At 38.0% G+C, this 72,089-nt stretch overlaps 2 protein-coding genes and 1 long non-coding RNA gene across 5 annotated transcripts in view; all 3 read right to left on the bottom strand.

Annotated features, from left to right (window-relative positions):
• LOC139128144 (uncharacterized) overlaps positions 1-3,340 on the bottom strand; it is a 12,245-nt gene extending 8,905 nt beyond the window's left edge. Inside the window, exon 1 of the long non-coding RNA XR_011551203.1 lies at positions 3,237-3,340. This is a non-coding gene — a long non-coding RNA (uncharacterized lncRNA). The remainder of the gene's footprint in view (positions 1-3,236) is intronic.
• Positions 3,341-33,014: 29,674 nt separating this feature from the next.
• Positions 33,015-50,193, bottom strand: LOC139128141 (guanidinoacetate N-methyltransferase-like). The gene is made up of 4 exons (XM_070693980.1): positions 49,894-50,193; positions 42,659-42,868; positions 40,895-41,073; positions 33,015-35,337 (listed from the first exon to the last, which is right to left on the bottom strand). The coding sequence occupies exons 1-4, from the start codon at positions 50,099-50,101 to the stop codon at positions 35,197-35,199; spliced, it is 738 nt and encodes a 245-aa protein (XP_070550081.1). The 5' UTR covers positions 50,102-50,193; the 3' UTR covers positions 33,015-35,196.
• Positions 35,789-40,241, bottom strand: LOC139128140 (zinc finger protein 862-like). Of its 3 annotated transcripts, none has more exons than XM_070693977.1 (4): positions 39,558-40,241; positions 39,135-39,155; positions 38,560-38,740; positions 35,789-38,336 (listed from the first exon to the last, which is right to left on the bottom strand). In XM_070693977.1, the coding sequence occupies exons 3-4, from the start codon at positions 38,640-38,642 to the stop codon at positions 37,406-37,408; spliced, it is 1,014 nt and encodes a 337-aa protein (XP_070550078.1). In that variant the 5' UTR covers positions 38,643-38,740; positions 39,135-39,155; positions 39,558-40,241; the 3' UTR covers positions 35,789-37,405. The 3 variants fall into 3 exon arrangements, with proteins under 3 accessions (XP_070550078.1, XP_070550080.1, XP_070550079.1); XM_070693979.1 differs by having other exon boundaries at positions 39,558-40,237; XM_070693978.1 differs by lacking the exon at positions 39,558-40,241 and having other exon boundaries at positions 39,135-39,353.
• Positions 50,194-72,089: the final 21,896 nt, after the last annotated feature.

Raw genomic sequence — 72,089 nt, 5'->3', positions numbered from 1 at the left:
TGAGCATTTACGTTTTGAGCGTATTTTAATTTTGTCATTATAGTTAAAGATCTAATGTCATCACTACATTTGAAGTTAAGGTGGTATGCGCCTCGAAAGTGAAATACTTAAACTTTTGCTCAAACCCTCCTCAATGAATCTTTCAACCATTTTCTTTTTCTTAAAGCAACAATAAAGTTAGGGGTCACCGTACAAAGTTTGGAACTAGCGTAAACAAATTGCCCAACATTTTGCGATTTTTGAATTTCAAAATGGTCGCTTTCCTGTGTTAGTCTATGGAGGAAATTATAAATTCCGGTGAAAGTTTTTCTTTCTCCAAGAGCTTTAAAATGAGTCCAAACAAGTGGCAGATCAGAAAAGAAATGAAGAAATTTGCGAGTCTCACTATGTATCCTCGAGGCGCGTTCTACCTTAAAATTAATGAAACGAGCATTTTACACTAGTACACATTACATTGCCTTTGTGATCAATTGATTAAGTAGCGTTTACAAATCTATAATCGGCGTGTCTATTATAGTTACTGAGAATATATATTCAGTAATTTCACGTTCTGAAGCTGCGACAATTCAATTTTATGACGTGTACTGCATTAAATTTGTTCAACTAAACAAATCTCAGACACACAGCAAGGCAATGTTAAAATAGTCTTTGTTTCTCATTTGTTGCGAGAAATTACAAAAAAGTAGTAACGTACTCAAAATATCACTAACAATTAACATTATTAAAACCTTACTGCCGTCTACTGATATATACCCATGCATTTCTTCAAAGAAAGGGAATATTCATATAGAGATAGCGATTACACAGATATATGATTGAGTTAGCAGTTAAAGAAGCACTGACAGTTATTGTGGCGCAAGCATATTACAAACGACCAAACATTCCATTGGAATATAAGATCGGATCCTCTTGACTTTATCACTTGGAGGGCATGATTCACGTTAATAATTAAGTTATTCTGCATAAAAATCGGCCATTCCATCGTTTTCGATTTAAAAAAAAGTGAGCAGCGAAACAATGATTAAGCTATGTCTCCGATTTGAAAAGTGAACGGTCTTTCAACGTTACGCACACCAGTCTCTTAGGATGTACAGAGGAATGTCTCTTACAGCTCAAGTTGTCTGATGGTGTCAACTTGCTTTGGATTTCTGAAAGCTGATCGCCTACGCCTGTACAAGTGACCACAAACATTATTACAGTTCGATAAACGAACAGGTTACTAATCATACTCAACGACTAAAAGACGAGTAAGAGACGTTTTATACAGATAGACACGACAGACATAAAAATTATATTTATATATATATATATATATATATATATATATATATATATATATATACATGTGTGTGTGTGTGTGTATATATATATATTATATATATATAATATATATATATATATATATATATATATATATATATATATATATATATATATATATCTTGTGTTTTGTATGTCACTTTGCTACGGTTTCGTACAAGATTTGCATGTAAACAAGTTTCTTGAGCAATATGAATTAAGACAAGCTGAATGTAGGAAGAATTAAATAATTATCAAAAAGCGAACATTGAAAATTGAAAGAGAAGAATAATGTAATAAACACAAACAAATTAGTTTCGAATTAATGGAAGACAAAGCATAATATTGATCGACTTAGCATGTATCCAAATAATGGAAGACTAAGCATGTATCGAAATAGTGGAAGACTAAGCATGTATCGAAATAATGAAAGACTAAGCATGTATCGAAATAGTGGAAGTCTAAGACCAATGTATCGAAATAATGAAAAGACTAAGCATGTATCGAAATCGTTGAAGACTAAGCATGTATCGAAATAATGGAAGACTACTCATGTATCGAAATAATGGAATACTAAGCGTGTATCGAAATAATGGAAGACTAAGAATGAATCAAAATAATGGAAGACTAAGTATGAATCGAAATTGTGGAAGACTAAGCAGGTATCGAAATGGTTGAAGACAAAGCATGAAGCGAAATAATGGAACACTAAGCATATGTCGAAATAATGGAAGACGAAGCATGTATCGAAATAGTGGAAGACTGAGAATGTATCGAAGACGACGAAGACTGAGCAAGAATCGAAATAGTGGAAGACTAAGCATGTCTCAAAATAATGGAAGACTATCTGTGTATCGAAATAATGGCAGACTTAGTATGTATCGAAATAGTGGAAGACTAAGAATGTATCGAAATAGTGGAAGACTACGCGTATGTCGAAATAATGGAAGACTAAGCATGTTTCTAAATAATGAAAGACTAAGCATGTATAGAAATAAAGGAAGACTCAAAATGTATCAAAATAGTGGATGACAAAGTGTGTATCGAAATAGTGGAAGACTCAGCATGTATCGAAGTAATGAATATGAAGTTTGATTTGCATGGCAAACATCGGCATTTGATGACAATGTGAAAAGAACTGTAACTGGTTGATTCACTGTTGCAAAAACCACGTGTAAGCCATAAACCATGAACAATGCTGAAATGTGAATGTCATTAGTGCCTTCAGCATAGTAGCTGGTTAAATTCTACATGATACAATATTTAGGCCGATGAATAATCTGTAATTATAATGACTTATTTTCGGTTGATTTGCATACACGTACAGTGACAGTCAATACTAGGAAAATTAATTAATTAAGTAAGTAAGTAAGTAAGTAAGTAAGTAAGTAAGTAAGTAAGTAAGTAAGTAAGTAATTACTTTTGCATCTAAAATAAGCAATTTACTTCCATGTTCGATAACGCCGGTAAAAATCATTCTACGAGGTTTTCAAGGAATTATAGCTCAATGTTTGGCGTTTTGTACCTAGTTACAAATGAACTTTCCTAGTCGAAATAAGACAAAATGTGCTTGACCTTTGGTTACCTTCATTTAATTGGCAACACCGGTAAAGCCAGATTATGTGTCTGAAGGTAAATATAGAACAATATAACAATATACAGAGTCAAAAAGTGGAACATTGGTAAAATTCTGCTGTACATTGAAGTAAACAATTAAAATTACAATAAGTGATTCATATGGGACACATATAATTGAGATTGGCTACCGCCAGTTGTTTATCATTAAGGTAGAATTCTAACAACACTTGTCTAAAAGTAGTGTTCTGTATGTGTACCGGACTACTTTCAAGATGGCCGCAGTTCTATCAATCTGCAGTAAGAAAGTCTGGCATTGTTTAAAAAAGTCGAGGTACTTTGGATGGAAGTAACTATCTTACCTAATTCACGACGATAGACTCCATATTCGTCGATGTCTGACGATCTCCTCACCCGGTCGAGAAGATCATGGTTGGCGCATTGATATGTAACCTTTTAAGGTCCTGTGAAGATGTCCACAAAGTAAGCCGATCTCAGGCGGGTCAGCCTCCAGCTCTTTAACGACGCGGTGAGTGAAGATGACAGTGCGCATGCGAAGTGTGGGTGCTTACCGACAGGATAGCAGTGACTGTGCCGCGTTTGAGTTGATCAGTGAGTTCTAGCAAGATTGTGCGACTCGTGTATAGTTGTAAGGTGCTGATTACCGTGATATTCTACTTGCTGTGCGCGTGTAATGTTACCTTAGGTGCGCATAAAATAGTGACGTACAAAGAAGTGATATTTACTTGTGTCAGACTATAGTCCAAAGGCGGTACAGAATTTGGTCGACATTGACGACAATCTTTGCAACATGACGTCATTCGTAATGGTGTTGTCAATATTATGTCTGTCCTGTAACCTGAATTACAGGCCAAAGATTACAGCAAGTAATATGTAGCCTTTTGTAGGCGTGACATTTACCAGCATCAGGAACGTAACAAAGATAGCGCCCTCTTTTATCACTTCAAGCTATAGGAATAACAATGTTAGCGTACTTCATTTGCCAACGTTGCCTTTTTGCAAGAAACAAAAGTTCTTTTGAGACGTTTTGCAAAGATATTTCGCATGCACTTTTCTGCAGATACTCGTCGGGCAGACTATCAGTTATTAGAAAATCTAACATTTTACGACAAGAATAAGCTGATTCACACGATCTTTTTTGGACAACCGAAAAGGGCGGTGGATTGATTGGGAAGTTCTTACGATATAATTTTCTTCTGAAGGATAAAATAACCTACAACAAAATACACGTAGATGCATTTGTGGCTAAGCAAACAGGGCGGGGAATGATTGACCTTGACAGTCCACTTATGACAAAGTACAACATTCTAAATTTCTGTTGGTAATTCTGTACGGTAAAAATTAACTTTTGGCACTGATATCGAACAGACACCAAGAGGAAGTGAACATTTATTAATGACAGACAACATTGGTTGGTTCTACTGTAAAACCCGCGCAGAAAATAGCGTAGTTTTGTCAACGTCTATGCCATGTTCTTCAGATACATGGGAACCTTCGACAAAGATTCCGACTTTGACTCATAATGTTACACCTGTCAATCATTCTTAAAAATACCGATAATTAAAGGAGGTGGCTAGATCGTGTATGTCTCAGAAACTTGCACACCAAAATATTGTGCTATACTTGCATATAATGATGATGTCTGGTTTCCAGTTATTGCACTACATTACTGTAAAGGCGGTGGATACAACGCCACAAAGCTGATCTGATTTGTAGATTACACATGTGCTACGTTGTGCCAATGTTTGACCGTGAGTGAAGTAAACATATGAAGATGTAAGTTGTTTCCAGTAGGATTTTAAATTTACAGGATAGGGCTAGAGAGACTGTGTTTGTCAGACTGATTCGACATACATCATAGACAGAGGCAAGCACTAGTGTGCTTTCCAATTATTAATTTTAAATCTCTGGACAGCCGAAATTTGTCCAAGTACGGCGAATCGGCTGGCAATGGTGAACACCGTTGGTAGTGATGGTGTAACGCTGCTGTAAAGACGTGGTTCTATCATTGGAATACTATACAAGTCACGATGTTTGTCGTGAAGAGGAAAAGACATAGCACGTGGCATTCTCGATGAAACTCACCATGAAGGCTAGAGGGAAAGCATATGATTCGTCCTGCGTTTCTTTTACTTGTGCTTTTAGACTCGTTACTAGATGACTATCGCAAAATGAAGCCAACTTTATTGTACTACTGAAACTTCCAAAGAATTAGTCAAAATTGGCGATAATCGCGCCTTTGCTCAGAAGACGAGAATATTCAAGCATAGTCATATTGTGACAAGAAATTCCACTACAAACAACCATTTTAATACATTCAACTTTTCTTTTCAATTAATACTGATTTTATGAAAGAATATCCTCCAAACTTTCAGTCCATGGTTTAGTCTTGGCATGTGCCATATCATGGATAAAGATTTACGCCCTCTTTCCGATGAATCAGAAAGCACTCGAGGCAGGTCAATGACATGTCAATCACTGTTCAATTGGGTGATTCTACTTAGCTGGTCAAAGACCCTAAAAAGGGGCTGTGGTAAGTCCTCATATATCCTAGCAAATTTTGCTCAATTCAGAAAGTAAAGCTTTAAACGCGTCATTTGTAAGGTTACTTAAGGTTAAGCAATGGAAACCAGATGTTTCTTCAGAATGTAGTCAGAACGCCACAAAAAAATCATACACAATAGCCTTGCGATGCGTGGGCGTCCATTTTTACTAATACATCACCAAATGAAAACCGATCGCAAAATTCGAGCTATTTAACTTCTATTATCTTATTTGATACCTGCTAGCATTTCAACTCCATTTATTTAAAAAGCATATCCATTTGGGCAGATTCGTTACCTAGCTGGTCATTAACCTTCGTTTGCCCACTTATTCCCTTTATGACTTTTTGGTCGTTCCTTTTTTGCCGAACGAATTGTTCCTATCTGATTTCCAGCCGCTGCGAGCTGGCGTGTTAAGTCCATTTCAAACACAAGATTAATTCTCATACGTGTGAAAGACATTTGGTCATTACAACTAAAAGACGACGAAATCAATGTGTCTTTTAAAGAAAGGTTGTCGGCACCAAAAACTCTAGTATCCACAATGCCAAAGCAACACGTATACACAAATATTCACACACAAACAACAAGTCAGAAGTATAAAACAAATTTATATGTAAAAGGGATCATAATCTGTCTCGAAAACTCTCCTAGGGGACTGTCATCCTGACTCTCAAACCTATACAACACTTGAATGTGCTCAATTTGAAGCTCATGGAGCAAATGCGGTCATTTTGAATTTCAAATATTGGAAAATATTGACTAATTGGTTTCCCTAGTCCAAACTTTGCACGGTAACCCCTGATTTTTTATTCTGGATTTCGAAAGGGAATGGTTTTGTGGAATCCAAAATCTCTGCCGAATGTGTGTGATTGTTGTCTGTGCTCCGGAGTGTTTAATTTGCCAATGAGCGGCGATCACTATCAATTTTGTGATTTTCTCGGGAAGGAGAAGCGGAAATTTAGTTTCCCAACTTAACGGCGCGTTGTGTAGCCTACCACCAACACGAACGAGCCGTCTTTGTCAATAAACAAGCGTTTTGTAAGAAGACTGGGCATAAATCTACAGATTGCACGGTTGTCACCGACAAGACAAAACGACTAGAAATCGCCAAACGAGACAAACTGTGCTTCAACTGCCTCAGTGGTACTTATCGCGTTTCAGACTGCAAATCGAAATTGGTGTAAAAGTTTCCTGACGGAAAGTTTGAGTGGAAGCCCAATTCTTTCAATTCCTAGGCGCGTGCTAAGTTAAACACACCATTTAAAAAAGCCCTTACTGTACCTGTCTCGTCACTGTTTAAGTAAATTATTTTACTTTTGTTCATGCTATGGTTTTCAAGAAGCCTATTTATAGTGCATAATCTCATCTTTAAGTTTTAGATGATTATAATTTCCGAACATCTGCCGTCTTTTCATCGGTAATTCAATCCTACATAAGCTGTAACTTTTTAAAAAGTTGCTGGTTTGACAGGAAGACAACTTACAAGTATAAGGATGGGTTTTGTCAATTAGTGTAATGTAGAACATAAAAGAACAGTTGATGACGCGAATGCTCTAGTGAATACATGAATGTTAGCATCATCTTGTTGATTGGTGATGGTTGTACGGTTGCAGACATGTCTGCTATTGTCGTTTGAAGTGCTATGCGGCTTCTGCTTCACATTAAATATCTTCCGTCCCGTCGGTTTATGGTATTTATCGCGGCGTTTTGACAAGACAGTCTTCAATTGTTCGGCTTCGACGCCATTTCGTTTAAAAGCCGTGGCGGGGTAATTTGACGCTGAATGTCCCACCGTGAAATGGATTGGTGAATTAGCAAAATCAATCTTTGTCGGAGAAAATAGAGTTGAACAAAAGGATGACTTACAAAGACACAAAATAACAGAAGCATTAGCTTTCCAACTCATATCACCCAAGCTGTGACGTTTGCATTGCTTGATTAGAATTCATTTATCAAAATGAAAGTGTGATTTCATACCCTGTAGTGCGCAAGAGTTGTTCCGAAACTTTTAACAACTTGATGATAGTTTGTAGAAGGACACAGGAGGGCGGTATAATTTCAGAGAAATTACTGTAATGTTTGTGGTATTTGTATGAAAGTGTGTACACCGCAATTGTAGACTGTCAGGCTAATTTTGCTTAAGTGAATACACAATAATGGCGGTATCGTGACTGCGTTGGCGTGAAATAAGCGCAATTATTGAAATATGTCTGCGAGGGAAGAACTATTAAAAGTCTCTCGACTTTATGAAGACACAACTTTCAAGCCTTTAGAAACCCGTGGCGGGCGTCACTTGAGTAACAGAGCTCAGGCGATGAATTCACTCCAGCTTTTGAAACATTTGAGAAAGTGACTCACATCCTGTGTCGTTGAGCAAAAGTGACTCTCAGAATGATGCAGTACGCCAATATTTGGCTTTTGTCAAAATGAGGGCTATGATTCAATCTAAACGTGAAATTCGGCAAGAAATTATAAAACACGAGGAGTATTAGTTTTCCATGGCGGTAACTATCACTTGTAATTGTTTGAGGAGCAATTAACGCTATTTTATGATAAATTGTGAAAGTTCGTCCGCGATTCTGCTCTTTTCTGAATTTGCATATAGTTTAAAGCGACATTTACGATCACTTCCTTCTTGGGACCGATCAGTGAAATAAAGGCCTTTTGACGAAACCAATGACAACACAATTGGAGCTAATTTGGGATAATCGTATTTGCATATTTTTCATTTTTTTCAAAAATGTTAAGTGCCCTACAGCTGAATGTTGCGATATTACGAATTAGTCATAAAACAAGTGTGTAAGTTAAAAAGAAAGTAGATAAGCTTACATTTGTAGATTAAACAGACATTACCACATTACTTAGCCACATTACTTAACTATTGAACCACTCTTTTTTGGGAGTGGAGATTTAGCCGACTGGTTCTGTCTCTGGCCTCTCAGCTAGGCGACTGATGCCGTATGTTGTGGGTTCGAATCCGATTGAAAACTATCCGTATATTCACCATCCAATTATCCCAAATTAGTTCCAATCGTGTTTGACGTATTAATATACTAATATTAATACACAAGAATCATTCAAATGAACGTGGTTTTACAATTCGTAAACCGTGAAAATTGTCTTTCTGCATGGAGAATTTAGCCTCTAAACTTGTTTGGAAAATTAAACTCTTGAAAAATGAATGTCAGAAAAATGAGAAATCTTGGAAAGTAAATTTTGTGGCGTTTCAAATCATATTGTAAGCATTTTGGTATGTTGGTTAACTAGATATATGGTGTTGATCATTTATGACTTCAACAATAAACAAGGAGAAATATTTCTGCTTGTCTGTGCTCCAACCAACCAACCAACCAACCAAAAGACCAACCAACCAAAGAAATCCAACCAACCAACCAACCAACCGAATGACATTTGAAACACTGATTTCAGGAGCAGCAAATATTGTGAAGACTTAGCAGTCTCGGAGAACACTTTGCCAGATTACATTTTATTTTTCCTGAAAACTTTCTCAATCTCAATGAAAATTTCGCGCGTTCTGCAGACTTACATAGTTTCCTGGGAGACTCATTCTTGTAAACAACATAAAGGTAATATTATATATATCATGTTATTAAATATTCCATGGACGCAGTCACTGAAATGTAGAGGCCCTGATTTTATGGGAGTAATGTTTTTGTCTGTTCTTGCACTTAATATAATTAATAAGCCCTTGATTTCAGTTATAATTGTCTTTTTTGTCAGGAATCGTGCCCTAGTGTTTCATGTTATAATGTAGCACCGAGACAAAACACAATCCAAACGATTAGTAAGACTTGAATCTTGATATCAGGTATTTTTATTGTAAAAAAAACAGTGAAACGGGAGACGAGATCACTAAAGTCTGTTTACACCTTCAAAAAGTGATGCCAATAGATTAATACTCACTTTGTGTTTATCTCAACAGGTATCGCATATAAGCACACTCGTGCCAGACACTTGACGTAATCAATGCTTGTGACCATGGTTAGAGATCACCATTCTTCTATAGTACATATTTGTCCCAGGGCGTGCTTAATTATATCATTACTCAGATCGTGTCCATTTTGTTTTGTGCACAAAGATGATCTAGACATTACCGATTGCGAATGTAGTTCTGTTTCACCGACCCCTTGCCTTAATAGTCAATCCAATGGGAAAATGTCTGAACACTGAAAGTGAATTTCGCCTTTCTAATTTTTAAAGTACCTTCCATCTTTTCATTGCGTTGTATAACCAAGATAGCGGTTTCACCTTTGAATCTGAATTGGATGTGATGTTAATTATACCATATTCTACGAAATCCACAAGACAATATCCTTGTCGTAGAAATTTCGAATTCTGATTCGTTTTTCTTGTACGATGCACAAAAGAGCTTTGTCATATTTGCAATTTTTTCTGACGTCAATGGACGTCACTCAACCACGCACAATACCTCCCATCACTGTGTGGAACGTGACCTTCAAATATCATGGTTGCCAGTTTTGCTCGTACTATCCCATGCTGAAGTTTATGGGCAGTTAATTGTCAGTTGCTAAAGAAACCACTCTCCGTGGTTTCAAGTCAGCTATGATTATGTCACGTTATACGCTGGATCACAATTCACATAAGGTAGAATGTGCCTCGGGGACAGACATTCTTTTCAGATATGAAATTTAAAGATATCTAAGTTAGAAAACATTTCACCGTCTTAGGATTTCGATAATCGAAACTTTCTTTCCCCAATAGAGTTTACACAGAATTGGCGGCCATTTTGAATTTCAAATATCGATAAATGTTAGGTAATTAGTTTCTCTAGTACCAAACTTTGCACAGTAGCCCCTGATTTTCATTCTTCATTTTTAAGAGAATGGTTGAGAGTTGCATTGAGAAGAGTTTTAGCGCATGACTAAGTCTTTCCAGTTTCCAATTTCCAGGCGCATACAACCTGAAATCCGAAGTGTTCAGTTTCCCAGACATTATTCATATCCTCACTGTCCACAATGAGCCATTCTGCAAATGATGATGTCGAACGAAGTGTAAAAAATGTCCACCCATGTAACAAAATATCGATTTCCCTCTCTTTATACAACAACCGTGCGATCGAAAATTATACCTCTTTTCTTAAATTTCTTGTAAGGTTTCCTTCAGACTTTGCTTGTAACGCCGACAGTAGGTTTCGTATAACAAGGTCGATTCCAGCAAGGCCTATTAAAACAGTCACCATTTAACTAATGGCAGTGCACAAATAATACATTCACGTTTAAAACTCAGCATCTTCCATTATAGGGTAGGTGGCGTTTAGAAGGCATCAGCAAAAGGCTTGCCGGGACAATGCACTAAAATCAGTTGACTGCCTATCCAAAATTAGATAATGCAGGATTTTAGGGGATATTTTACAGTTGTCAAGAATGTTACAAAAACCAGGTGTACATGTACGTACACATGATTCAGGCAACAAAATGTAACTTTGAGGAGGTACGAGTTGGTGTCCAAGGCTCCAAAACGAGTCATTTAATAACAGAGAAAGGTCATTTTTTGAGTACATGGGTGACTGATGATAATAGAGAAGGGGAAGTTCAACAAATATGGAACACTAATGGTACCTATGATGTCTAGTGGAAACACTTCCTGGTAAAGACACCAAAAGAAGCCCTGGGTAACGGAATGTTGGAGTATTGGACATGCTTGCGACAAACCTGGCACATTTGTACTGTCTGTTAAAACATGGCAATAGACGTCAAGCACTGATTTCGTTTCGAAAGACGCCTCACAAATTTCAAATCTGTTGTCGAACTGCGTAAAGTGATCATCTCTTTGAACAGAAGCAAATATGGTGGTTTCAGTCGGTTCCGAACTCACAACGTACGGTACCCAGTCACCTGGCGGAGAAGCCACAGACAAAACCGCTCGGCCAAATCCCCAATCTCAAAAGATTGGTTCAATAACCGAGCTAAGTTGTTACAATTTTTCTGACTGCGACCCCTTCACACGCTGTAGAGTTCGTGAAGCACTCACGCTCGTACGCTCACTATCACACAAAGTGTGGGTTTCTTTGGAAGAAGTCGTTACTATAGTGACCTCTTCAAAAAAAGCACATGAACAGATGCTCACAGCCGGAGAGGAGTTCTCTAAAATCATCTACGCCACAATTTCCCGATCTTTGTGCAAAAGGCTCAATAATCATATTTCGAGTAAACATTGACAACTCGCAAATGGGAATCAGAATTAACATATTTACCATGGTTCAACTGACAGTTGGATTCACTTCTTAAAAGCTGGGCCGTATAGCTGAACACTAAGGGATATCTATCGCTGGCTGATAAACAACTTTGATCCTTTTAACGCAGATGTAGCTTCTGTAAATTTATGAATCTGCTCTTTAAAAGTACATCGATGTGAGGTCTATATAAGCAACAGTCAAATTTGTGTAGCGTTTTCAAATGGTCGATCACCAATCCCTATTACGTCATGGACATTCTATTTTTTTTTCTATTTTACAATTCTTGCAAGCAAGGATTGTTACATAGAGATGTCTTTGGATCACTTCCTGGCACGTTGGTCTTGCTTAAGTCTCATACATCTTAAATAGAAGATGAACTATCAATTATTACAATTTCTTTATAAAAAGTCTGATGAGCTTCTGGAATAGCTTCTTGCGCACCTTTCCTAACATCTTCGTGCACAGAACGATCACCGATGTGCATCAAAATCTGCATTGTTCTCTGAATACTTTACTCTTTTTCTACGTATGTGAATCAAGCAAGGGAACCAAGTTCTCAAAAATGTCCAGGTAAAACTCAAGTAATTAAAAGATTTTGGATAGGAAATCTTAAGAAATCCACATTTCCTCGTTGTACTTCAAATTGCGATTCGCGTATTAATCTCTGTTGTTTATGTAATCGCGAGTGTTTGGCAATTTTGTATGAATGATGGATGGGTAGATGGTTGGATGAATTGATGGATGGACGGACGTATATGTATGCATGCATGCATGCATGCATGCATGATGTACTGTATGTATATATATATATGTATGTCTGTATGTCTGTATGTATGTATGTATGTATGTATGTATGTATGTATGTATGTATGTATGTATGTATGTATGTATGTATGTATGTATGTATGTATGTATGTATGTATGTATGTATGTATGCACTTACGTACATATATACATATATATGTACGCATGTACATATATATATATATATACATATATATATATATATATATATATATATATATATATATATATATATTATATATATATATATATATATATATACTCTTCTACACATATATACATATGTTTACACATAAATGTAAAGGGTGATCAGAATATTGCTAATATGTGGGGTAGTCACTTTCACGAACTCATGAATTCTGTGAATAATGTGAAGCACAGGATGTATGTACAAAATTCACTAGACTCGATCCCCTATGCTGAAGAGATGTATATAAATGTCGATGAAATTCGTAATATCATCAGTAAGCTAGTCATGGGAAAATCACCGGGCAGTGATGGTATTGGGGTAGAGCATTTGCGTTATGCTAGCAGTAAATTGATTATCCATCTTGCAATGTGTTTCTCTTCAATGTTAATACATGGCTTTGTTCCCGAAAATCTCACCAATGTGATTCTTGTTCCCTTGGTGAAGGACAAAACGGCTGATTTGTCGAGCAAGAGCAATTATCGACCAATTGCACTGACCAGTGTCTTGTCTAAAATCTTGGAGCGTGTTCTGTTAAATCGTTTGCGCAACACAACTTGAAACTTCTGAATACCAGTTCGGTTTCAAAAGGAAGCACAGTACTGATATGTGTGTTTTCCTCCTAAAAGAAACCATCAGGTATTATAAGAAGAATGGAAGTTCAGTGTATGTATGTTTCCTTGATGCCGAAAAAGCTTTCGACAAGGTTAACCATTTCACTCTATTGAAGAAGTTAATTGAGAGGCATGTTTCTCTTTACATTGTTCGTATTCTTAAATTTTGGTTTATTTCCCAAACATTTTGTGTTCGTTGGGGAAAAGCAATTTCTTCCACTTTTACTGTGTCAAACGGAGTGCGTCAAGGTGGCATCATGTCTCCCATACTTTTTAATGTATACATTGATGACCTTAACAAGGCTTTGTCTGCCTGTGGGATCGGTTGTGAAATAGGTGGTACAATGTTGAATAATTTATCGTATGCAGATGATATGTGCTTAGCAGCGCCTTCTATCAAGGGTCTAAGAAAACTACTCAAAATTTGCCAGAATTTTGCTGAAGAGAATGATATTGTATATAACGTTTTAAAAACAAAATGTATGTGTTTTAAATCTCGAAACAAATGCAGAATTATTCCACCAATTACCCTTAGGGGTTATAGTATTGATTTTGTGTCAAAATTTGTGTGTCTTGGTCATGTTTTTTACATTAGACTTAAAGGATGATGATGATATCGCCTCCCAACGTAGGGCATTATGTGGTAGAGCAAACTTACTTCTAGAAAGTTTCGTAATTGCTGTTTGAGTGTTAAGTTACGACTTTTTAATACTTTTTGTAATAACATCTATTGTGCTCAACTTTGGTGTGATTTTAATGTTTCGTCTCGTCCATTCGTAGCCTGCATGTTTGTCACAATAATGCTTTGCGCAGGTTTTTAGACTTATCGCGAAATGCTAGTATCTCAGCTGCCTTTGTTGAAAATCGTGTAAATAATTTTCCAGTCTTTAGAAGAAGACTTGTGTACAGTCTTGTCCGGAGACTGCAATGTACCGACAACAGTCTTCTAAGAGTTTTACTTTTGTCAGACTGTAGGTATTCTGGATTGCAATCTTATTGGAGACAGCTTCTGTATCGTTAGTCTTAGAATTGCTTTTTATTGTCTCTCAGGGTTCCTGTTTTTTAATTTTTTAATGTACACTGTGTTTGTAATCTGTCTGTACTTTCTTGTAGTTTGGTGTTGTACTTTTTTGGTGTACTGTGTAGCTTTTTTGATTCTATGGACGGTCCTTGTACCTGTCTGAAATAAAGTTTTAATAATAATAATAATAATATATGTATAGTACTGTGTACGTAATAATGTATGCGCGTGCTTGCATTGAGTAAATTGTTGTTACAATAACTGACTCAAGGGGGTTAAGAACAAGTGACAATGTTTATCACCATGCAGAACAATGGAACAATAAATCTTTGCTGAAGGACAGCGCAATTTCAAATGCCATCGAGAACATAGCAAACATATGGATGTCCAGTGGACAAGGCTGAATCACAAAATTTGGATGTCCCAATAGGAGCAACAACCCTAGCGATTCGCAAGGTTACGATTATAGTTGGATCTCACAGGAAACATAATTTATAACCTCATACAGAGATGGCAATTATAAAGGTGGGAAAAGGAAATTGCTTTCGCTCCCTGTGGGATGTCTGACGCAAATTACGCTAATTGACGCAACTGCCGTCTCCAACGCCATTGATATTCAATGATGTGGCTAAATACTTTGGCTCATTTAGCACGTCGTTAGGCTATCATAACAGCGCCTCCTGTTTTGCCAGAGAGTGACAGCTAGCTAGCAATCACAAAGAAAGTACATTATACGAAGTTGGAAGGATATTTTAGACTCAGTACAATTAAACCCAACTTTCACTCAACTTTTGGGAAGAATTGAAAATCCACCGTTTGGAGCCAAACCGTAGAAATAGCCTTGCCGATGAAAACTGGCGGGCAGACAAGTCGACGGGGGATTTTTCTTCTCATATATGACGGCGTGGTTGTCTGTTTCTACAAATGATGTAGTAATGAGAACAAAAGACGCGTAGAATTGTTTTTCCGGCGTTACATCGCTTTAGTTGTCAAGTGAAGTGACCAGATCGATAATTTTGGTTCAGCACTACCTCGACATCCCGCTGGTTTTACTCTTTGCTTTCATTTCCCTCACTTTGTGCGTGACTACAAACAGTCAAATTGGCCAGGGTTTTTACCTTGAATTTTGATGTTTTTGGCAGCATGAATCATACACTGAAACTGATTTTTTCGTGGCAGTTCAATTTTTTGATATCGCGAACATGCCTCACATTATTGCGTCACTGGGTACAGCAACCTTAATTCAGATGTTTTAAATAGAAGATTGTACAACGCATGTCGACTGTTTTATGAAACGTTTTGTTAAATGGTATGGCATAATAGATAACTAAGCAACTGTGTACCGTGATAATGGAAAAACGCTGACGAATGTTTTTATGCTATGGACGGCAAGTCCAAATAAAGTCTTAATAAATAAATAATTAAAAAATGAAATAAATAAATAAATAAATAAATAAATATAAATAAATAAATAAATAAATAAATGGTCTTTTATATTGGCAAGGTAAATGTTCTTAAAACGATGCTTAAGAGTGTACAACAGAAAATCAAAGTCAGAAAACATTGAATGAATGAATGAATGAATGAATGAATGAATGAATGAATGAATGAATGAATGAATGAATGAATGGATGGATGGATGGATGGATGGATGGATGGATGGATTGATGAATGGATGGATGGATGGATGGATGGATGGATGGATGGATGGATGGATGGATGGATGGATTGATGAATGAATGAATGAATGAATGAATGAATGAATGAATGATGAATGAATGAATGAATGAATGAATGAATGAATGAATGAATGAAGATATTTTACAATGTTAACAGAGCAGCGTTAGGATAACTGATAGTTACGATAATGCGCTACTACAGGATACAACCGTAGACTGAGATTGTTCTTTTGAAAACTGACTTAAGGTAGTTCACTCGAAAATAAAAGACTTTAATTTCCTCAAAAAACTTTCAACCATTCGCTAACCAAATCGACAATAAAAATCAGGGATCACAGAGCAAAGTTTGGTCTACAGAAACGAATGACCTAACATTTACCGATATATGAAATTCAAAAGACCGCCCTCTCTCTCTTTACTCTATGGGGGAAAATAAAATGTTTGATTTTAAAATAGCTTAACTTCTTCCTACTGCATGAGCATTAAAGTGAACCCCACGAGGGAAAAGAATAAAAAATAGTAAAGAATAGTAAAATTTTGAGAGTCCGGAGTCAGTCCCAGGAGCACGTGCTACTTTGAGCTGTTTCATTCTACTGTCCTAGATGTTCCTAGATCCTAACAATATAATGTGAATGTCATAGATTGCAAATCACCAGAGAAAATTACACGCGAAAGGTGAATCTCCTGAAAGTTCCGTAATTTGAATCTTGCTATTAAGAATATGCTTTACCGGATAGCCATTAGCCAATTACAGCTACAGGGATAAATGGTATGCAACTTGTTTGTCCGATTTGATTTTCAGTAGGTAGAAAGAAAGCGTTCACACGAAAGCTAACGTCGACTGGTGTGAAATATCCATAAAACACAAAAGTAGCCGTAGGAGTTTAATGTAAAACAAAAAGCAAACTGCTTTGAAGGTTGTGAAACCTCAATATATTAGAATATAATTCCAGATGCTGCCCAGATAGCATAAACAAATTGACATTGTGTGTAATACGGCTAGTTTTCAATCGGGTTCAAACCCACAACATACGGCACGGAGAGGCAGCAGACAGAACCGCTCGGCTAAATCCCCACTCTCATTATGAGTGGTTCAATAGCCGGTTAAGTTGTTACATTTTTCTGACTGCGTTCGCTCCACACGTTGTAGAGTTCGTGAAGCACTAACGCACGTACGCTCGCTATCACACATCGCGCACACAAACTTTATCGAAGCGAAACAATGAATACAACGCTATAACTGGGCGAACGACTAGTCTCAGGACAATTCTGTCCACCAGCAGAACTATCAAACCAGGGTAGAAAATACGGCTAGTTTTCAATCGGGTTCGAACCCACAACAATAACAACAATAAAAATAAAAACGCTTGACCTGAAAACAATATCTTTCTTTGCCATAATTTAAGTCAATCTCTTTATTACCATGATGACTACAAGAAAGATATAAGTTGATTATACTTGAGTTTATAGTTCTACCATGCTGCCTAAGGAAATTATATTTGGCAACGACATGATCGCATTCAAGCTTTCGGAAAAAGAAATTTCACTAGATTTAATAATATATCCATCTACCTACATATCAATCCATCCAGCCATCCATCCGTCCGTCCGTCCGTCCATCCATCCATCCATCCATCCATCCATCCATCCATCCATCCATCCATCCATCCATCCATCCATCCATCCATCCATCCATCCATCTATCTATCTATCTATCTATCTATCTATCTATCTATCTATCTATCTATCTATCTATCTATCTATCTATCTATCTATCTATCTATCTATCTATCTATCTATCTATCTATCTATCTACCTACCTACCTACCTGTCTGTCTGTCTGTCTGTCTGTCTGTCTTTCTATCTATCTATCTATCTATCTATCTATCTATCTATCTATCTATCTATCTATCTATCTATCTATCTATCTATCTATCTATCTACCTGTCTGTCTGTCTGTCTGTCTGTCTGTCTGTCTGTCTGTCTGTCTTTCTATCTATCTATCTATCTATCTATCTATCTATCTATCTATCTATCTATCTATCTATCTATCTATCTATCTATCTATCTATCTATCTATGAATAAATAAACCAATTAGTCAAAATATTTGTGTGTTTATTAGAAGAAAGCTAATGGTTATAATTATTGTTTCTTGTGACGAAGGTTTGTACACTCAAAAGATTGACTAGCGTCTTCGCTGAAGCTGACACTCTCATCATGTAAATGTCTTTCGACTCTATATAACGTCCCGCAAAACATGATGTTAAATCATATTTAACTCCGACACGTCAGAGATGTTTGTTTGACATTTCTTCTCCACACCTGTCCATCGCTTTTGATGGCGTTTACGGCAAGATCGGGATCGTTTTCTTGGAACTTGATGACGCCTGGGGAGTTTCAGAGGGCAACGTCTTCTGACAATATCAAAATCGGTCATTTGCACTATGTGTGAATCGATCAATTATCCAACTCTCTCCGGGGCAACGAACGTTGGGATACATCATCGAGGGAAAAAACTTGGAGATCTTGCTAATCAACGGGAGCGATCTTTAGAGTTATTTACGTTCTCATGCGGCGTGGCATTTTTCACAATATGATTGAAGTATGTTTTATGTTGGTAAATGCCAAGCTCCTTTTCAAGCATGACAAAGACTGGCAATTTACAAGCGACGTCTATTTATCCAGACTACCATCACGACATTATCTGTATAACATGGGTTTATTGTTCATTGCCTTCGCAGTTCCCACTTAAAGTTCAACATGAAGAGTTATTCTGAGGCGTGTTTGAGGGACTGTTTGAAATAGGCGTAGAATTGTACAGTAAAAACGAGCGTATTTGAGGAGGAAATGCGACTGGGGGTGAGATTGTTTGTAAAGTCGAATTTGCTTCCGATTGGGTTGCATCACAGAACCTATCATGTACTGACAGCTGCGTTTAGTTACTCAAGCAAGTGTATATGCCAACATGTCAGGCAGTTCAGTTTGTATACGTAGAAGACATTGCCGTGGTAAAACCCTCTAAACTTTTCACGGCTGTCTTAATTTGAGTAAATGCTTCAAAAGCTTCTTAAAATTAGTGTTAAATTTAGCGTGAGTGTGTAAATATCAAAGATTCAGTTAAAATGCCACATCTTCAGATGAACTTCCACACACAGTATGTATGTATGTATATATATATATATATATATATATATATATTATATATATATATATATATATATATATATATATATATATATATATATATATATGCACGTATGCATTCTATATGCATTTATGTATAAGAATATAATATCTATATCAACCCATTTCTTCCTCCACTTATATTTTGAGTTTATATACAATACGAATACCAGAGATCTAAATACGTAATTTTAAAAGGGAATATAACAGCCTGTCAATACGTATGGATTCAAAGGTCCGTGAATCGGGAAACAATGACTGGAAGCTCAACATCGAGGTATAATAGGGAAGCGACGACGCTATCTTCACTGCACTTAAAGAGAAACCCATCCTCGTCTAAAGGCATTTGAAAGGAAGGTCCGACTGTCTTTCAAGTTACCTTTTTTGTGAAAAATTTCAGTATTGAAAAATTTCAGGTGTGTTATTGCACAAGCTTAATTCTGTAATATTTTTCACGGAGCATGGTGGAGGCCATTTTGAATTTCAATGTATCGGTAAAGGTAAGGTAATTTGTTTGTCTTGTACCAAACGTTGCATGGTGACTTCTGGCTTTCATTTTTTATTTGGAATGAGAATGGTTGAAAGTTTCATTATTGAGGAACCCTCATGCAAAAGTTAAAGTATTTCACTTAGAAGGCGCGTGCTACCTCAATATATTAAAGTTTATCGTTGGTAGGTTCGCTTACATTCTTAGAACTTTATTGAGACCTTTTGCTGAAGTGTCTAACATTATCACTTGAAAGTAGCTAGGCTGTCACCGATGTGACGTCTTGTGCACGTACATGGACTGTAGATCGTTAAACTCCAGGGAAAGTGGTAACAACAAGTGGTTGGTATGTTAGACGAACTGGAACAACACGGAGCAGTTGCGTCAATATCAACACGGCAAGGAATGAACCATGCATCTTGGAAATGGCGGCAAAATTTGGGAAAAAGTCCGGAAACGAAAGCAGACATGAAAGGCTGACAAAGAAAGCAATTTAAGGTCGCCAAGGAAATTGTAAATTTCGAGAAAAAAATTGTATCCACACTGAGGAAAATATATACTGAAGGTAAAACGCGATTCGGGGACATATATTCGGGCTCTCAAACCTTTACAATTCTTTTCTGGTCTACAGTCTGAAAGCTCTTTGAGTATACATTTTATATATATATATATATATATATATATATATATATATATATATATATATATATATATATATATATATATATATATGTCTTTATGTTGTTTCAAAATCTATCTTTACCTACGAAAACTACGTTAAAATGTCGAATCTACTCACAATTTTATTACAATTCTAATTGGCAATCCCATCTAGCTCGTAGATAGTGACGTATGTGACTTATTGTTCCTAAAATGATTAATTCATATCATTCTGTCTTTAAATCGTTTGCTTGGTAACGTCGAGGTCACGGAAGATCATGAATTTGTATCTTCTGTCCTCGACAGAAAAAGTATTTCCGATGAATATGTTGACATATTTCATAAGACTCCACGAAAACGAAAACAAGGTAAGGCTTTAAGGTCGTTTTTCCCTCACGAGGTTAAACTTTCTGACGTCGCTGACACTTTCAGGACCGATGTGTTATCACTTTCTGTATCGCTGCACGAGCAAACACTTTTCATGTGACATATGCTCATTGGTCATTTCCCTTTAGCATTGATTCAGCGTGTTGTAATTGGCCAATGAAATGACGCGTAAGTAAAATATTCAACATGCAAGGCTGTGTTGACAAATTTAACAGTTGGTACATATTTGGACATGCTTCAAGAAGTAGACTATCAGCCTCTTACACAAACAATCAATATTCATAAAAAATACCCATACGCAGATGTGGATATACTGAGCCCAGTGTATTACTGTAGTTTGAGTCTCGAAAATGAAAGACTTAGCTTATTCGCAAACTTTTCTCAAGCAGACTTTCAACCATTCTCTTTCAAAATCAAAAAATAAAGCAGGGGTCACCGTTGAAAGTGTGATATGAGAGAAGGAAAACAACTACAGTTACCTATATTCAAAACTCAAAGTGGCTGCCATCACAACTCGGTGAAAATAACATGTTCGATTTTGACCAATTTAAGTAAATCGATGAAATCTTTATTTACTCTGCAAGTTTTGAAATGAGCCCCCACATTAAGTGGTAGGTGAAAAGGAGATTGAAAACGTTGAAGCGTCAGAATATCTGTCTCCGACGCGCATTCTACCCTAACTAGGCGGGAAAACGGTGAAGACGTCACTAATTATGGAATGATAATCTTGTCATTTAAGAGAGTTTTCGGCGATTCCCATTCATTAGAATATTCTGAAGTAAAAAGTCAAAAAGCTCAAACACGTATAAGCGTGAAAGGTGACGTACTGGGCATGCGCTGAGGGCCATTACACTTGCGTGGCATCACATACTTATCAATTATCTATGGATTTTCTTTCATCAATGCGGTTCCATTGAGAATCTAAATGTCAATATTTATTGAATAAATAAGGCAATTACTGATGATCGTGTTTGTGACCTTGGGAGACGAGCAACGTCCTAGCATTGCATCATAACCGAAGGAGATTATAGTCTTTTGATTACTTGGTCATGTTTCCGTATCTAGGGAGACCGGATTGACTCTCGTAAACCTCGTCAGTCGTTCTTCTCTGATGTATTGTGCTTTTTACTGTACCACAGTCCCTCCACACTCATTGCACGTACAATTCGCAGTCCTCCCAGGATTTCTGATACTGTCTGTATGTAGCAAGTGCGTCAAGTTAACATGGGGTAAATTTCTGTTGGCCGAACTGTTGTATATATAGGCAGTATTACCGGATCAAAAACACCAAAGTAGATTTTCTAAGTTATGCTTGCGGGGCTGACCAGATGCGGAGTTGTCTAAACGCACCTCACGTGGCGCCTCTTGATTGGAAAAAACTAAAAAATTCTCGAACATATCAAATTGTGCAAGAAGCGTTCAGTAAAGTATAGAATTAATAGATACATTTTCAATACTCTTCTCACATGTCTCTCTTCATTGAAAAGAACGGCAGGAATTGCGAGAAATGTAAACCCGGATTCTTCACCACGTCATACATATCATATCTCTCTCACATGGGACTGGTGAAACCGATGATAAGACTGATCAAACCAAATCATTCAAATATATAAGAAGGCGAGCTTCTATATATATATATATATATATATATATATTATATATATATATATATATATATATATATATATATATATATATATATATATATATATATATATATATATAAGGGCAAACCTGTCATTTTCGATCACCCTCATTTTATCTTTGCACGTTGAATAAATATTATTATGTTGTTAATTCCTTCCACATGTTCTAATTTTGTGATTTTCTAAATCATAAAAATGGAAGTAAAACCCTAACTGAGCGCTAACTTTCACTTTTAGTGGCCGAGAGTCGTTCTTTACGTGTCGTGTGTGTCATTCTGCGGGTTCTTCGTTGTTGAAAAGTATGTAGCCAAAGAATTGCTGCCATGTGAATCGCTTACGCAAGATAATTAAGATCGCGCGTTTTTGTGGGAAAGAAGCCATTATTTATGCCTGGTAATGAGCAGTTAACAGTGCACTAACGGTTGTGGCACGCCTCATTAAAAAGAGCGAGCTGCTGGACCTGTCGCAGCGGTAGAAACTGCCCGGTCGTTCACACAATCTTCTCTCAATCACGCCCGTCATCAAATCACACAAATTTAACACAATGAATCGTGCTAAAGCAGGTAAACCTGAGTGAAAAGTTTATTCTTTGTCGTGGCTCAGACGTGTGTGTGTATGTTTATCCCAGTGAGACGCAAAACGTGCTCGGTGTGGAACTATAATCTTTGTGCGTAGGTTACACGATACACTTTAAAAACGTGAGGGTGCCTTTCGACTTTAAATGTGAAATTACTTGTTTCTTCGTAGGTGCAGATTATAGTCGTAAATCGTGTGTCTTGGGTGGGTTCAATTTGTGCCCTTACATGTGACGACAGAAATGTTTAATGTTTTTATTAAGGAAATGCTTTAAGTGGTTGGCGACTCAAGTCTGTGCGAGTGACTTGTTCTTCAGTGCAGCTACTCAGTGACATTAGCGAATTCTTGCATCAACAGTTCTTAAATCTAGGGAAGACAAAATGAAGTGGAGGGGTTGAGGAACAAATGATGGGTTAGATAACAAGCGTTGGGTCTTACTGTATGGTGCAGACAGGGAAAGACTCAGTGAACAACAGATGAAGGCAGCTAGAGGCAGATACTTGACCATGGCGACGGATTGTGTGCTGCGAGACCCGCGTAGAAAAACAACTTGCTTGCACGACTGTGACGAGGAGCAAGGAAGAACCTGGTGTATCAACAGGACTTCGCCACCGAGCCTTTCACTGAACACCGCCGTGCGGTTTCGAAAGCTTTTATCTGGGCGGAGAACGGAGTTATCAAACTGCGCATGCGCAGTGTAATTCTCCGCACCTCCGGGCAACTGTGCTTTCATACCGTGCGACAAGAAAAGGCTGTTTGAGAGAACTGGCTTTTTGGGAAAACCCAAACGAGGAATACAAATGTATGTCTTGGGGTTATTCTGTTGAAAACACATGACACAATGTCCTTTATCTTTTCCTTCGTCAGGTTGTAGGCTATAAGATGGAGTGTTTTTATCCCGTGTTGTCTCGGCCAAGAAATTCTCCCCTCGCGAACGAACAGGTATACATATACTAGGAGGTTTTTGTTACACGGAATTACGAGTACGTATATACGCGGCTGACGGCAGCGTTGGGCCTTCGTGTATCCGTACTTTTTCGGTTTTGTTGTGCGCTTACGATGATTTTGCAACAATTTGTTTTAGCAATCGCGGGTAAGTCTAGTAATTTTCATGTAAAATTAATCTCCAAACCTCCAAATTCATACCATCCCTGCATTAACTTGGCTGATTTACTTTAATAGAGCTATTAAAAACTCAAAGAATCATTGAAGAAGCGTTCGTTAAAAAGTGGACCGAAACTACAATATTGCCGGGTATTTTTTCGGGAAATCGTCGCAGCTAGTTGTGGTACTGGTGTAAATTTTAGGATACATTCAGATATCAAATATGCTAGCGACTATATTGTGACTTTTTATGAACCATTTCGCCAACATTCACTGAAAACCTGGAGGAAATCAAAGAATGTTGCACGTAATTATGACTACGCGTAGAAATGTCGTTTGCCGTTCTGAACGGCAGTGCTACACCTACGCGACGTCTGCTACGTTGTCACGTGACAATGACATTGCCTGTACTGATGGTAGGTGTATATTCGTGTAACTAAACCTTTCTTATTTAAACCTCAAAAATTCATTATTAATACGCCAAACGTTTCGTTGTACAGGTCTATTTTCTTCATTTTACAGAACAAAAGAGGGAATCGGAATGTAAACTTTAGGTGGGGAGGTTATTGACCATGAAACCAAAGTCATTGTCGTTAGCTTAACATTTCCAAGTTCAAGTTTGTGGAAATCAACCCTGTCAACGGTAGCTGCACGTACACGTTACACGTTTCAAGGTAAAATCGTAGCGGGGGGAGGGGGACGAAGACGTGGAAATATTATGTCAAGAAATATGTTTTGGAACCTCAATTAATGAAGAAAATAGAAATATAATATAACTGTGTTTTCGGATAAACAACTGAAACTTTCTCTCTTCTAGCATTTCGTTCAAAGAAAACCATTCGTGATAATTCAAAAATCTAGTTTGTATCTATCTATCTATCTGTCTTTATCTATCTATCTATCTATCTATCTATCTATCTATCTATCTATCTATCTATCTATCTATCTATCTATCTATCTATCTATCTATCTATCTATCTATCTATCTATCTATCTATCTATCTCTATCTCTATCTATCTCTATCTATCTATCTATCTATCTATCTATCTATCTATCTATCTATCTATCTATCTATCTATCTATCTATATATCTATCTATTATATATATATATATATATATATATATATATATATATATATATATATATATATATATATATATATCTGTCTGTCTGTCTGTCTGTCTTTCAATTCAGAGAGACTGAGAGAGAGAAGAGAGAGAGTTTCTTTTGTGTTTTGTATAACAGCATTTCCGTGGTGACCCAACTCCACTGGCGCTGATATCTGATGGCGCTCTCCAAACGGCAGAAGGCATCGGTGGTACGATATTTAGCGTACATGAAACGTGTGTTTTTATCAAGCAACAAATAATAATACAAAACGTATTTTAGTTTGACATAATGTCGACGAGGCAGAAAAATATATATTTCTCTCTTGACTGCAAGGCATAGGCGGAATTACAACGTAATAGAGAGGTTTTGTTAAACGGACTTACGGGTACGCGTCTGACGACAGCGTGGTGCGTTCGTGTATCCGTACTAAAAGCGTGACCTTTTCGTTTTGTCGTGTGTTTCCGATGATTTTTGCTACACAATTTTTAGCGGACGTGCGAAAGTCTAGTAATATTGTCACGTAAAATAAATTAGTTTGAGTGACGACCTCTCTCCAAATTTATACCATCCCCGTGGCCCATTTACTGTTTTAATAGAGTTATTGCGCACTTAACGAAATCTCTGAACGTGGATTGACACTGCAATAATATATCGTGGTTTTTTTTGAGACAGCATTGCAGGGACTTGCAGTACTGGAGTGAATTTTAGTAAATATTTAGGAATCAAACATGCAAGCGACTATACTGCGATTATCAACGAAACTTTTCGTCTTAATTAACTGAAAACCAAGAGGAAACCCGAAAAAATAACACGTAATTATTACTAAGCGCAGAAGTGTCGGTTGTGTCGCTCCAAAAGACCCTGCTGCACCTACGCGACGTCTGGTTGTCACGTGACAAAGACATTGCCTGTACTGATTGCACGTACATACATGTAACTAACCTCTCCAGTACGCGAAGGCTTCGTTGTACAGGTCTATTTTATTCATTTTACAGAACAGACAGAATGAATAGCAAACTAACCACAGGGAAGTGAGGGTTATTACACATGACATTCAACAACTTGAGAGTCATGGTCGCAACCCAATATTTCCACGATCAAGTTCAAGTAAATCCCTCCTGTAACACCGGTATCTAAGAACACACTTTATATGTCTCAAGGTAAAATCAGGAGTCAGGAAGACGTCTACCTCTTACATCAAGAAAGTAGATCTTGTGCTTCGAAACCTCAATTAAAGGCAAAAAATGAAAATAAATCAATTTTCAGGCAAGCAACTGAAATTTCTGTCTTCTGGCATCTCGTTCAAAGAAAATGATTAGTGATAATTCAATAAAAGTTTGTTTGCGTATATCTATCTTTCTATATGCAAATAGATAGATAGATAGATAGATAAATAGATTGATAGAGATCGATAGATAGATAGATAGATACATACATACATACATACATACTACATACATACATACATACATACATACATACATACATACATACATACATACATACATACATACATACATACATACATACATACATACATACATACATTATACATACATACATACATACATACATACATACATACATACATACATACAACATACATACATAGACTGATGATTGATTGATTGATTGATTGATTGATTGATTGATTTTGATTGATTGATTGATTTATTGATTCATTCATTGATTGATTGATTGATTGATTGATTGATTGATTGGTTGGTTGGTTGGCTGATTGACATATAATATGGCGAATCAAAAGTTCAGGATCAAAAGACAATATTGTTAATATTTTCCTAAGTAACCTTTTTGAACGAGCTTGTTTTGAGAATAGATATGCTTATGATGTATTTCTATTCGGATACAGAGAAAAAAAACAAAATATGTTTCAGTTTGACATGTGTAATTGAGGCAGAAAAAGTGTAAACTAAACATTTCTATATTGACTGAATGGCGATGTAATAGGCGGAATGATACAATACTACAAGTACGCCTGCTGAGGCTCTTTGTTCTGTAGGGTTATTCCCGGTATGATAACGCCCACCTGTTCTCAATGTTGCGCCAATGCAGTGCAATATCTAGCCATTGCACTCAATTGGAGTAATATCTACAAATCGCTCCGCACCGATGCATTATCTGAAACAGATGGGTGGTACTGCAGAGAAATAGCACGGAAGAACAAAGTGTGCGCATGTGTTGTGTTGTGTCGTGTTGTGTTGTTGGGAATCACGTGTATGGTGTAGCTCCGCCCACCAACTCCTTTACTTATTAAGTAGATATGCATTGGGCGTGACATTAGTTAGTCGTGTCATTCATTGATCCTAATAATTATTCATACGACACAGTATATATGGACCTGTAATAGTAATAAAGGTCAAGATTTGAACTTGGTCATACTAAGATACAATACAAAGCTGTCTCCGCATGTCGTGACCGGTCTTCCATAGTCTCCGGCCATTCTGTCTCTCTCTAACCCGAACCTATCCCCAAGTGTGTACCCCACATGTGTTGTGTTGTCTTGTCTTGTCTTGTCTTGTTACCCCCCTCCCCCCCAAAAAAAACAAAAACGAAGCAAACAGAAACAAACCGGAACAAAATCTGCGCCTCATAAAACTATAAAATTCAAGAATTAGTACACATGACGATTTCGGTGTATAGGTAGATAATCAAATAGATTAATGATATTCTTCATATTTTTAGCGAGGCCGTTAATTGCTGTGTTCAAATTTGTTTCCTTTGCAAAGCAAAATACATGTAAATGCCAAATAACACGATTAGGCATCCAACAGCTTGAGGTGTAGTAAGTAGCCCCAATCAATTGCTTTGTGGGTAAGCCACAATGGAAGGGGTTCGTTTCACAGCAATGAGTGGGTGACGATACAAGACAATGACACTTGGCTGAACTGTAACTGGGAACGCACGTTTATTGACTGCAGTACTGTTACATGACTTACATGTGCACGCTCTCTCGCTCACGCTCACTGCCCAAAATACATGGCATGCGTGCTTATATAGCCTCGGTAGGACAAAACAATTTTAGCGGGCTGCGTTGTGATTGGCTAGAATGGCCTGGTCCATAAAGTTTGTGTCAGTTTCCCACAGGAACGCGTGTAATACTAGAACACAACTGGTTTGAACAGGAAATGACTGAATAACAATGTAAACAATAATAATAACATATTGCAATAAAATATAAATCAATAATGAACTCACGACACGCTTAGGGACCGTTCAGTTTTTACGGCCTGGGGGGCCGGCAAAATCTTGTCGCCGGTGTTCAAAAAAATGTAGACCCCCCCTGGATTTTTCGCGAAAAAATGATGACCCCCCCCCTTTGTCAGACGAAAAATTTTGATGACACCCCCCCCCCCCCCCCCCCCCGCTGAAAAATAACCAAACCCATATGTCAAATTTACCCGCACGGTTTGGATTTGAACTCCGGTACGCGGCGCACTTTATTCGTGTAGCAGAGATGCCAGTGCACAAACTTCTCAGCCACATCTATGCAAACGTCTGTTAATAAGGACATAGACAACTCATGTCCATGGACATTGTATAAAGTAAACTTTATTGGAGTGGTTCGCCAAAGGCAGCCCTCCGGTTAAGAGGGTCATGGGCCATTACGTAAAGTCAACTTTATTCTAGTGGGCAACCAAAGGTGGCCCGCCGGTAAAGAGGGTCGATCATGGCCATTGCATGAAGTAAACCTAATTGGAGTGGGCCGCCAAAGGCGTCTGCCCGTTAAGAGGGTCATGGGTAATACATAAAGTATATTTATTGTAGTGGGCCGCCGAAGGCGGCCCGCCGGTAAAGAGGGTCGATCATGGCCATGGCATAAAAGTGAACTTTATTGTAGGTATTATGTTTTTGAAAATGTGGTGACCCCCACCCCCCTTTCCTACCAGTGAAAAAGTGATGACCCCCCTCCTTCGCGGATTCCAAAATTATGATGACCCCCCCCCCCCGGATTTTGCCGCCCCCCCCCCCCGGCCGTAAAAACTGAACGGTCCCTTTTCTCATCGACTAAATTCAACACCTGGGCATGTTGCTCCATAGTACACATTTCTTCGGCCCTCGTTATGCTCATAGTACAATCTATTACATCTCAAGCAATAACTATTTTTCTTCAACCATTTTCAGAGTAACGAACCATCCTGTAGTTCACCGATTAACCCCTTACAGAAACCCGTCATATTTCCTTTCCCTATTTTCCGTACTCAACATTTCCAATACCTGGTATCTCGTCGCCCTAGCGTTGAACTTGATCTTACTGCTCTTTCAGGAATAAACTTGACTATCTTCAGGTCTTGTATTTTAGCTACAACATTGTCGAAATCAGACAACATCGCAGTCGCAACACCTTTGCTGTTTTCAGAGTGGACAATCTCGGTAGTTTATTATTTTATTTTTTATTTCCTCATTTTCCTTCCTCGTTGAGATATTACACGTCAGCACAATTCAACATGTCAACATGTGGCTCGCATTGACTTCATCACATGCACACGTAACATTGCATTACCACCACGCCCTCTAGAGGTGAGACCCAAATTTCCTTTAAACTAAAAACACGTGTCAAGGTGATACGTGTTTCTGCTCACAGTATTTGGCAGCAACACTGGACACGGAAAACGGCCACCAATCTGAGCTATATGTCAGAGTTGGTGTTTTTTTTAATTGAGAAGATACTTAGATGTATTGTGGAAGACCGTCCCCAGTGGACTTCGGCATCATCATGTCCGCACGAATTGGCACAGCGTGTGCCTCATTCTGAACAGCCCGAATAAACTCCTCAGAGTGGTTGTTGTTTCGGTCACATGTGTTCAAGTTTATTCTAGAAAATGTTTGAAACTTGCCGTTATTGTGACTCTTTGTGACTCTCATTTACACTAAGGTGCTGTGTTTGTCAAAGCCACGCTACATTTCCCTAGAATACCTGCGTGTCAGGTCAAATGATATTTTGATTGTCCATAAGTCAGGTCAAGTACAGACTCTCTTTTCCTGGGGTCTAAAGCCTATGGGTCAATGTACCTGAGGTGAATTATATCGAAAAGAGACAGTGCAACCAATTTTAAGGATTCCTTGATATCACCACAGAGGGCGCTATGACGAAGTATATATTTATGAATTTAAAATTTAATGATATTTTAGACTTAGAGAATTATGGTCTGACAAAAAGTGAGGTCAAGACCAAGTCACTTTATTGGAAATTAGTTGATAAGAAATGGCATGCAGTCAGAGGTCAGATTGGTCAAAAATGGGCTGAGAATCTAAGTCTTACTGACAGTTACAAAGCTACTCTATTCAGCCGTCTTAATTCAACAGGAATTGTCAGCAATTCAGTAAATGATTTAAATTGGAAGATTTTCCATCAAGGCCTAGTCACAGGAAGCTTGGCCAAAACTTTCAATTTAAGTGATGGGAATGCCATATTTGTGGCCAAGAAGAAACACTGGAACACATCTTATTTGAGTGTAAATATGTTAAAGAAATCTGGCAGAAATGTATTTCTTTCTTTGTCAGAAAACACACTTTGATAATAATATCAATATCAAAAGATTAGCAATTGCAGGAATCTAAAATGATAATAATGCAACATCTGACATTATTTACTGTATTACTTCCTTTGTAAAATATACAGTTTGGAATATTCGAAATTCGGTTACTCTTGATGGGATTAAAGTTTCCCTTCAATCCTATGTCATGCAATTGAAATGTTATCTCTCCTCATGGATAAATACATTATATTTCACTTATAAGATGATGAACAAAACTGAGGATTTTATCACAAAGTTTTCAAGCCTTGTAAGACTTGAAGGAGAAGAATGCATCCTGAATGCATTCATATGATGATCTTTGTAATCAAACAGCTAATTATTTGTTTTTTTCACACAAGACGCATTGTAATTTTAACGCATTCACAGTTATGTAGATTTGTTTTATTTGTGACTATGTTGAAATAAATTTATCTTTTTCAAAAAAAATTAAAATTGCGAAGTTTACTTGCCTTGTTTATCGTATAAACATGACAACTGAGTTGAACTTATCATCTGAGGTTTTTGTTCTTATTCATCTTTCGCAGACTACAGCCTATTGAACATCAGCACAGTCACCAAGTTGGTGGCTTCAATTCTAGAAGGGGAAAACAGAAGTCGTCTCAGGAACAGTAAAATGTAAAAAGCTCTTGTACTATAAAAATGACGTATAATAATAAAAATGGTTTCCTAACATTCGGGCGGCATTTTTCTCTCGCCAGAGGACGTTGAATACCTTTGGACAGTGTTTCATATCATCATCGAGCGATGAAATTTTATTCTTTTGTTCAACAGAAAAATAAGTTTATAGATTGCTGAATGGCAGGGAGTAGGAATCCACGGTTCGCTGTCATGGAAACGGCCATTCCTGGATTTTGCCAGTGAGGATTTTGAAACTGGTTGTTTCAAATGGTGCGGGAGGGCGGTTGCGAACAGAATTCTTTGTCTTTTCCAAATATTAATTCTCTCCAAAATAGCTTGAAACAGTATACTTGCATTTCAATCCGTGGACCAGGCCGTCGGCTTTTTTTATCAGTCCATCCGGGCGTTGGACCACTTTCAGGATGAGGTACCCATAGCCCAGTACCCAATGGAGCACTGAGGATTTAAGTTCTTTGCTCAGGGGAAAAACACCGTGCTACATTCTCCAACTCTCCGTCCTCCTACGGAGAGTCCGGGCCGTCAGCATTTGTTCTTCTTGTCATTGATGGCGCCACCAACGGCGAGTTGGAAGTTCTTAGGTCAAGCAGACCGTAAACATTTCAACGGAAAATGGGAAAGCCAGCAAAAGTAACAATTTATCGATGAACAAGCACGTCTAAATAGCGCTGATCGCAAATGACGTCACCGTTCTCATTAATATGCGTAAATAAACATTTGTCCGCATTTTCCGCATACATGACGAAAATAAAACCTGCGAGTGTTAGAAAGGCTATTTAGCGTCACACTTATTCGTATGAATTGATGACTGAGACTGCAAGCTGCAACAACAGCCGCGCATACAACGACAAAATTTGTCTGAATTTCAGCATATTTGTCCGAAAGTCGCGTGCGTGCAGCTATATATTTAGTAACAACCGAAATCGCGATCAACGGTATTGTTCAAACATCTTTTTAATGTTTTTCCCTTCAAGCAATACATGGTTTATTCCTACAGAAAATTTCGCAGGTGGAGTGTCATTACCACTAAAAAATTCATTTACCACACGAAACTCATGAACGAGGACACACTTATTTGATAGATTTTTTTATAGAAATATCTCCTCTTCATTGAAAGAGAAAGGTTTTTCAAACAAAAACGGCACAATTACTTTAAAAGGAAAAAAGGACTACCAATATGTAAGTAATGTCAACAAGCGTTAATGAAAAGTGGTTGACCAGAAAAAGCATCGTAAAATATCTGAATATCTTGCCCTGAGGAATATTCTATCTCAAACCAACTATTGTGTACCGAAATAAACACTATCCAAGTGACATTAAAATTTGCTACATGTATGTTTGGGGTAAAACTTGAATTTTGGAGCACAGATAAATTTTAAGGATACACAAATGCTTCTGATCTCCTTGCAGCTGGCTGTATCTCAGCAACAGTATCATAGGTAGCTGCGCATTCAAATGCTTTCAATAATTTACAGTGTCTCCAAATTTTCAGTACTCAGGCCGGCTTAACAATACAAATTTTTTTAATGTTGTCATCTGTTTTGGAGAATTGTATCATAAAAATGCTATCATTTCTTGATTATGACAGAAATTGAGGTGGTGATAATTTGTATGTTATGTGTGACGCTTCTATCTGTTGTGAATTCTAAACTCAAGCAATGGCACATACATTTGACAGAACTAGAAAGCAGACGACAAAATACTTGCAGACACACAGACATTTTATTGGTACATGCATCAAACTCACACAGCATAAAAACAGAACTTACTGAATGTCATAGATGGAAAAAGAAACCTCATATGTCTGACCTTTGACCTTAAAAACTACATTTTCATTGGCATTTCCTGTAATTGTTGAAATACACGTATTTTCGTATTTTGCGCTCGTATTTTTGTCTGTACTGTGCTCAATTCAAATTCCTGGTTAAAACTATTGAAAATAGTCAAATAAGCTTTGGCAAAATATAAAAAAATAATTGGCTTCTTAATTTCAAATAAATAAAAGCTCAAAGAGTTCAAGGGTTAACAGTGACAGCATATGGTAAATTGATTTCAAATTTTCAAATTTCAAATTTCCTTTGTTCAACTCAATTTGAAATGTTTGACTGGTGTTACCTGACAATCATGTATCGGTTATTGCACCATGATTGGTTGGAATGAGCTGAAGTAAAAATTGGCTCTTTGGCAACTTTCTGGACTGAAGAGCCCGTCATCCAAAGAGAGACTGGTATAGTCAGCACTACTACAACTGGCATGCATACCTGTGTAAAACAGACTATTATAAATACTTTCCGTATTACAAAGTGTAGAGTCCTTAATAGACAGGTTTCACAGTACACAGGCACAACAAACCTGTTTAAATGAGAACTACTGATGTTAAATATTGTCAAGATTAAGTATTTACAACACAAGAAAATGCATATATTACAGGATGCGAGAGGACATTGGCGCAGTGTATTGCGGAGGATGATGCGCAGGGCCAATGTCCGAGTGCATCCTTTGCCATATTTTCATGATAACCTCATTCTCATGCATCTTACATTCGTGACTAGGGTGTCACATAAGGATGTGGAGTATTGGCCGTTTTTGTGCAATGTCAGCAATTTTCTTCCAATTTACAGTGTGGAATGCTATCTTGTACACATTTCTGCATAGCCTGTGCACTACACATACAGAGCACCAGACATATTCTGGCACTCGTCCAATGGGTCCCTTGAAACCGTTCAACAATGAATGCGCAGATTGCACTGCATGTGAGAGGGGTGTTGGGGATGCCTAAAAAATGGTAAATGATATGGAACTGGCTTTCCACGCGAAATAACAGTCCACATGAAATAAACTTTAAATGCAGCAAAGCTAATGAAAATTTGAAGAAGAAGAAGGTTGTAATTTTGCCTCTAAAAACACACATTGTTAGGAGGGACTGCAAACAACTAGAAATATATGCAGCATGAATACGCAATTTGAGGTTAAAAAACACTGATATAAGTAATAATTAAAAGATAGTTTGCATTGGTTTGCAAAATTAAAACAATTACAATTAATAGTTTCCTTTATTTTGAATATTAAAACAGTGAATCAACCAATCATATTGGTTGATACAACTTACAGTTGAGGTCCAAAGTGACCAATGAGGGATGCTTTTGCAAAAAAAAAGAAGTCGATCAATGAGGGTCACTTTTACACATAAATGGACTGAGTAAAATGCTGTTTTGATAGTGTAAAGAAAAAGTAAAAATGGTTTTCAAGAACAACAATCATTATTGTGGTACCCTGTGGTCACTGCTTCTGCACAACAACAGAACCATTTCTGCTGTACCCTGTGGTGACTGCTTCAATATGACAAGAAAAACCCTCATAACGTTGACCGATGAGCCATGGCAAAAATAACACAATATGAACACGGTGCAAATAATTCAAAAGCCCTCTGACTTGGTCAGATTATTTGATGTGCATTCACTTAAAAAATCCTTCATGCATCCTTTAACCTTTTCACCCCCAGTTCCCTGTATACAGGTCCAACTTTACCATAGAAAACAATGGATTTGGGACAAACCATGGTGGTGAAAGGGTTAAACCCTACTCATGGGCTTATTCTTCCCTAGGTGGGATTTGCCCACAAGACTGATGTCATAGGTCATCAGTGAGTCAAGGTTCAAAGGTCAATGGGTCAATTTAACAGGTCTAAATTGTGAAGAATTTAAGATTACAACACATAGCAAGCAGCCTAACATTTAATGTGATTTTACAATTCATTTTTTTTTCCCCGACAAAGACATCAAATTTTAATGCCCCTAGAAAGTTGACCAAGTTAACAAGAAGTGAGATTTCCACTAAAGGTAGTGCAGAAAGTTTTCGTTCCGTGCTTCATCCTGGAATTCCTCATTCCTTGATGATTCTCGGAGCGATCATTTTGTCGAAGGAATAGTACTTGCATTCTGTTTCCGGTTCTATGTCCATCACATCTGTGGAAATATTTTCCTTCTTGAAACCAGCTTCTACGAGATGCGGAACTTGAGTTTCCTGAAATGTAAAAAGCCACAATGCTGAATATAAATTGTCAAAATTCTGTCTCTGGTTTACATACATACATGTAAACTGGAAATTTTCCTCACAAATTCATTTAAGTCGATTGTGTTTACATTGAAGACAATTCATCAAAACTTGTGCATTTTCCCATGCTTTTGTTTTCTAACAAAATGTTTCTTGTTCCAGTCCCAAAGTCAGATTGACATAGTGTTCAACATTTTCGACATAGTCTGTATGTATGGATTGTTCAATGACTGAATTTTAGTCCAGACAGGAATTCATATGCAGGGGTTTCACTAAAATTTGAAGTAGAAGGCCATAGCTGCAAAGTAGGGGGCCAATTGCGCGCGGCGGGGGGTGGGGGAGGGGGGGGGGGGGGGGGGGGGGGGGGCATGTTGACCTTTGACCCAACATTATATTATTAATCATTCTTCACACCAACTCATTTCAGTGTTTCAACCTTTTATTTAGTAGCATGATGTTATTACAGTTACAATTTAATCCTCTTTCTACCAAGCTCCATAGACAAAACATGGAAATAACTACAACTTGGGGAAAAAGAGGATTAATCAAATTCAAAATCACTGTCAGGGTCTGAGGAACAGTATTCCTCTGGTAATCCTAAAGCAGCTGAAACTTTTAATATTTCATTCTGTATTGAAACTTGTTCCTCCTCAGTCTCAACAATATCCACCTGCACTGAAGCATCAGCATAAATGGCCCCATCTGAAGCCAGTGCTGAGACAGACTCACTGTCTACTGTAACACATGGTGCATGAACCTGTACTTTTGTTCGGTATCTTCTACTTTTGGCTTGTTCCCATTGTTCTACAGCTAGAGATATTATCTGTTCTGCCTCAGCACTGGCAACTGGAGGGCCATTTATGCTGACATGCAATATAGATTCTAACATTTCACTTGACAGTCTACTTCTCAGTCTAGTTTTGACATTTTTCAAAGTGCTTGCACCCCTTTCAGGCCAAGCATTACTCACAGGAACACAGAGTGCAGCTTCAGCTATTTTAGTTATCTCTGGGAAAAATGGGGTTAAGCTATCACATCTCACTAACTCAGTCAAGAGCCACTGAGTTGGTGTTACTGTGCCTTTACATTCCTCAACATCAGTAGGCATATTTGCCTTCATGTAATCTACATAGTAGTATTTTAGTTGTGTAAACTCATTCACTAATTTCTGCGTTTTGCTTTCTTTTACAGCAACTTCCTCATTTTGGTAAAAATGATCAGCTAGTACTTTGATATGTGCTTGCCCATATGAACTGAAAGTTTCATTGTCTTTACTTGGCATACTCAATGGGTCAAAGACAGACAGTGCAGTGAGCACTGGAGATGACTCAGCAAACCTATTATCTATATTCTCTATCAGAGCACCAATGTAGTTTCTCATCAGACTTTCAAGATCAAGTCTACTGCTGCCCTGGAAACCTAGCTCAGAGGATATATTTGTGAATGAGTCAATATCACACACAAACTTATTTATTGGCACATTATCACTGAGAATCTGTTTCAGTTTATCTTTAGTTGCTGAAACCATGCTTGTAATGAGGGAGAAGTTAACCTGATCTCTTTGAAAAACAAGAGACAGCTCTGACAAAATGGGTAATACAGACTGCAATATATACAATGTGCCAACAAATTTAACTGACCTGATTTTTTTTAGTAGGCCACAGGCAAGTGCATCGTCTTCAAACTCATTCAGGTGAGGAGCAATGCCTCAAAATCCCTCAAAGTCGCCTCTACAGCGAGATTAAAACTCAACCACCTGGTGTTGCAAGCCTTTTTAAGTCTGTGCATGACAATTTTCTGACTCTTGTCAGAAGTTAACTTTATTTTTGCCAGCTTTTCTTGCATTTTCAGGTATGCTGATAACCGTTTGGGGGAATTTTCAAAGAACTGCCAAAGCTGGCGAAGTACTGTGGACACATCCTTCACATACTTTATGTTTGTGTTGCTATCTGTACAAGCTAATGCCAACCTGTGGCAGACACAGTGCACACTGATGATCAAATTATTGTCAGACTTAAATTTGCTTGCAACACCACTTCTACTGCCAACCAGACGCCCCATCTGTTGACAACCCCTTACAGCTTTTCACTGACAGATCATTAGATTCTATTTCTTTTTTTAGCAATGAATAGATTGCATTGGCATTGGCTGAATTATATTCAACAAGGATATCTTGACTTGATAAAAATTTTGTTTGCATGCAACCCTTTGATTTATCAAAATACTGAATGAATGTTACCAACTGTTGACTGACAGATATGTCAGTTACTTCATCTGTCATAAGTCCAAAACTATCACGACATCTAACACTGTCAGTAATTTTCTGTTTCAGGGTCTTGCCAAGTAAGATAAGTATTTCTCTACATGATGCAACCGACTTGTGGTCAAAGTATCTCAAGTCTGGGACATGTAATACAGTTTCTGCAAACTCTATCAATGGGACAAATACTCTATTAGCTATGTAATTAGACATGATGAAATAGGCAGTGGAAAACGCTTTATTATAGACTGAATTTCGCACTGCCTTTCTCTGGACATTTTCCTGGTGGAATGGTGACATATGCTGGAGGAGTTCATTTTCCATTGCGGCTGCATGAACTCCTACAGTTGCATGGGTATTAAGCGCATCATACTTGAAACGGATACTTGGTTTACTGCAGAATTTTTCACTTTTGTTTTGGGGGTTTGCCATCTGGTGTTTTTTACAAATAAAACAATACATCCCACAATTTTCAGCTGATTGATCCTCTTTGAAAACCAACCACCAATACTTGGCAGTTATAAACCTATCATGGTGAAACTTCTTGCTACCTAGAACAGATTTACAACATTGTGTGACAGTATTACACATGTTTTTACTACATATGAAATAGTTATGGATTTTAGTGTCTCTGTCTACAGCAAAAAGTTCAGCAATGATATTGACGACATCTTCAGGGGCAAAAGGACATCCACCGCTTGTTGCACTCCTACAAAGAAAAAAAGAATTAGGAATACATTGAATAAATAGAAATCATCTTGAATAAAACATTTCAAAACATATATCAGGATTAAACTTGAGAGTGAAATTGTTTCTAAACTTAAAAGTTGTTTCAAGTGACTACTGTCTAGTGATTTTAGAATGAAAAGTTCATGATTATGTCACTATTCTATCATAATTAATCAAAACTTCACACAATAGCTGTAACTTACATGTCACACGACATCTTTACTTTATCTTCATCTGGTGTTTTGGTATTTTCAAGATCACTTGTACGAGTAGCCATGGCCTGCATGTCCTTTGGCACTGAAGATGTAGATGAGGAGGCTTCACATGATGATGATGCAATGCCAGTGTCTGGCTGAACGGTTTTGTCACAACTCGATGCCCCATCTGAGATAAAAAAAAAATAGGAAAATGAAGAATCCAAATCATTGGAAATGCTAACATAATTATCAAGATCACCACTAGTCTACCCATACAATAATAGCTAGGGAGCAAATTACCCATATTTACTTTAAAGTTTTGATAGGCAGTGGGAAAAAATGATGCAAGTGTAACTGTGATTGGCGAAGCAAACTAAGTAAGGTAAAATCAGCACACAAAAAACATGTATGTTACCTTTAGGAGTTAATATAGGCAGCAAGACTAGTGTAAGGATTTAAGTAAAGTTATTACAAAGAAAAAGCAGTGTTACAGTTTTAAATTTAAGTACTAGGTACGTGCAACTTAAACAACAATCCCATTAGACCGTGGCACACCGAATTTTAAAGGTATTATTACTTACGCTGTCATTTGAAAACTTATCCTGAAAAACAATTGTACAAAAGAAATATCAATCTCCGTTGTTTACAATCAGCTGGCGCACAGAAACTGGGTACGCTGACGTCACTCATCAGTTAAGTTTCAACCTGTGACGTAAACTGTGCGCATTGCTATTTGTCGACTGAAATCATATTAATAATAATTTGTCATCTTAATACAAACAATACTCCATAGCAGTCTACATTCAAATAAAAATTCAGGTACAACAAATTGACAAAACGTAGCGAACAAACCCACGTACATGAACGTCCATCTCTCGATTGTTTGGTCTTGAACGTTGCACACAGTTGACCAACGATGAATTATTTCGACAAAAATTAGTGAAACTCGGGTCTAAATTCTTTCTAAAGAGGTCCATAACTTCCAAACGAAGCTTAAAGCTTACCTTTTAAAAAGAACTCTTCAATTTTCCGCCATTTCGCGGCGGACCCCCACTTCCCTGAAGACCTGTCTGCTTAGCCGACGACGCCATAATGGAATCCGTTTGGAAAGTGTGACTGCTGACGCTGACGTCATTATTACTAAGTGTGTCCCGGATGCGCTATAGTCACGCCCCCTTCTCATCGTGCGTCCTGTTGAGTACATAGCATCGTACGTACTTTCGTCGTACTGAGGTTACGTGACGCAACGCTGGATATTTGACCATGTTCGATCGGTTACGACCATTTGCTCAGCAAGTTCGTCGATTTTTTCATTAGAAACAACTTCGAATTGACCTCTTTTTTACTCGAGGGATTGACAAATATCTACCTACAATGGGCATGAACGAGTATAAAATCAAAATAATCGTAATGGCTTGAGGAAAAGTAGACGGCCAGTTCAGTGCAAGTAGCCGGCCAATTGGCCGGTGGCCGGCGCTTAGCGAAAACCCTGATATGTTAGGCCAAAGTAATTAAATTCTTTGTTTTGCGTCCCCCACCCGCGTAGGTTTTTAAGGTTTTCATGAAAAACACACACAATGTATTTGAATAGGAAATTTTAGGACATGACCGCTTAGCTTTTCTGAACTAAAATTTTGTTACAATTTTTTATTTGCTGCCATCAAATTACAGTGTGTTAATTTTCTTGTGTGTGTTTTTCAGCCGCTTAGACGCGTACCTTTTCCCATTTAGAGTGGACGCAAAACAAAGAATTTAATTACTTTGGCATTACGGTAGTTTGCCCCTTGAAAATGAAATGACTTAACCCTTTCACCACCATGGTTTGTCCCAAATCCATTGTTTTCTATGGTAAAGTTGGACCTGTATACAGGGAACTGGGGGTGAAAGGACTTAAAAGTTTTGCTGAAACTTCTATCAAGCACACTTTCAACCCTTCTCTTTCAAAATCAAGAATAATAATCAGGGGTAACTCTACAAAATTTTGTACTGGAAAAATAAATTACCAAACATCTACCAATGTTAATATTCAAAATGGCTGCAATCCCCGTGTTATCTCTAGGGGAAAATGAAATTCCAGATTTTCACAAAACTAAGACAGCAAAAAAAAACTGAGTAAGAATAGCAATCCGGTTCAGAATTTGGTTACTATGGTAGGATGTATCTGCAGTTTCAGATAAAGTTTAGCTTTTGTCGCATCTGTTTATATTTCCCAAAATACGATGAGAGGTCATATCAGGGTCATGAACAACCCCAACACATTGGTTGGAGGTAAAGTGAACAACGAAAAGCTGGAAACATAAAATTCAAGATAAAAGAGATGTTTCATAGATGTCAGTCTCACCTGAAACATTTTCTCAATGTCGTCATATTTGCCCTTGAGGAACTCTCCCCACGACGTGAGGTTGCAGTAGGTGAGAACACCACCGCTTTTTAAGAGACGGTGTGCGTGACCTTTGATGAAATTAAACTGATGTGTGTGCCAGTCTTGTTCAGACAGAGGGTAGGTGTCGTACAAAATACCTGAATAGAAAAAAAATCACGTACAGTTTGCATTTATTAAAGAATACATATGATCAGCACGTGTTTCTATAACAGACTCTGTGGTTAGACAATTTGATTTTTCCTTTACATTGCTTGGCACACCTATGAAATTAAACAGAGACCTTCACAATTCATTAACCCTTTGAGTGCCAAAGTAAATATTTGTCTCCTTCATAAAATATAATGCATGCAATTTTTTACAGATTTTCCCAAAATTTTGATAAAAATCTGTAGCTAATGAATATTTGTGTCTATTTGGTCCAAAATTATCAAACAAATTACAGAAAAATTCATAAAAATTGGTAAAATGTTGCGCTAAAATTTAGGCGGGAAAAATTACAACACTCATAGGGTTAACGTGTCTTCCTTTTTTTCCTGTCAGATTACTGAGATGGTGATTTTGCAGTGGTTTGGGAACCTCTGCTCCATTTTTGTTGTTTCCTGATAAAATGGCATTGATATTCTCAGGAGACAAAGCAACATGACCCAGGAACCCCTGTAAAATCTAACTTATGTAACGGCACATCAACCACCAAACACAAAATCACTGTGACAGCAATACACAGGTTGGAAACTATGTCACCCCATTTCCGATTTCTTGCTCTGTAGACTGTAGGAAAGCTTTACTGTATTTACAAACAGATCTACATGATGTATAGTCACCATGCATTTGATAAAGATTTCATTCATGAAGTAATTAAAGCATTCCATTACAATATTGTTACTTTTCAATTTTCTTTGATAAGTTGTTTGGACCACAAAATATAGTGAGAAAATGTACTTCTTCAAAGAACACTGCATAACACAACAATAATCTCTAAACAAACTACCACACTGAGTTAGTAATGAAGCTAAGTTTTCATTTAATGAAGTGGACTCTATCAAAAGCATGCTTATCATTGGTGACAGCGCCATCTTTAGGCCAAAGTGACCTTTTTTTAATTATGAGGGCACACTTCACAAGTCCATGCATGGGCGTAACTTGTGAATGCAAGGCTATGGCCGTAGAACATGATCAAGACGTGAATTTCCGACATATGTTGACTGCAAGTATGTCAACAAAATGTGCTTAAAGTTAAAACAACTATTCATGGCTGGTTACTGAGCCACACATTTGGTCTATATTTTTATGACCTGAAAAACTAAATGTTTGGAAATGGTCTTTGCTATAATTTAGCTTCATTTAATTGTCCCTTCTTCTTTCTATTTTTTTAGGTTTCTAGTTTTTATCTGGCAGTTAAGTTCATGCATGTACTGTTCTTAAGTTTTTTGACGTGCCAATTAGTATTTTCGATAATTTGTAAATTCATTACGTTGAGCACAGAGGAACATTAGTCGATTACAGAGTTCTGCAGAAGTCCAAATGTATCATTGATATTACGACTGCTAACAATATCTCAAAAAAAGATTTTTGACAAAATTTTGATAAGAAATAAAATGTGATATCCATTTGGTCCAATATTATTGAAAATTTCCTGAAACAATTCATAAAAATTGGTAACATGTTACACTTAAGTTTTGGTGGGACAAATTACAGCACTCAAAAGGTTAAAGGCACACTTACCATCAAACTGGTTATCTTCAAGCGTCGGTACCACGTCTTCCCACATTCCCTTGAGCGGCGTTATTTTGTGCGGTTGTTTCTTAGCCCATTCCTCCAGTCTCTTGAAGACGCCATCGTTACATTCAATTATCACGTGCTCTACAATGTCAAGTTGTTCGATTCTAGATGCAGCAATGGCCATTCCAAAACCAATCTCCAAAACCTTACCACCTGAAAATAAATGGATACCCCATTGAGTACTGCAGGATCGCACACACCTCAAAACTGAAAGATCTAAACGTTTGTTAAAACTTTCCTCAAGGAAATAATAAACCATTGTTTTCCAAAATCAAGCATGAAGGTTATGGGTCAAGCCAAAAATTGTAGCATTCAAGATGAGCATAACTTAATATTTCCGGATGTTTGAAATTTGAAATGATGCCGTCCGTGTTTAAGTTCTATCTGGGAAAATTAAACACTTTTCACACAAACAAGACTCTAAATATTTAATTCACTGCAAAGGCTTTTATAAAGTCAGTCCAAACAAGCTGCAGACCAACAATGTAAACTATTTTATGAGACTGAATAGCTGTCCCTCAGGTGTAATTATCTTTATCCTTTGACAACAATGGTTTGACCCAAACTTATCGTTTTGAATAGTGATTGTGGACCTGGTTACAGGGATTAAGGGGTGAACAGCTTCTGGTTACATGACTCACTACAAGATGTACATGAAGACCAGGTGATCTTACATAGTTAATATTACCCCGCAAATTACTTCAAAGCCACATAAACACACCATCAACACAAGGAATCACTCTCCGACAAATGAAAATTTGCCATTTTACCAGCACATGTACAGACATATGGCTCACACTGACATATTTCTAGAAATTCATGAACTGAGTTTGAAGTCACAATGGTTATCTCTGTAACGCCCATCAATAGCCTGACTTTGGTTGCAATAGCAATGAATGCAAATGACGTCATTTTTTTCTCTCTCGATTGTTGGTATGCAGATACAGAATGAGGCTTGGTTGGATTTTCGCACTTCCAAACTTTCGTTCAGGGAAGGAAGGGAGGGGGGGGTTGAGGCCAAAGGCAATAAGTTTTGTTTACCATACGCATGTTTTAATTATCCACAGCCCTTGAGAATGGTAAATTATACATATGTGGCCCTACAGATATTTTTACGAGCAAACATGAAAAAGCTAACAAAGCTAGTCCATCATTGTACCCAAGGATGAGAAACAAAACCCTTTGAATTTCGGCCGTAAATTGTATTTTTACATTTTAACTCACAACAAAGAAATAACACTTCTAATAAATCAACCATAAAAATTCGATGAATTATAATCATAGTACAGTTCGTATTCCCTAACAATTCTTCATACAATGTGTATGGTAATTTGCATTGACATTTGCATAAATTTACATAATTGCATAAATTACATGTAACTAGGGTTGAACTGATACCAGTGCTACTTATAATCAACATTATTGCGCATTTCCTAAAATTGGAGACAAACAGACAGTTCATTTCATGATATTTAACATCTTTTTGCTTGCTTGTGCGATCATTGCATGTGTCTTATCTGTACACAATTCAAAGTTGCAACACCGAGATCATTTCACGAATAGTTTAATTGAAAGACACTAGAGACAAATTCTGTTCCCGTACCACAATCATACTTTGCACTTCAAATGTAACTGTCAGACATTATTGAAACACAATTATGACTCTCAATCATTGTGTTTTTGAAGGGAAGGGAGGTCTAATGCCCTCTACTGTGTGAACGACAGCTAAACTGTTGAACTGTTGAAATACTTTTGCATAAAATATTTGGCTATGACTAGTATGAGGAAGACAGAGAGAGAGAGAGAGAGAGAGAGAGAGAGAGAGAGAGAGAGAGAGAGAGAGAGAGAGAGAGAGAGAGAGAGAGAGAGAGAGAGAGATAGAGAGAGCGAGAGACAGACAGAGACAGACAAAGAGGATGAGGGGAGACAGAGAAAGAGAAAGAAAGGGGAAGAGAGAGGCAGAGAGAGGGAGAAAGACAGAGAGGGCGAGCCAGAATGAAATGAACTAGCTATGATGTCATACATGGCTGGTCATTGTCAAGGTAACCATTATCAGCAAGATTAGTTCATCAGAGATCTATACTATCTTCAAAGAGGAAGAGAGGAGACAGGGAGACAGGAAGAGATAAAAGAGAGAGGGAGGGAGAGACACAGACACAGACAGACAGACAGAGGAAGAGAGCTAGCTGTGATGTCATACACTACCAGGGTCATTGTCAAGGCAACCATTATCATCAGTAAGATTGGTTTGTCTCAGACTGAGATCTATATAATACCATCTTCATAAAAGACATCAATTTGATGACAGATCAGTATGGCTTTTAGCTTATCTGTCGGGTTCCTTTCAGAACAAAATATTCAAATTTCAAATTTTCCCTGTTTGAAAGGCATGATTTTACATTCTACGGCAGCACAGTGAATATTAACAATGAACTTACACTGTACAGTACAATACCACAAATCACCCTCAATTCTCTTTGATTTGTACCTTTGAATGTTGCCTGTTTCATTAATTTCTTGTATTCTAGATATGCGCAATATAGACATCTCAATAATCATTTCATTATCATTATATACATGTATCTACTAAAAATTATGGTTTGTCATTACGGTAAAACTTCTTGCAACATCACGGTCTTATAACAATTCATAATTTTGTTAAGGTCAAATCCGCCTCAGGGAGACGGATGAGAGATATTCAGAATATCAAACTTTTATAAACATTTTTTGGCCTACCACTTGTGGGGGCTCGTTTTGCAGTTTATGGAGTAAATAAAAGTTTCAATGGTGTATTTTTTTGTGAAAAATCCAAAATCCTAATTTTCCCCCCCATAGAGTTAACACATGCATGGCGGCCATTTTGAATTTTCAATATTGGTGAATTTTGAGTAACTTCTTTCTACTTGTGGCAAAATTTGCAAGGTGATCTTCCTTCTTGATTTTTGAAAGGCAATGGTTTACAGTTCTCTACACTGAAAATTTGAGCAAATGCTTAAGTTGTTTAACTTCTAGATGCGAACTACCTTAATTAACAGTGTAGAAAAGGAGGTACCTTGGTTCCCCTTTGGTAAAGTATATCAATGCAATCAGATAAGGGATGGACCATTAGATCTTGGGAGGGAGGTGGTCAAAAACAGAAAAAAAAAAATTTCATAGCAGAAAGTTAGGACAAAAAAAATCTTCAAACTTGTTTGCAAAATAAAATAAAAATAAATAAGAAGACAAATGCATAAAAAAAATAGTGACAACATCACTGTTCGCTCCCATATAGTATCAAAACAAATGAAGTCAACAATTGTATGAAACATGGACATACATACATGTATACAGACAGACTGACATACACAGACTGGCACAGAGTGATGACATTGACCCCAAGTGTGCCTTGGCCCATGGAGAGTGATAAAGATATAACAAACAGCTGAATGTAATGATAAAATAGTTAAGTATAGGCCTATACAGGCACTGAGAGTGAATATGTTACAGCAATTTGATTAGTTTCTTTTCCTTTTCTACTTCTGTGATAATTTTTAAGACAATCAATCTGCAAGGCAGTTTATGTATTGACAAATATGTTATCTTTTACAAGCACACAGTAAACTGTTCTTGATTTTTCATTTACAATATTTGACATAGACTGAAATACATGAGATGCAACCAATGTTACACTTTGCCCATACACCAGATACCGGTACATGGAGAAATTTCAACATACAATCATCAACTCAGAAACCCTACAGGAAAAAATAAACATTGTTTTCTTCCAGAACAGCTGGTACATCCACATCTGGAACAACTTACAAACCAATTACACAAGGATGATGACACAAGAGATAAAGTTAAACTGTGGTGAACTTGACTATTCCTTTCAAATCCTTACCTAACTTGACATCTTACATTGTAAACTAAAATACACTGCATGGTTAATTGTGCACAAAAATACATCAGGGTGGACCATTTGATAAGGGATGGTGTCTGGAAGATCGATGAGGTACATTATCTTTTTTATCCGATCCATTGTACATTCTTTTTTCCCCACTCTCTCACCTTTTCTTTTTTGTCAAACCTTCTCTGGCTGAATTTTTTTAATTGGCATTTGTTTGGAAATTTTTCAAAATCTGCCAGAATTCTTTTACCGCATTTCAACACCAAATACAGTTTACTATATCAAACACAAAATGAAAGATATCCCAGTAAAACTGAAAGTTTCGCAAAGTTGTCCAAAAAATTCAAAATTCCGGATTTCAACTTAATTTCAATATATCTTATTAACAAAAACCCTAAGGACCGGTTTACTAAATATCAAAGCAATCAGACTGGTAAATTTTGAGAAACAAATTTTTTGACCAAAAATGAGAAAAATTGCCTACCAAAATACAAAATTGCAGATTTCATCCTAATTTTAAATATATCTAATCAACATAAACCCTAGGAACCTGTACACTAGATATCAAAGCTACCAGATCAGAAGTTTTTGGAGAAAAATTTTTTGACCAAAAAAGGCAAAAATTGCCCCAAAAATAAAAAAAAAATTGCCAGTTTCAACATACCGGTACCTTCAATGCATTATATTAAGATTAATCTTAAATACCTGTATACCAAATACATGTATCAAAGCTATCAAATCAGCAGTTTTTGGATTAAAAAAATTTTATCAAAAATTTTGGAAAATTGCCCCAAAATTACAAATATGACAATATCAATACAATTTGTACAAGCATGACTGAGGTCATTCTGAGGAACATGAATATTAGGTTTCATAGCATTCAGACGAGCGATTTCAGAGAACAAGATTTTTTGACTAAAAAAGGAAAAATACCCTAAAATACAAACATGCAAATTTCATCCCAATTTTTGCACACATAATTTAGAATACCTAAAGAAATCTGCATACCTAGTTTCACCAAATCTGACCAATGCTTACTGAGTTTTACCCATTTGTAGGATTTTTCCTTTTCCCCCCTCATTTGCATATTTTTGGCACTGACATGTTCATTTGAACAAATTCACATCTCCACCCCTAGGTGCACCTGTACACTAAATACTAGGACAGTAGGTGCTACGATTTAGGAGTTTTTGATCCGGACGGACTAACAGACATACATACATACTTACATACATACACACAGACGCCATTTTTCCACCTTATACGAATACCTCCCATTTGCATATATACATATGCATATATGGGAGCGTAAAAATCTGCAAAAATCTTTAAAATCTTGATTTTGTTTTACATTTTACCGACAGGAAGCAACTTTGTGTATTTTTAGTACATCCTCCGGGCAAATTTTTAATTTAATTTATACATTTAGAGTGACTGGAAGTTGTGATTATCTTATCTTTTCAGGACTTTTGTATTTTGATCACTTGAGCCTGTTTTCTACTTGTTTCCTGCGTACAAACCAAGCAGGTACACTAGGTAAAACATTGAAACTATGGTATTGGTGTCGAGACAGAAAGTTATATTTGCCTTTTAAGATCAAGGTAAACAGATGCAGGCCACATCAGTTTCATTTTTTTCACAGCATTTTATTGCAATGATGAATGCAAGAATGGGTGAACAAGTAGAAACACGTCAATAATGATAAAACAACATATCAAGTCATTATGTATTATTTTGCTTTTAAAAAGGCATTGTCAATTCTTTTTTCTCAAAAAAACAGCCTTAAAAAACAACAGCAACACATTTTTTAACATTCAACAATACACTACGTAAAATGCCATCTATCCAACAAGTCCCAACACAAAAACACACAAAGGGGTTGAACATTGAAAGTTTCTCGATAGCAAATACTGAATAAATCTTCATGAATAATCGTTTGTGTGTAGCAAATGCTGAATGACAATTATCTAAAGAATTTTTCCACCACAAAAAAGAGCATGATTTAAACAAATCTTAAGGGACTTATGTAGCTTATGTATGTGCCGTGTTCACCTCAGATTGTGTATGGCTCAATTGATTGAAAAAAATCTTGAAATCTTACAGTGTACTTGGATATTTGTGTTTCATCACATCTTATCATTCCTCGCGCTGCTAATATCGGTCATTTTTACTCATATTTTTGTCTGAAATTGTGACATCTAGAGAGCAGATGACATTTCTCAAAGAACAGGCCTTAAACCCTTTAACCACCATGGTTTGGCCCAATCCCATTATTAGCAATGGTGAGTTTAGACTTGTTTACAAGGAAGTTGGGGATGAACAGGTTAAGATTGAATTACAATTGAAAAAGTCTTCGTTTTGAGTCAGATTCCATCAGAAAACAGTACAGTATCGTACCACAGACCAGACAATTTTTTTTCTTTTTTTCGTTTTATTTTGTATTTATGTTTGTTTGGGTTTTGTTCATAAAAGGGAAGACATGAAAACAAGGAAATAAGAGAACAAACAGTAGACTGTCACACTTATCTTCAGTAAATAAAAATCGTGATATATGGACACGTATGGGGCCAAACCGCAGCCTCCTAGGATATGGAGACATGAGTGGAACTGGCATTGACCTGCGAATTCGAAGGTCACTTTGAACGCATGGGGCTGTCTGTGAATGGGATAGTATTGTTATTTACCGCGGCTGTTCCGCTGTGGTCAACTCTCGATGACCTTTGTTATGAGGTGACCTTAAATGGCACGCGGCAGAATTACCATGGGTGAATTTCTGTGAGCTGGGCTGCCTTGCCTCCCTTGTTGAGGAGAGGAGATCTCGCAGAGCAGTCTGGGTATACCTCCCTCCACCGACCAGTGGAGTCACACTCACTGAACGCGCTTAGCCCGGCCCCAGTCCAAATTCAATACCACTTTATCGATTATTGTACGATAAAAAAGAGTATTACTGCTACGCCAAAGAGGTCAAAGAGCTTATTACAAATCTAGATCCTAAATCTGCTTGCAATTTTTCATTCACTTCGTCTCGTCCATGTTTTGGGGGAAACCCGTGGCCGTTCGTTCATGCGGCGTGTTGAGTACGTGCAGGTAGTACAGTGTGGCATGTCACCGAAAATATAATCAAGACTGGATGATGGATCCTTCAATTGACTTATCCTTCACAACATCAAACAACTTTCGTTTTCAATTACTTCAAAGGACGGAAAAAATGAAATTTTGTGGCCGTCTACCTTTCCCAGATCTTATGTGGATTATGTTCTCTGAAGACCAGAATCAGTGTAATTGAAAATACCTTTAGACGAAGCAACCTCGGCCAGCTTGTGCATGTACGGTGTCTCCCACCGCTCCATAACTGGCTTTCCCATGATTTCTAAATGGTCGTCACTTTCGTCATATTTTGCGTCGGCCTTCTTCCAGTCGCCTTTGCAATCTTCGCCTTCTGTGAAGATAGTTTCCTTTGACGGTATAACGTCTGGATTTCTCGTAGCGACCGCCGCCATGCTGTAATTTTTCCTCGCGTTTGACTTGGAACTATACCAGCAATGCTATATCGATCCCGACCTGACCTTAGTGCTTGCGCTGTTGAGAGCCGCGTTGTCAATCAATAGTGTAATTTAAATATGTAATTAGCCGACTCGTAGGTATGCTGTTCCACTTAAATGACTCACCCCCTCCCTTAATCTAGTCTCTTTGCTGTACTTCGAGCTCGAGCTGTGCGCATGTGTACACTTTCTGTGCTGGGTTCCCTGCCCCATTTCTACCGCTGGCTGCGCTGCACACGAAAAAAGGCAGCGCAGCCAGGGCTGGTAGAAAATGTGTACTTTGGAGAAATGAGAAATAAATGATACATAGTATGTGGTGGTCGTCACACCGAACGAGCGTACTGTGTACCCTCGAAAAGCTCACCACGTTTATTACATAATTTTTCCTTACAACGTATTGTCAAAAGACAGCGGACTTTACAAAACCTATAAGCTTACAACTGCAATAAAAGACTTATAAAAAATACAAAAAATGCTTGTGTCGACATAGGGAAGTTTCGACCGAGACTGAAGACAAAAGAGCTTTACACCAATACATAGGCATTCAACACCTGGCGACGCAAGCCGCTTTATCAAAGAATTTCTCTTATGTAACGAAAATATAGTAATAATATTCGAATACATAAGGTAGTTTTAATCATAGACCCTCGAGAAAAACGTTTTCAAGAGAGTCTATGTTTTAATCGGGTTCGAACTCCCAACGTACGGCACCCAGTCACCTAGCGGAGAAGCCAAAGACAAAACCGCTCGGCCAAATCCCCACTCTCAAAAAGATTAGTTCTATAACTTAGCTAAGTTGTTATATTTTTTCTCTCTGCGACCCCTCCACACACTGTAGAGTTCGTGAAGCACTCACTCTCCTATGCTCACGCACTGTCACACATCGCACACAAACTTAATCGAAGCGAAGCAATGAATACATCCCTTAAACTGGGCGAAAGACAGCCAAGGGGACAATTCTGTCCACCAGCAGAGCTCTCAACCCAGGGTAGAAAATACGGTGGTTTCAATCGGATTCGAACTCACAACGTACGTCACCCAGTCACCTCTTCGAAACGCATGGAATTGTCCATTTTTTATTTTTTTTTTTGAAAAGAGAAATTCATTCCAACAAAGTGACGAATAAGACAAATCTACATAACTGTGAATGAGTCGAGCAAACGAACAAAATTACAAAGCAACTCATCAGAAAAAAATTAGTCATTTTACTAAAAAGAAGAGAAAGAGAAATATCAAAATAAACACGATATTAATGTGTTCGGGATATCCTTCTCCTTCAAGTCTTACAAGATTATCATTTTCGAATCCTACAGTTGCTAATCTTTTGATATTGGTATTGTTTTCAAATATCATGTGTTTTCTGACAAAGAAAAAAATACACTAGCATTTTTGGCCGTTTTCTTTTACATATTTCCACTCAAATCACATGTATTCCAGTGTTTCTCCTGGCCTAAAATATGGCATTTCCCATCACTTACATTAAAAAGTTTTTGGCCAATCTTCAAGTTCCTATGACTAGGCCTCTGTGAAAGATCATCCAATTTAAATCATTTACTGAATTGCTAACAATTCCTGTTGAATTAAGATGACTGAATAAAGTAGCTTTGTAACTGTCAGTGAAACTTAGATTCTCAGCCTATTTTTTTACCAATTTTACCTTTGACTTCATGCCATTTCTCATCAACTAATTCCCAATAAAGTGCCTCGGTTTTGACATCACTTTCTGTTCGTCCATAGGTCTCCAAGTCTAGAATATCAGAACTTTCTTCATTTTGGATGTTTGAACTGATTATTTGTTTCCAGGAATCTAGGATTGAATTGACGAGCTGTTCATTCCTAGCTTTGTCTGGCGAACAAAGTGCACCACGAGCTGGGAAGCAACGTGCAATTACACTGCTTGGCTGCGAGTTACCTTGTGGCATCGTGGCGGCGAGCCTGGGATTTGTCGGTCGTGGCGCACTTTTAGCGCAGACGGGTTGAGCTCTACTAACTGCAAGAGATTCCCTGTTAACTCTGTGTGAAGTGGAGGCGGGGGGGGTACATTTTTGAGACTCAAAAGTTCACGTGATGCATCATCAGTGAAGTATGGCATGATAAAGTGAGTGTCACTCAATTTCAATTGAATGAGGTAGGCCTACGTTCATGATATTAGGATGAGAAGTTTTTCAAGGCATAAAATATACCAAAAAATAATTCTACTCAGATAACAATATTTCTTACTACAGGATGTTTTTCGTTCAAGTTCCGTTAACAATTTATTCAACAATTCTAAATACACCGTGATCAAAAATGTAACAGCAGACTATAATGCAACTTAAAAGAGAATATATCTGACAATATTTTGACAATATTTTCATAATCATTTCATGTCACATTCCATAAAAAATGGTTTTGTTCCATAAAACAGAGAGCCCTAAAGTCAATGACGAGCTTTGCGAATATTATATATTCTGCAACATATGCAATTGATTCTTGTCGGGACTAGAATTCTGTATTCAACGATGGCAAAAGAGGGAACACATACAGGCTGCGTTGGCAATTCGACATCTGGCGTTCCGACGTTACTTTAGCTGTTGGGAACGGACCTATCCTTTTCAGAAAGATATTGGAAAGCATATCAAAAATTATCTGCACAGTCCGTGAATCAGAGAAATTAGGGTTGGTGATACCTTCTGTCAGGCCAAAAGCCTCGGAGCCACACTTTACACATTGCACTTATTCGAAAATATCTTTCTAACATCCAGAATTGATTTATTTTTATTTCTTATTTTATTTATCATATTTCCTCACTGGTTTAAAGTTCACAAAACTAAACTGGAAATATAAAACTCCTATTACAAAAGTTGAACTATAGAATATCAAATCTGTATTGCAGCGAGTGAATGGTAGAGACAAACAGGTGTCGAACTTGAACACAACACAAGCAAAAGAGACACACGTAAAATGTCAAGGGACAACGTTAAAGAGAAAATTAATTGTCAAATATTCATATAGTCTTATACGGCGTCTTTGACCATTTGATCATAGTCGATATAAAGATTTTTATAAAGCCTTTATTATTGTTGTTGTTTTTGTCGTTGTTGTTGTTAATAGGGAGACGTGATAACGGAAAAAGTCGGATTAAAATGGCGTTGCGCGTTACTGGCACTATTTTTCAATGCAATACTTTCATCGAAGATCACGTGAGTTCGCCCTCATGCTGTACATTTTCAAAAAGCAGAGAATCCGATGATGTCGAAGCGTAAATGGGTGCATATAATTATTTTAGATGAAAAAGTTGGCCCTACTTCACGCTGAGCGGATGAAACCACTAAGCTTATCAGGGATTTACAATTATAGAAACAGAATTTGTCAACATCTACTTTCATTTCTGTTTGATAGATAACAGATTCGTGGAAAATTCTAATAAATACACAAAACTGTCACAAGTCCGTAGGCCTTGACGAAAGTATTTAAGCAGATCCAAGCCAAACGAAATGTGAAGAAAGCTGTAGAACATGTGTATAATACGAGCGTTATAATTATTTTGATGTAGCTTACATAATGACCGGGGCATCAAATTGCCCGAGTATTGACCGTTTTCGCGCAATTTCGATTTTTCTTCCGATTATACTGTCACAGTCCCTCCACACACCGGTGTGCGGAGGGGACTGTGTTACTTCTATACTTTATTGACACTCTTTACCCTAAGGAAAAGGTAAACATCGTCATACAGAAAGACCTCAACGAAGCAATACAATGAGTCGCCCAAAAATCAAAAAAAAAACAGCAAAAAGGAAAAACTAAGAGTACATACATAAATGGAAGACAAACAGGAAAGATATTATTTATTTGTTCATTGTTGTTGTTTGTTATTGATCTATCATATGTAGGCACTTGTTAATGTACATTGTTATGGGAATGTATAAATTTCTTGTTATTCATCATGAATTCTAGTTGAGTGTTTAAGCAATAAAGCACACCCAGCAATGGTATACCACGAGATTTTGACCAGTTCACGACATATATGCACGAGCGATAGCGAGTGCATATATGAAGTGAACTGGTCAAAATCGAGTGGTATACCATCTCTGGGTGTGATTTATTGCTATTATATCATAACAGTATTTGAAATTCTGGCGTGGAACGTCAAAAACGGACCTTTACTCAAGCTGAGAGCTCGTGCGCATGCCTGCCATGGTATATCGCCAATATACCATGGTTGTTATCGCGTTTAGACCAATCAGATCGCTGTATTTGCGCCATCAATATACTGATATGATATAATATGTGATAATGATTGAAATGTTGGGTGAACTGATTGAATAATATTGTGTAATGTATTTCGTGCTGATTTATAGTATCCAGAATTAAATAGGAAATGTATCTCGTCTCCAATGTAGATTATATGAACACCTTTTGCAAATTCTTTCATTGTTGGGGGTTTTAGATTGTCTTAGATCGTCACAGTGCAGGTGGGAAACTATCTGGACGACTGTGCACAACACGCACTGTACGTACAGAGCGCGAGACATTCTGGGACTCGTCCAATGGGGTCCCTTGAAACCGTTAAACAGTGAACGCACAAATACAGCCGCAGGGGTTGGGGCGTCTGGAAACGGTAAATGTTTCGGAGCGAGAGTTACGTACGGTTTCTTAGCGCACGCAAAATTCTAACATTCTCGATGCTAGATGTATAGCAATGAGAAGTACATTATTATTGACCTGGACCTGGGGCTTACATTACATTTCACAAAGAGAGCTGAAACAATACATAGTTACGTGTGGTTCGATACACTGCGGCCATTGAAGTATGCATTAGAAGGGCCTTTTTCTAATACATACCACAGCGGCCGCTGTGTATCGAACCACACTGGCACGTAACTGTCAATCAATACATTAAATATCACAATCAAACCCTTGAAAAAACGACATACATCTCACAATGAATTTACGATGTGCTTAATACTTGCAACAAATCCCACACGACATTTCTTTAACAATATGGCCATGAATCTACGAATAGAAGCGCGTACGTTAACTTTGCCGAGAACTAAAAATTGGCTGATTTCAGTGGGCAGGCGCAAAAAAACGGCCATAATTTGCCGCATCTGGCAGCGTTCATTTTTCCCACCAAAATTTTAGTGCAACATTTTACCAATTTTTATGAAATTTTCTGTAATTTTTTGATAATTTTGGAAGTCTAGAGAAGGATATCACATTGGCTACATTTTTTTTCAAAATTTTGGCAAAAATCTGAAAAAAATTGACCTGGGTATATTTAATAAAGGTGACAAAAATTGACATGACAAGAGCACAATTCAGAACCAATGCATCTCAGTTTTCGGACATTTAATGACATGATGTTCGTTTGTACTTACTTCGCTCCGTATTGATAGCGTTTTACAAGTCATTAAGTCAAGTGACGCTGCTGTACCGTTTTGAATAGTTTTTTCCGGTAGAAGCTATTTCGGGCGCGACAACTTTTGAACTTGGCGATACAAAGCGTCGAAAGCAACACGCAGAGACAGCCCATGTCCGGTATGTAAGTACCATACAGGTCGAAATATAGTTGCGTCGTCCATGGATTGAACGTCGCGAAAATTTTACAAACAGTTTTCTAAAGACATCTAAATTGAAAATCGGGGTTTGAAGTTTCAAAATATCAATATTTAGCCCATATAATCAAATTTCCAAAAACGACGTCCGATTACTGCGATAGTAGTCCGATTACTATGCACTCAACATGAGGTCAAAAATTTGGCGACTTTGACCCCTAAATACCACTTCCGTCCTGTTAACAGTTTGAGGACATGCACAATAAAGTTTTGAAGGGTATGGTAATAAGATTTCGTTGTACTCGTCATTTGTGAAACGGCTTTGGGCGAAATTCACTATCCTGTCCGAAAACTGTCACACTGAGTGTAGAAAGAGCACTAAATAGCGACAGTCATGCCAGATAGGCAGCAATAATGATGACCGCTGCACTACTATCTTCAGCGGACGTCGTCCACAATGACCAGCTACTAAAAATTATATTCTAAATCCCAGCTGATGATCTGCCATGACCAGTGACCGATGTCTACATTTTGCTTCCACTTAAAAATATTGGAACCACGACTGCGGTGTGATTTCGTTGCACCAGATGTGAATAATTAACAAGTACCTAATCATGCACTATTATAGCACCTATGTGAGCCAATCAGCAACTTTTTATTAGTTAATTCGTGAACAAATGAGTCGCAGTGTCCGGCTGTATGATATTTGTACCAGTTTTGCTTGTGAATGTGCATTGTTCGTAAAACAAAGAGTTACGCAACTTTTATAATACTTAGAACCTTGTAAAGAAAGTCAGTTTGTAGGGTATACATATAAATGCCATTTCAAAACTTACAGCTTGACAACAGTGTGCACGTATGTTGGAACACTATTCGCATAAAACACATCACCCATTACGCCATCCTTATTGTCAAGAGATCGTATGAAGTCTACAGAATTTATGGATTCAACTTTGCCCTGACTGTCTGTGTTTTATTCAAAGAGCCAAACACACTATCAAAGGAACAGCCCTCTCGTTTTTGAAAAGCGCTCACCAGTTAAAGGACAGACACAATGGATAAGGCCAGTGTATTTAGAGGGCTGCTTTTGTTGTCTTAGTTGTTGCATAACGAGGTCGTAAAACGCTGACAACCTTAGTGTTTTGAACTGTCGATTCGATCGCATGTCCCTTGGCGAACGACGACGGAGAGAAATCGTAGATCAAAAGCGTCATACAGTACAGAGACAGAGAGTGCAAGCTGCCTCCACACACTTGCATGACGGCTTGACTGTTGATTGCGCGCTCCGTAGAAGGGCGCGGATGCAAATACTCAATCAGATTTTTTCAGCAAACAGACTACCACATCGCATGAATAACTGGAATCTTAAGCTACGAAAATACGAAAATACATCGTCATTCAGAAAGTAACGAACGCGTTACAAAATCCCTATCTTCTTTGAATATACAGCCTTCTGCCGTTCATAAATCTTCTTTGCATCTTCATACAGTTTCAAATCCCAAACGTTTCGCCTCTCTAGTTCATTCGTTTCAAAATCGGACAAGTTAGATTTGTGTGAGTTTGAATTTGCGTGAATCTCCTTCACATACGGAATATCCAGTAAATATGACAGCATTTCTTGTGATGGACCCCAGTCCTCCAGGATTCCGACATACCCCATCAAGTTCACCAGATTTTTCCCTGGCCTGCAGGTAGTGTTTTTCCTCGATGCCCGGGGCAGGGGAGTCCATGGTGGCTTCGCCGCCGCAGCAGTCTTCATTATTGGCATCAATGTCAGGGAACTCCCCGAACAACATCAGTCTGGTCGCATAGTTGTCAAAATACACCCAAGGTCTTCGGTGCATGCTCCTCAGAAAATCCCCGAGGTCCGTACTCGGCAAGAGAACCGACGTACAGACGCCCTTTCTCCCGAAACATTTATGTTCCTTAAGGTAGTAGTAAGTTGAAACCACCCGTGTTATCGGGTTTCTGAACCAGACAAGATATAGGAACTCACGGTAAGGATAAACGTACTTGTGAATACCGAACGCTCTCTTGGATATGTAAGCCTTTCTTTCGGTGCCTGCCCCTCCATGGAGAGCTGCTCTCTGGAATTCATTGCAGTGAGCCAGAAAAGAGAGAGTGTCGTTACGAGTCCTGTTTTTGATCCACGATACCTTAGATTTGAGGAAACTCTCCACCGAGGTTCCTCCACTCTTGGGAATGTGGACGAACCCGATACTGGCATTGCGGTACGGCACTAGCCGGGACACAAGTTCATTTTTGAGAGTGTTGTCGTACTTGTCTGAGTTGCTCTCCAGTGACAGGTAAAAGTTTCCTACCGGGTTCCTACCGTGAGGGAGTATTGGCGGGCAATCACGGAGCAGCCTGTATTGTTCGCGGCACAGTTTACTCGTCGGCTGGTTATCGATGCAACCCGAATGCCGATCTCTGGCCAGTAGCGTGCTGACGAATTTACCAGGGGGATTCGGATATCCGCCTCTTGTTTGAAGAAGCCCATGCTCAGTTCTTCCGTTTGGCTGAATGTTTGTCTTTACTGTATACAGCGTCAAAGTAAGGACAACAGATAAGCTTACAGCGAATAGAGTTCTCAGCTTTCTGGCTCTGTTACAAAACATTGTGAACGCCAGGACATAAACGCTACGTCCAGACATACGGACAGCCGCGTCAACGATACAGTTCACAACAGTGCCACAACTCAAAAACAATTCCACATCAATGAAGAATCATTAGCATAAATGCCAATACCGAAACGATGCTCACGAATATAATTTGCATAAATTAATACTGATCTGCCCTTATCTCGCACTAAGGAAGCCTTCAGTAATTACATATAGGGGGTCGGGCCGGAAGGGGAATTCTGCGCCACACCTGTACTACCGTACCGTAAAATGTGACCCTCCCCTATCCTCCTATCTAAAAAGTGACCCCTTGTCTGACATTCTAAACTTGACTCTCCCCCAACCACTGCAGTATTCTCCCCAGAGATAACAGAAAGAGTATCAGGTAATTTACATGAAAATTGGTTTAATTGTTATGTAAATTAGGGACAAGTTCCGGAGGGGAGGGCTGGTGTTTTTGGAGGGACAGTCGCAATTTATCACACAAGAATTTTTGAAGAGATATGGTATTCATACATATGAGGGATATATATATATATATATATATATATATATATATATATACACGCATCTTGCAATCATCAGAAATATACTATCTAAAATTTCAAAGGCAGATTAGTTTCAAAATACATGGTATTTCATACTTAAGTTCTGTCGTGGGAATTGTATCTCAAGTTATCACTTGAATATTTGCCATCACATAAACTGTCTGACCAGAAAAATAGACCACAAAAAATCTGTATCCTCTCCACCTTTGGTCTTACAACTCCGCTGGAGGAAATATCCGACCAAATTATTGGGTCCAGACTGGAGGTGTAACTTTCCAACAGATCTTCACTCGAGGAGAGAGGTTCGCTGTAACCATGGATGTAACTATTTTTTACATCCATGCTGTAACCAAGATCGCCGTGTTTGTTCTCTTAACAAAACCAGTAAAGAAGAGCCTCACGTGTTTTGTACTTATCTTTATGGGCCTGGGAAATGTTGCTCCAGCGCCATACTTTATCCTCCCAGTCTCACAACAGGTTTAAGTACTAGTTTTGCAAGTCCCCTCAATATATCACCCCCTTTTTCCGGTGTTTGTAAACACATCCGATGAATCGGCTTGTCAAAAGGTTGATATGGCACTTATATTCCACATTTTCAAATATACATTACCTCTGTCTTTGAGTGGATGATACGACACGGGGTTCGTGTTTGCTTTGATTAACTTTTTTTTACAGCGGGAGGAGGGGGGTGTGCGTGGCTCTTAATTATCCCATTTACCGACATATTAACAAAATAATAGAAATTTCTGAACACCCGGCAAGGGTGACGATATGTGAACACAATACGGAGGGCTCAGACTGAAGAAGCGGGACAAAAACAAACAACATACAGTTACACCGACAAACAGGTAAACAAACGAACAAATAAATCAACAAGGGGATTACTGACTGTAAACAATAGAACAAACGTGTATGACAGAGCAAATGAGACTTCTCATCACACTGCAGCAAAATGATCCTGCCCTCTCATTACAGGTTATACTGTTACGCCACAAGCAATCCCCCATTGTTGCAAGATATTGTTTGAGGTAAAAAATATGCTAATTCCTGTTAGGCAAACACAATGAGAGCAAAATACGTAACCAAGTCGTTCAGTGTTCATAATGTTGGTCCAGCGATCCAGGCTACAGGACCAAAACGTGTCTTGTTACTTGCGTCAATTTTGTCTGTCATTTTCACTATTGTGCTGTATGAAGTTCAGTCATACGTCTGGTCACACCGACAGGTTTTCTCAGTGCCGCGAGAGATGGGTGGAGGACTAGACACAAGCGAAAAGCTGAGCAACAGTGCAGAGCAAGTTCACGTTGCAACATCCAAACCAGTGACAGACAATAGACAGTATTCACAATGTACTAGAAATAGAGTTAGGACGAGATGCAGTGAAAAATACAGGATGCTACGCGATTGTCCGCCGGCATCGCCTCATGGTAGGCAACCCCTGGGGAATGTTTACTTGTCACATGAGGAAAGCGTCGAGGGGTACGAACACCCTAACAAGAGTGAATTTGCAACTCAACTTGCACCATACCGCAATGCCAGCATTGGATTCGTGCACATTCCCAAATGTGGAGGCACTTCGGTCGAGAAAATACTGAAAACGAAGATAGCAGGGCCTAAAAGGAAGACAAGAGGTAGCGGCACTGTCAAGGTAGCTCACTGTAATGATTTCGAAAAAGCAGCTCTCGATGGAGGGGCGAGTGAAGAGAGAAAGTTGTATTTGTCAAAGAGAACCTTTGGTATTCACAATTACGTATACCCCCATCGTGAGTTCTTGTACTTTGTCTGGTTCAGAAACCCAATAACTCGGGTGGTCTCCACCTACTACTACCTCAAGAAACACAAATGCTTCGGGAAAAAGTATGTCTGTAAATCATTTCTACTGCCGAGCGAAGATTTAGGAGACTTCCTGCGAAAAATCCGGAACAAAGCTTGGGTGCTTTTTGACAACTATGCTACCAGACTAATGCTATTTGGGGAGTTCCCGGATGTCGACGCTCATCACGAAGACTGTTGCGGAGCCGAACCGACGACAAACTCTTCTGTTGTAGACATTGAGGAAAAACACTACCTGCAGGCTAGGGAAAATCTTGTGAACTTGATGGGGTATGTCGGAATCCTGGAGGACTGGGGTCCATCACAAGAAATGCTGTCATATTTACTGGATATTCCATATGTGAAGGAGATTCATGTCAATGCAAACTCACACAAATCTAACTTGTCCGATTTTGAAATGAATGAAATACAGAGACGAAACGTGTGGGATTTAAAACTGTATGAAGATGCAAAGAAGATTTATGAACGACAAAAGGCTATCTATTCAAAAATGATCGGGTCGTTTTAGTGCAAAGGTGAATGAAGGAAGTGTGGTCAGTTTTAAAATCGTGCACAAATCGTAGGTAGTGCAATAATGCAAATAGTATAAGCTTAAAGGAAAGGTATGATTATTTCAAAAATATATAAGCTTATCAGCAATGTGGTGACACAGTTTCAGGGGATGAAAATCTTATACACACTGTAATCATTACTTACTGTAAATCATTTCTTTCATGGAATGGACACGTCATCGACCAGTATACAAGATGACGATATTTTGAATAAGAGTATTTATATTGAGGAAATCGCGTCGAGTTAGAAAAGAGTAAAATCTTGTAAATCACCGGGAGTTGATGGCATTCCTGGAGAATTTTTGAAATTTTCTGCAGATATTACTATTCCCCATACATATTTTGTTTAATGAGAATTTTTGAATCTGGTTATTTTCCCGGTGTTGTTATTCATCTGTTTAAAAAGGGAAATAGAGATGACACTGGTAATTATCGGGGTATTTCTCTTTTAAGTGTTTTTGGTCAATTGTGTTTACCTCAATTCTAAATGAGCGTTTGACATCATGGGCGGATCTCAATGAGTTGAGATCTGACTGTCAAGCGGGTTTTCGAAGCGATCACAGTACAGTTGATAACATCTTTGTTTTGCACGCAATGATACAAAAATATTTGAGTGTAAGGGGTGGGAAATTTATTGCCTTTTCGTTGATTTGCAAAATTAAGGCATTTGAAAGTGTGAATCATTCTTTACTTCTTTATAAGCTTTCTCTTCTCGGTGTCTCAGGTAAAATGTTTTAAATTTAAAATTTGAAATTTTCTTCGTTCCATGTATTCTAATGTAAAATCATATGTAAAGTCTGGGTCTAGGCTTTCAAATGTTTTTTGTCCATCTGGTGTTTGGCAGGGATGTATGCTTAGCCCTGTACTATTTACTTTCTTTATTGAGACTGAACGACATGTTAAAACAAACTCTGGTAGCAATGGAATTCAATTAACACGAGATATTTACAACTTATTTTCACTGCTGTACGCTGAGTATGTTGTAATATGTTCTGACTCTGTTGTAAACTAAACGTCTTACAGAAATTGATTAATATTTTGGGGGATTTTTGCAGTAAATGGGCGATGGCTGTAAATATTAATAAGACAAAAATAATGGTTTTTCGTAATGGAGGTCGCAGAGCTCGTACAGAAAAGTGGGTTTTGAATGGTCAAAATATTGAAGTTGTTTCTAAATACCTTGGTCTTGTTTTATCTTCTAGAAATAGATGGGGCACAGCGGTATAGACATTAGCGGAGCAACCAATAAAGCACTAGCCAAGTTATTTGTTGCAATTAAAATTGAAGGATTTCCATGTAATACACATTTTATGCTTTTTGACACAACTATCTTACCAATTATGATTTACGCTTCTGAAATTTGGGGTTTCCAACGTTATGAAAAACTTGAACAAATACAAAGAAACTGGTGTAGAACCTTTTGAGGTTTGCCACCAAGTGCAACAAATGAAGCTGTTGTAGGAGAATGTGGCAGATTTCCTGTGTACTCACTGAAACGCTGTATTAAGTTTAAATTGGTTAAAGTTGTTAGAACTACCATCCTCAAGATTGCCACGCAAAGCATATGACATGCTTTACATGCTTTTCCAACTTGACGAATTAGGGAGGCATAACTGGGTTACATCAATTAAGAATATTTTGTATTCTTATGGTTTTGGCTTTGTATGGCTGGCACAGGAGGTTGGTAACAAAGAAATGTTTTTAAGTGATTTTGAGAAGAGGGTAAAAGATATTTGCAAGCAACAGTGGTGGTAAACATTATGAAAAGACATAAAATGAGTACATACATTGAGTTTAAGAGCGCCCTTGAACCAGAGGCATACATTTCTTTAAATATTAATTTTAAATGCGCCAAACAATGGCATGCTTCCGTTGTTCATGCCTTTCTTTAAATGTAGAAAAAGGTAGACATGTGGGTTTAGTTTCAACTGAAAGATTTTGTGAAATATGTAATTCTAACAAAGTCGAAGATGAGTTTCATTTTTTGTTGGAATGTCCCACTTATCATAATATCAGATCATTGTACATACCTGAAGATATCTGTATTCATCCAAATATATGCAAGTTTCAGCGTTTATTACGTTCTACCGATGAACGTGTATTACGTAAGCTTGGTATTTTTCTATTTAAAGCTTTTCAGTTGCGAAAAGAAATACTTTGTAGGTTAAATGTACACAATCCTTAATGTAGACATTGTTAATTACGGATTGGTTTATTTTTGTATGGTAAATTTTAATTTTTTGCATTTTTTACCTGTAACTCCTCTGCAGATGGGCCGGAGGCCTTGAAAAGCAATAAACTATTTCTATTACTATTACTGGATGAAAGACGTATTGCATGTAACCAATGGCGGCATCGGTTTAATGTATATGTTCCATGGTTCAAGAAGACGAATCCGACGTGTGTCACTATATCACAGTTCGCCTGTGTCAGCCGTTGGGGAATCACCATACGAAGGGTCCGATAGGTTGTCAAAGTGAACGCCATTTTACTGTATTGCTTTTGTGTAGAAGCATAGAGGTACAGCGAAAATATCCGCCGCCAGGAATGGAGGGTTGGGGCAGGGGGTGTCTTTGTCTCAGCACAGGTTTCTTCTTGCTATGGTTTATTTTATTTTAATACATGGATGATTAGACTATGATATTGCCAATAAAGGTTATATTACCAACCTTCGGTGCGTTGGTCTCATCCTAGTTTTGTAACGATTTCTTTTCTCATTCACTGCTTTATATATTGTCCTCTGACAGTTTTACGAGAAGACGATAATCAATATTTTTGGTCTATTATCCGAAGCATTTGATTGCCTAATGTGCCAAAGCAAGCAAGTGTAAGTTAATAAACTGCACTGTCACCAGATTATCACCGTAACTTTGACAAGGTCAACATCGAACGCACCAGCAAGGATATAACATTTCTTTTTTATACCCTTACTGGTTTGTTCGTTGTTGACTGTCACCTGTCATCTAAGTATGCCCATATATGGTCAAAGGGGCGTTCCTTGGTATTCAAAATGCCTATGTGAGGGCGCTGTTTTAAAAAAGCGGACACCCGCTTAAAATCTGTGATTGGTTAAATTTTCTCTTTCCATGGTAACTGTGGCAAGATTGGAACTGGTGACAGTATATCTTTAATCCGGTGATAATCTGGTGACCGCGTCCACAGATCAGTAGCTTATCCTTGTTTGCTTTGGTGCATTAGGCAATCAAAAACATCAAGTAATAGACGCAGCACAGTGAAAGAAACATGGAGTTCAATTATCACACAACAAATACATTAAACAGTCAAAGCAGAAAACGTTTTCTTACAAAACCAGCGCTAATATAAGACCATGGCACCAAAAGTTGGTAGTAAAAAAGTAAAAATCTTTGCTGCCAATATCATGGTCCAGCGTACTAAAATAAAATATACAAACGCAAGAAGTAACATGTGCTGAGACAAAAACATCCCTACCTGAACCCCTCCCCCGGGGATGGACATTTTCGCTAACTCTATGGTAAAAGTTACACCATCGATACAATGGCTAAAGAAGAACCTACTGGTGATAAACAGTTTTTACATCAACACTACCACCTCAGTCTATACACTCGCAGCTTAATCATAATTGTATATATATTCGATAGAACCCATTGTAATAATTCTGGGTAAAACTTTAACTATACCAACAACTCTCAAAATAAGGGACCATTCTTTTTTACAGGGAGGGGGGTCGCTGCGGACTTGAGCGACAAATGAAATGTAAAAAGCGACCCCCTCCAAATCAAATTCTTAAATTTGACCCCCCCCCCCACCAAAGTAATCAATTGTAAAATGTGACCCCCGAAAAATCATCAGACCAATAAGAATGTTGTCTTGTACATTTATTCTCGTTTTCAAGGCCACTGATTTGTGACAGCACATGCACATTTAAGAAATTTGCCGAAGAAACATAGAACGAACATTGTTTTACCACCTCAAATCCGTTCCCGTCCATCCATCCACCCATTCATCCATCCATCCACACACACATACATACATACATACATACATACATACATACATACATACATACATACATACATACATACATACATACATACATACATACATACATACATACATACATACATACATACATACATACATACATACATACATACATACATACATACAGACAGACAGACAGACAGACAGACAGACAGACAGACAGACAGACAGACAGACAGACAGACAGACAGACACCCATCCATCCATCCATCGATCCATTCATCCATCCATTTCTACCTGTGGTAGAAGTGTTGTACCTGGTCTCTTCAGGTTATGTCTATGCTACCTCGAATGTTGACACTTGCAACAGCTCTGTATTGATAGTTGATACAGCCTGGATCGGCTATATCAGTCAAACTTATGCTATTTTGATCCATCATTAGATTGCCCAGATCTAAATTGTTGAACTATTGACGTAGCTAAGAATACATAAGATGATGTGATCATATACAATCGATCGTATGATCCTATATTTTTCCACAGCTATCATAACTGTTTCTGGATTATTCTTATAAACATGTTGTTTTGCGAACATTTAACCAAACCAACTGGGAAAGTTACGTGTTTGTGTCTTACATACGTGGTGAGCCCACACTACGTGATACGTACGAACGAGGAATAGCATGATACTCAAGCAAATGTAAATCGACAAAAAGTCAGCGGAAAATATGACACCCGTTCTTGTAAAATTGGTGATTACGAACACCTGTTGTGCCCTTTTTGACCCTAATTTTGAGGTATCTTCCAGGAAAAGACCATCTCCCACTCATAACCACTCATACAAGCCGGAGGAATGACTCAAATGCTCCCTTTCGGCCAGAAGTGTAGGTTCAGTCACAAAGAAAGACAGGGGAGGGCAAACAGTGTTCTCAAGACTGAATTTTTTAAAAATAATTGTTTTTGAGTACAACACCGACTATGTTGTTCGTCTTATTCCGTATTCAATTTTGACTGTTGTCACAATGAAGCTTTCGTGAACAAAGTCGTGTGTGCATGATCTGTCATTGACTCTCATTACAACAGAAACAGTGTGTGTCTCACTCATGTGTAAACTCTCTACCAAGTGTAACAATTTTCACGTTTGTGTGACAGTTCTCTACAAAATGTAACAATTCTCAACCATGTGTGACAATTCTCCACCATGTATGACACGTATCTAACATGTGTGACAGGTATCGGCCATGTGTGACAGTTCTCCAGAAAGAAATTTCTCTAGAAATGATTTACATACATATTTTTTACCGAAGCAGTTGTGTTTTTTGAGGTAGTAGTAGGTGGAGACTATCCGAGTTATTGGTCTCTGCACAACACTAAGTATAAGAACTCACGATGGGGGTATACGTACTTGTGAATGCCACAGGTTCTTTTGGACAAGTACATTTTTCTGTCGTTGCTCACCCCTGCATTAAGAGCCGTTCTTTCAAAGTCAGCACAGCAACCTACATGATAAATATTTTCTATTTCTTTCCTTTTTGTTGAACCATGGTAATTTCTATTTCAGCAAATTCTCCACTGAGGTGCCTCCACATTTTGGAATGTGGACGAATCCTATGCGATACCTTAGGCTGCGTTCAAAAAATGGTCGGGGGGGGGGGGCTGGAGGAATCGCGATTGAAATCTTTTTTTTTTCAGATCCCCCCTCAATACCCTAAAAATTTTCAAGTCCCTCCTCAACACCCTCAAAAAGTTTCAAGCCCCCCCCAATTACCATATAGCCGCATATTTATTAGGAATGGACACAGAGTTAAAATAAACATGTAATGTGTCGTTAAACATTCTGCACGCATATGTTCAACACTACATCTTATGAGCAGGTTTTAGAGCAGTATACCTAGGGAAAGTTCTTAATTGATTCATTTAAAATGCATCAGTAGACGTTTTGGATTTCTCGGTCTAAGCCGACTTGAGTTTATCCAACTCTGGCCAGGTCAATTGCACCAGCTGAAAAGCACACAAAACGACAATCATGAGAGAGTATAAAAATTGTGTATTCCTGGCTACGTTTAACGAAATTGTGGAAAAATGAGCACAGTGACCTACCGAATTTTTTTTTCAAAAGTACAAGACATATATAACTTATTACTAACTTAAGAACCATCGGACGACATCAAAATGTTTGGAGTCAAAATATTTTCAGGTCCCCCTATAGGCTGAGCAAAACTTTCAAGTCCCCCCTCGACTACCCCAAAAAATTTCGACCCCCCCTAAATTCCTCCAGCCCCCCCCCACCCCCCACCATTTTTTTTGAACGCGGCCTCATCAGCAAAGACAACGAGTCACTTGTGCCGACATGTTCAGACATAGACAGGTAAAAATTTCCCAAATGTGTCCTTCCATGTGGTAATGTTGGTTGACAATCCCAGAGCAGTCTGTATTTTGCACGACATATGGTTGATGCCATTCTCTTTCCAGGGCTTTGGGAATTGAAATGTCTACCGCCATCTGTCGCCGGCCTGATATTTAGAACATGGAGATAGGAAGGGACTGGAGAACGGGTTCTGTTAAACTTCACAATATAAGATCTGCTTTTTGCATGGAAAGGCTTTTGCTTGTACGACCAACTATCCGGCTATATGAGAATAGTTGTAACGATGACACACACAACAGTAGCAAATAAACAGAAACGTTTTCTGGATGGGGAAATATTGAGAACTGCATTTAGGTCATTGAGGCTGCAAGTTTGACCTCATTGCATGTCTGTTGGTTTTGGCTAGTCACACTTGGCCACACGTCTGCGCAGATGTGTTCCTATACACACTTGTACATTTTAAGGCCAAAGGTTACAACAGTCATGTTTGTTGCATCGGTGAAAATTTATCGGCATTCTTAGGGTAATAAGAATTCATTTTATAACACAACATTAGTTGGGCATATTTATATTCAAACTCAATCAGATAATGGGTGGGCAACATACGAAAGTTTTAAAAGAAACAACAACATGATTTTTTGCAAGCCATCATGACATAGCTATTACCCTAATCATACCCATTTGATGATTGGCGGACTGTACGATAAGGTATTCGAGCAACGTGATAAAAATAGCCATTAGTGCTGATAACTTCCAAACCAATCACAAAGACGTTGACACAGTTATACAATTGATTTATTGGGTCAGGACCAGGTCAATGCAATGAGTGGTCTCTGCGGTAGTCGTTCGATAGAGACACCGGTCTGTCTTTCCCTGAGACGGGACATGAGGTTGTCAGGGAATGTGGTGCCCTTATTTTCCGTTCGACAAAGTTTATAAAAAGAAGTTTTGCTTAAAAGTTACAAGAAATCTAAAATCACGTATACATAAACACAAGCCATATTTCCTCCAGTGAATTTTATTCACCTAGTATATATTTTCTATTTCAGATCCTTAAAAGCTTCTTGGTTTATTAGGAAAACAGCCCTTGTACGACAACCCCCAGCAATCACGATATTATTTTTTTAACTGTCCCTGAGATGCAGTTTTTTTATTATTTTCTGCATGGCGTCTTGGTGAAGGTTAATTGGCACTGACATTGGTGACATTGATGTGACGTCATCAAATAGTTCCGGCAACTTTTATTGCCATAATGATTGAAGGAGAATATAAGCTGATCATGATTACAGTTATTCGCTGGCTTCATTATTGCTTATCACAAGTAAATGTTGTCAATTGTTCACAGATTTTCGTTATGAAGAGCAGGTAGTACCAGTTAATTCACACCAACTTAAACTCTCCACATAAGCTCGATTTAGAATTCGATTTTAGAACGGATTTTTCATTGATTAAAAAGCTAATCACATAGTACCCAGCCATAATCTACAATCATAGTCATAAATTCCATTGTAACAAACGCGACATAACAAACACAAACAGCACAACACTTATAGATAACAAACACGTACTGATACACAAAACAAAGTCAAATCTGTATAAGAAAAATATTTGGCCCCTCAGGTATAGACTACCGAAGAAATGTTAGGTGTTTAAAAATGATTAACGCATTTTGTCCTACATGTGGCACCCGCTATATGTCAATCTGTAAGTCAATAAACGAAGTGGTCTCAAACAAATTAAATGTTAAATAAATTGAAATATTAAGTATTAAAAGCCGGTGGGAGACTTTTAATATTTAACTTTTCGGACATAAATATCCTAAACCTGACGTCACCTTTGGTTAGGCGATTCTGTGCTCTGAGCAACGCTCTAGATACTTCTAGCACTTCCCCATACTCTTGTGCTCTCCCTCCCCCCTGCTAATTTTGAACTAAAACGACCCTATCATTTTTGAATAGATAGCCTTTTGTCTTTCATAAATCTTCTTCGCGTCTTCATACAGTTTTAAATCCCAAATGTTTCGTCTCCTTATTTCATTCATTTCAAAATCGGACAAGTTAGATTTGTGTGAGTTTGCATTGGCATGAATCTCCTTAACATATGGAATATCCAGTAAATATGACAGCATTTCTTGTGATGGACCCCAGTCCTCCAGGATTCCTACATACCCCATCAAGTTCACAAGATTTTCCCTAGCCTGCAGGTAGTGTTTTTCCTCAATGTCAACAACAGAAGAGTTTGTCGTCGGTTCGGCTCCGCAACAGTCTTCGTGATGAGCGTCGACATCCGGGAACTCCCCGAACAACATCAGTCTGGTCGCATAGTTGCCAAAAAGCAGCCAAGCTTTGTTTCGGATTTTTCGCAGGAAGTCTCCTAAATCCTCGCTTGGCAGTAGGAATGATTCACAGATGTATTTTTTCCCGAAGCAGTTGTGTTTTTGAGGTAGTAGTAAGTGGAGATTACCCGAGTTATTGGGTTTCTGAACCACACAAAGTACAAGAACTCACGATGGGGGTATACGTAATTGTGAATGCCAAAGCTTCTTTTGGACAAGTACATTTTTCTGTCGTTGCTTACCCCTGCATTAAGAGCCGTTCTTTCAAAGTCAGCACAGCGACCTACATGAAAAATATCTTTTCTTCTTTCCTTTTTGTTGAACCATGGTAATTCTTTTTCAGCAAATCCTCCACCGAGGTGCCTCCACATTTTGGAATATGGACGAATCCTATGCTAGCGTTGCGATATCTTACAAGCTGAGACAACGAGTCACTTTTGTCGACGTGTTCGGACTTCTGGGACGTGTTCTCAAACGCCAGGTAAAAATTTCTCAAAGGTGTCCTTCCATGTGGTAATGTTGGTGGACAATCCCGGAGCAGTCTGTATTTTTCACGACATATGGTTGACGTTATCCTCTTTTCAGGGCACTGGGACTTTAGATGTCTACTGTCATCTATCGCTGGCTTGATAGAGAACATTGAGATACGAAGGAACTGGAGTAAGGGCTAACTGTGTTCTGATGAACTGTACAAAATGAGATCTACTTTTCGCCTTGAAAGGCTTTTGCCTGTACGACCAACTTTCTAACTTTACAACATATATGAGAATAGTTGTAACGATGACACACAGACCAGCAGCAAATAGACAGAAACGTTTTCCTTGTAGGCTAAACATTGAGATCCGTATTATGGTCGTCGATGCTGTAAGTTTGATGTATGTTTGTTGGATTGGCGCTCTTAGGGTACGGCTACACGTCTGCGCAGATGTGTTCTAATAAATGTGTAAATATTAACGCTAAAGGTTATATCCCCTAGATATATTAGTCAGTTTTTAGGAGTATCGTTGTAAGCTTTGCGGCTTTTAGAGTATTAACGATGATTTTTAAATCACAACATTGGATCGAGTACTTTTAAATTGACTTCAAATAGAGTATGGGTGGGTAACTTGCAAAACGGGGGGGAGGGGGCAGTATTCCCTAACTAAAAACCATGGTGACATATTAGCTTAAGGTCATACCCTTTTTGAGATTGATGAAGAAGATGTAATATCAGGCGCCATGATATATAAATAGCAACCATTACTGCTGATAACTTTAAGACCAATCCCCAAAAGGTTGACACCGCTACCTGTTATTGATTTGTTGGGTCCTATGCTGACTCAATGGACTGAGTGGTCTCTGTAGACTTGGTTCAAGTCTGTGATTTGTGAATGTTTGAGTGGAGTGAACGCAATGATTTGTATTTTGCTCTCATGTGAAACGCGCGCGTGAGTGGACGCTGAGTAGGGTGAACGCGATGAGTGGAGTGAACGCTATACAGCGGAGTTTCACCACGGCAGAAACTAACTCACTACTCACTACTGCGCAGACTCAAACGTGACGCATTCAATCGCTGGGAAAACCTGGCGTGAGCTGCCAAATTCCGGATAGGATAGGTTTGTACGAAATAGGAGAGACACAAGAGAAACTATTATAAATGATTTTATTTTTTTAAAATTCACCGACTTGAACCAAGTCTATGGTCTCTGTGGCTGCCATTCGATAGAAGACACCGGCCTGTCCTTCCCTCTGACACAGAACAAGAGGAAATCACGGAGTAAGGTGCCTAAAAGGTGTCTCTCATCGAATTTAGAAAATTTAGCTCGCAAAGTCTATAGTAACAACTTTAGCTTAAAGGTTATGAGAAGTTAATACACGATTTGAACTAATTTGGGATAATTGGATGGTGAAGTAATGTCGATTTAATCTACAAATGTTATCTCATCTCCTTTTCTTTTTGTACTTCACGCTTGTTTTTTATGAGTAATTTGCGATATCGCAACATTCAGCTATATGGCACCTAACACTTGAGATATTTGCAGAATATGAAAATCCAATTATCCAAAATTAGTTCCAATCGTGTTATATATATTAGGAGACGTTTAAGTCTAAACCAAGACTTTACTATATTCCCTCCAGTGGATTTATTTATATCCAGTATATGTCCTGTATTTCCAATCTTCGCCTTGATCTAGGGTATCAGGACACCCG

This window comes from Ptychodera flava, unplaced genomic scaffold (genome assembly GCF_041260155.1).
Source record: "Ptychodera flava strain L36383 unplaced genomic scaffold, AS_Pfla_20210202 Scaffold_44__1_contigs__length_1314385_pilon, whole genome shotgun sequence".
Taxonomy (NCBI): Eukaryota; Metazoa; Hemichordata; class Enteropneusta; family Ptychoderidae; genus Ptychodera; species Ptychodera flava.
The sequence above is the reverse complement of the archived record's forward strand: the minus strand, read 5'-3'. Positions and strand labels throughout refer to the sequence as shown.

Coding starts and splice junctions, on each gene's coding strand:
- LOC139128141 (XM_070693980.1), bottom strand. CDS start 50,101: ATGGCGGCGGTCGCTACGAGAAATCCAGACGTTATACCGTCAAAGGAA. Junction 42,869..49,893: donor CGAGGTTGCTTCGTCTAAAG/GTATTTTCAATT, acceptor ATTTATTTTCAG/GTGGTAAGGTTTTGGAGATT. Junction 41,074..42,658: donor TGAAGATAACCAGTTTGATG/GTAAGTGTGCCT, acceptor TTTTCTATTCAG/GTATTTTGTACGACACCTAC.
- LOC139128140 (XM_070693977.1), bottom strand. CDS start 38,642: ATGCAGGCCATGGCTACTCGTACAAGTGATCTTGAAAATACCAAAACA. Junction 38,337..38,559: donor GTAAAGATGTCGTGTGACAT/GTAAGTTACAGC, acceptor TTTTCTTTGTAG/GAGTGCAACAAGCGGTGGAT.